Consider the following 63850-nt stretch of genomic DNA (forward strand, 5'->3'; position numbering starts at 1 on the left):
ATGAAGTAATACTTTAGAGAACCACTTAAAAATAAAACCGTTACATAACATTGATAATACTGCAAAGAAATAACAACAATGTAAATCTGAAACAGTACATTATATCACTGTAAGCAAGGAAGTGACTCAATAGAATATTGTTTAGCCAATAATATAGCCAATAAAAGATATAAAGACATTTCTGAAGGCAAAAACTGAATGAGTCGTGTTCTCAGACAAATATACAATAAATCCAGAAATAATTTTTAATTCCAAAACTCAGAATACTTAGCAATATTAAAATACCATCACAGAGCAAAGATAATCCAATCATTAAAATTTACTCAAATATTTTCCATAATAATAAGTGAAAAGAGAAAAACCATATATTTGAGGGTGGTTCTCAGATACTTTCCTCCTGTAGCACACCTTCAACTCTCTGATCCAGAAGCGTTCAGCCATGAGGTCTTATGAAGTTACTTCACAAAGCAGGAGTCAACTTCCACATGCCAGACCTGCTTCTTGATTTTGTCCTTGAAATTATTAGTAAAGCCTGACATTGGGCAAGATCTCTGATTCATCTGGGTATGATTTGATGATCTGATCCTTTGTGGTATATCAGGTTATAGATTAGGATTTGATGCAAGGGTTTCCTTGCATCAGGCTGCCCATCTGTGTTAAGTGGTGAAATTGTTGAAGCAAATTACAGATAACAAATTTTATCAATAAAATTGGAGGAATTCAGAATTTGTAGAAAAGACTTAGTCCTAAAAGAAATGGCAAGTAAATTGTCACAGAGTGGCAGGCAGGAAGTGACAAGTAGCCACCAGAACCAGTTTAAACCTTTTCAGTGGATCAATGGTAATATGCATTGCAAACCCTTCTGAAAGTCACCTAGTCCAGAAGAGATTCCAAGACACCTTCTTTGAATGCCGAGCAATTATTATCAAAACAGGCTTGTTTGCCCAACACACAGTAAACCAAATGCTGAGACATGGAGGTTTGTAGCTGAGAAAGAGTTCATTCAGAAGGCAGTCAAGTGTGGAGATGGGAGAACAGCCTCGGATCTGCCTCCCCAAAGGCAAGGGGCTTGAGATATTTATGGGATAAAGAAGCAGGGTGGTCTCAGGCTTGGGGAAAGGGGTTTGGAGGAAGGGAAAACGTAACATAATCAGTGTTTTATTCAGGTGTATTTGGGTTACACACTTCTTTGTGGGATAAATGTTCAAAACCGGCACTTATCATGATCTGAGGGTGGAGTTTTTGGCTCTCTAACATCAAAAGGTCTCTCATAGGATACCAGCACAGGCCCAGTTTTGGGATGGCCCCAATCAGTCTCGACCAGCTTGAACTGAGCAGGAGCCAATGCGAGGTTCCTTGAAAACAACTTAATCCCCTCTCCATTATTATAATAACTCATAAGATAGAAGTATTATCTATAGAGGTAGTTAAGAAGTCTGGTGATATATATTATCTAGGCTATGTGAGCCTCAGAGGGTATACAATTAAGAAAAAAAAACCTCAAGTAGGCTTAATTAGTAAAGGCAATTTACAAGCAGAGGGTCTATAACAAGATGTTCCCTTATCTGCTGTTCTGTAAGATACATTCCCACAAACTCATCAATATTTTCATTGGATTCTCTCCAAAACTTGTCTTCTTCATTTGTGAAAGATCACTTTGTTTAGTCCATATTCTGAGGTCAACAACAGTCAGGTTGTTGATAGTTTGCCCCTTTCTAGCCTCTTCTTGGTTGAGGAATCTTAAGACAATGTCCAAAAGTATACTATCTGGCCAGTTAAAGTGGCTTTCTTGTTTCTAATAAGTTTGTCTGTGTCAGTAACTCTCAACTGGGGTGAGTTTGTCCCCTGTGGGACATCTAGCAATGTCTGGAGACTTCTTGAAAAATTTTATTGAAGTATAATTGATTTACAATAGCAAAGTAATTCAGTTATATATATATATATGTATATATATGCATTTTTTCATATATTTTCCATTGTGATTTACCATAGGATACTGAATATATTTCTCTCTGCTATACAGCAGGACCTTGTGGTTTATCCATTCAATATTAGAGACACTTTTATTGTTACAACTGTGGACATTGTAAGTTGAGGCTAGAGATACTGTGAAACATTCTATAATGTAGGACAGTCCCACATAACAAAAAATTATCTGGAGAATCAACAACAGTGTATAAAACTCCAGACAATCCTCATTGGTCTCTCCTGCAGCTTTATTGAATGAGGACCAAAAAGGGCAACAGGAAATAAAAAGGTTCTCACGCTCTTAGAAAAAAACTGACTGTTCTGTAGACATAGTGGCATATAGTCAATCACAGAAAGTCCCTTGCTTCTGGAATTCAGCCAATCAGGGATAGACTGACTCCAATAAACTCACCCATAAGTGCCAATTAGTCAACAACAATCTTATTGAAGTAACTAAGCTCTACTCAGAGAGACTGACCAGCAAACTCTCTAAAGTAAGCCATCAATTCAGCTTTGTCTTTTTATTCCACACATTGAATAATGCTCTCATCATCCTTTAACAACATCTATGTCCTCATGGTATGTTCCTTATGACTACTTGGCTAGGAGGGAAAAGAACCTCAAGTCTGATTTATAGATGATTCTACATAATATGCCAGCACTGACAAAAGGTGGGCCTTCACAGTGGTACAAGCCCATTTGGGAGTGTTCTGGAACAGTGAGGAAGACATATTCTCCCAGTGAGCTAAAACTTTGAATACTGTTCTATCCACTTGATCCAGATTAAAAAATTGTCATATATACAGATCTATCTACTATTCATAGATAATGGCTGTTTGATTTTATTGTCAGGGAATTGAAAGGAATAGGATTAGAAGATTAATCCATAAGGAAGCTTGGGAAAGAAGTAAATGAACAGACCTTTAGCAACAGGAACACTGTGAAGGTGTATCCTATGTGAATGCATACCAAAGGACATACACGATAGAGAAGGTTCCCAATAATCAGGTTGACAAAATGACATTCTGCGTATGCCACTCTTTTCCCCCAACCACTTCTATGCCTGCTCAAGGGACCCAGGAGCAAGTGACTGTGGTGAAAGAGGAGCTAAAAATACACATATTTCCCCTCATTGAGGCTGACTTGGTGTGGCAGATTTTATTTTCCTAAAGATGGTCACAACACTTTAGATATATATCATCCCCCACATGCTCCTCTTACAATGTGACCTTGACACATTTACCCTCAAGTAATGGGTCAATGTCCCCTCCCCTAGAACTTAAGAAGATCTTTATTATGGCTTTGATCAGCTAAATACAACAAAAGTGATACAACTTGACTTCACAAAATAAATCATAAAAATGGTGCTCACTTCCAACTTGTCTTTTTAAGACATTCACCTTTGGAGCTCTAGGCCACCATCTAAGACAGCTGAGGCTATCATGCTGTGAGAAAGCCCAGGCTACAGGGAGAGACCCTGTGTAGGTTTGCCAGCCAACAGCCAGCATCAAGTGCCAGACATGTAAGTTAAGATACTTTCAGACGATTTCAGTCTTCAACCATCAAGACACTCTCAGTCTTCTCAGATGAGGCCTCAGACAATGAGGAGCAGAGAAAGGCCACATCTACTATCTAAATAGCAGTGATCTATCTCAATTAGTGATCTATCTATCTAGAAAAAATTGTGATCTACCTAAATTCCTGATCCATAGGATCCATGAGTATAACAAAGTGGTTGTCTTATATCATTAAGGCTTGTTTTTTTTGGGGGGGGGGGCGGGTTATGCAGTAATAGATAACTAGAATAAAATTTAAAGCCTGTAAGTGGAGATGTTCATACCAAAAACATAAACTATGTGGTGCTGACTTTGGGACCAAGCAAAAGCTGGGTGGATTTGAGGACAGTTAGCCTAGAGTGCTTCAAAGAGGCTTTTAATGAGTGCTCAAAGGATACTAAGGAAAATGTTATTGTAATCTGGAGGAGAGGGAAATCTTTCTATGTATTATTGGAAAGTTTGGCGGTATAGCGTCTTGTTGTTCACAGTGTTCACTGAACCCAGGGTATGCAAGGCGTGAGCAGGGACGCTGGAAGAAAACTCAAGGAGCCATAGGAACTGTAGACGCGTTTATTCTCTCCTGCCTGGCACGGCAGCCATAACAGCAGACACGCTGTATTCTCTCCTCTCGTGATTGACCCAGCAGACATAGCCGTAATGTAGCCATAACACACCCTTAAGGCCGTCTCAATGGCACTTATATAGGCCACCACACAGAGTAGCCCATGACCAAGTGAGTACCTCATGGCACGCAGGCGCAGTGTTATAAATGAGCTCAGCTGTTACATAATCATTATTTACAAAACGTGGGGCAAGAGAGCTTGATCACACCATCTTGGCTAATTTGCTCCTCCGCTACACAAAGACAATAGAAAATGGATATAAGGAATTTAATAAAGAAAACTAAGAAGATTTCTAGGCAGAATATTAAAAGTACTACCTGACTTCTCACTATGATAAAATATGAAAGGAAAGAAATTAATTAAATAATAAGCTGTTAAATATAAAGTATCTAGGATTCACTAGGTTCAAAAATAAAGCTGTTTCTAATCCTAGTAGCTTCCAGGTTAAATGCAAAAGTGCTTTCCCCATAACAATCTCACAAAAGCCCAAAGTAAAGAAAGGACTATCTTAAAATAATTTGTGGCTTTAATCTAAATAGTGAAAGTCACTCAGTCATGTCTGACTCTTTGCAACCCCATGGACTATACAGTCCATGGAATTCTCCAGGCAAGAATACTGGAGTGGGTAGCCTTTCCCTTCCCCAGGGCATCTTCCCAACCCAGGGATCAAACCCAGGTCTCCTGCATTGCAGGTGGATGCCTTACCAGCTGAGCCAGGAGGGAAGCCCAAGAATACTGGAGTGGGTAGCCAATCCCTTCTCCAACGGATCTTCCCAACCAGGAATTGAACCAGGGTCTCCTGCATTGCAGGCAGATTCTTTACCAACTGAGCTATCAGGGAAGCCCTCTTTTCCAAATAAGTGTATTATAAATTGATGCATTAAAAAATCTGTAAAGTTTCTAAAAGGATTTACCACCTTTGATTGAAAGGGAAAGAGGTAGAAATAAAAAAGAGGTGTTTGGAGTACCAGCACCTACTTGTACAGATGATGTTACAGATGTCATTTACACTGTGAAAGTTCACCAATCCCTGAATCCCAGCTTCAAAACACCCTGTATAATATTAGTGGGACTTCCCTGGTGGCACGGTAAAGTCCACCTGCCAGCACAGGAAACAAGGGTTCGATTCCTGGTCTGGGAAGATTCCATGTGCAACGGAGCAGCTGGGCCCGTGTGCCATAACTACTGAGCCTGCTTGGTACTGCAGCCCATATGCCTAGAGTCTATGCTCCACAGTAAGAGAAGCCACCGCAGTAAGAGGCCCAAGCACTGCAACAAAGAGTAGTGCCCACTTGCTGCAACTAGAAAAACCCTGTGCAAATCAGTGAAGACCCAGAGTAGCAAATTAAAAAAAAAATTAAAAAGAAATTAGTGGATGCAGGCGAAGTTTCAGATCAGATCAGATCAAATCAGTCGCTCAGTCATGTCTGACTCTTTGCGACCCCATGAATCGCAGCATGCCAGGCCTCCCTGTCCATCACCAACTCCCGGAGTTCACTGAGACTCACGTCCATCGAGCCAGTGATGCCATCCAGCCATCTCATCCCCTGTCGTCCCCTTCTCCTCTTGCCCCCAATCCCTCCCAGCATCAGAGTCTTTTCCAATGAGTCAACTCTTTGCACTCAGTTGCAAACACAGATAACTTTTTATGGAAAAGGAAGGATGATTTAAAAGGCAGAGGGAGTGGAGCCATGACTCCAGGAGTACAGCCAAGAGTCATGGAAAACAAGTTCTAGGAAGTAGGACTGAGGCCTATTCAAGGAATTGGCCACATGTGCCTGCTGGGTTTTGGAACTGCTGTAGACCAGTGACTTTTTCCTCCTTTATCTATAAGGGGTTCTCCTGTGTATATCCCACAATTTCATGTTGAGCATGTGTGGGATATAAATAATTTTGTTTACAAGTCTTCAGAGGGAACCATACCCAAGAAGCCTTATCTAAACCTGGACCTGATTAGGTAGCAAGATTCATGAGTTTAAGCTGATGCTATGCTGAAATAACACTAGAGGGATCCTGAGAGGAGGTGAGTCAATGTTGCACATGAGAGGGATGTGAATTATGACCAGAAGATGGCCAGACTGTGGATCTAGTGGTTCTCATTGATAAAATCACACACAAGTAAATCTGAAATTCATAATCCACAGTAAATTCAGTTGGCTACTTAGTATATCAACTGTGTAGGAATCAGCTGACATTTTCAAACCAGGTGTTGTATCAGAATTGATTACTTGAAAGGAGAATTTGTAGTTTGAAAATTGATTGCTTAACACAGAATTAGAGCAAAGGAAGGATTTATGCAAGGAACATAATCTGATGAAATCTGATGAAAAGTTCCTGTCCCTTAGAAAAGACCCTAGAGACCTTGACGCTCATGTAATTCAGATTTTAAAACACTCTAGAAAATGCTCGATGCTCATTGCTATGTGTTTCTGTAAAGTGTGCTTTTTCAGATGCTGACTATATGTTTTTGGTAAGAGTTTTAAAGTACATATTAATATCACTGATTAAGCAACAATCAAGTTTTTCTATGGACCTAAGAGATATTTTGTAGTACTCATGTTGGTTTGATTGGTTTAAATTTCAAAATAGTAAGCTTTATTTTCCTTAAGGTTTTGTACCAAGCACAATTTATATAGACACTTTATATTTTACAAATTGGTTTGTAAATAAAACAAGTAAAATGAAATTTATTTATATATGTTATATATTATAATGTAAACTTATAATTTTTATAATTATACATAATAATAAGTACATATTATATATATATATATATCATGACAAATCAACTCATTTAAAATTTAAGCCACTCTACTACAAAGCTTTTTAGCACTTTTCATTGCTATCATCTGTAGACTTGCCACCACCTCCTTAATCAATGAAGTTTATGGGATTTTATTCACATTTTTTATGTGCCCTAACTTTTACAATCTCCCTACATCTACAGAAGCAATTCATATAATGACTTTGTCATAAAATTGCTGGACTCTTAAACTGCTAGAAGTCTAACTCCCCAGGCTCTAATGTGGATCTTGTCTTCAAAAGAACTTCCCCACCTCAGATACATTAAATGTTGATACTGTTTTCTCTGACCTGCCAGATCTCTTCTTCACTGTTGCTTCACCTAATCTTTGGCCATGCAGCAATACAATCCAATTATCTACCAGCCCAATCCTTTTCTGACTTCTTTTTCTTTCTGCCCTCACCTAGACACCACTGCTCATCATTTTAACCTCAGTTCTATTTGTTTATATATCACAATATGACCAAAAATTTACATTTCTGATTTCAAAAGTAAAGTTAATTTGGCTTTTCTTGCCTGATTACAAAAGAAACATGGGCATTGGGCAAATATTTAGGAAGCAAAGAAACCAATAAAGAAAATTAAAATCACCATAAACCACATTAAAAAGAAATATCCAGTATTAACACTTTGCTATATATACCTTACTTGTTATTTTTATTCATGTATATATGCTACATGTATTTTTTTAAACTATAGACTGAATTGTATATGCTGGGTTTTTTAAGCTGTGTGACTTTTTTATTCAAATGTTACTCTATAAATGATCAAGATTAAAATATTTTACAAGATAACAGCATTTTTGAAAATATATTACAAATGCCTTTAATTTAATATAGAGATTTAAGTTATAATGACCCTGATGCTGGGAGGGATTGGGGGCAGGAGGAGAAGGGGACGACAGAGGATGAGATGGCTGGATGGCATCACCGACTCAATGGACATGAATTTGGGTAAACTCCGGGAGTTGGTGATGGATAGGGAGGCCTGCTGCTGCTGCTGCTGCTAAGTCGCTTCAGTCATGTCCGACTCTGTGCGACCCCATAGACGGCAGTCCGCCAGGCTCCCGGCATGCTGCAATTCATGGGGTCGCAAAGAGTCAGACACAACTGAATGACTGAACTGAACTGAATGATATAATTTATGTAGCAGAGATCTTTTATGAATGTTACAACCAAATTTATTACAATCTCACATTATTTCCTGTCACCCTTTAAAATTCTAATTATGATTATATTTCTCTCGTGGTTAAAATGTTCTGCGTATAGAGGTCATTTCTTATTCTAAACACTTTGGAAATTAGAATTTGACAAAAATTTGAAACTTAATGGCCTGTTTTCTTTTTAGTATTGCCATTTTCTTCAAGTAGAATGTATCAATAATATTACCATAAGTCTCTGCATGCTAATTTTCAAGGGTACATATTTTCTTTTCATTATCCCTACATTCCTATTTTAAAATACACATTATTATTTTAAAAAGAAAAGTCTCCACCCTAATAAAGCCATTTCAAAGCCCTCTTCCTGCACTTTAAGTAGGTACAAAAAACAAAACTCATTCAGAAAAAAAGAGGAAAGAAGAATAAAAAAAACCAGCCTATTTATAAGAGTTGAAAATATAAGTGGTAGAATATTTTCAGACATTGTTCTCGCTTTAAAGAAAGAGAACACTAGGCCAGTAGTTTTCAAATATTTTTAGCAGCATTTATTTTACAAAAGGAAATATTGTAAGAGAACAGTACATAAAACACATGAAGTGGGCTACTTCAGTTCAAGCACAAGGGAGCAGGTCCCAGACACACCCAGCTGGATCTGTCTCACCCTATGCTAACCCTTGAACCGCAACTACAACCCTCAGGGTTCTGGGTAGCAGCTATGAACAAATAGTTATCATTAAACACCTATCAGCAACATGGTATTATCAACAGACAAGTCTCAGAAACTACTGAAGACTGTGACTATGTATCAAGTATAATTGTTCTGCCTTTTTTATGTTCAAAAATCACTATATGGAGTTCTATTTTTAATTACTTGAGGAACCTCCATACTGTTTTCAATCATGTCAGAACCATTCTATATTACCACCAACAGTGTATAAGGGTCCAGTTTCTCCATATCCTAGCCAATCAACAGTTTAAAATTTTTTTTATAACAGCCATCCTAACAGGTGTGCTAAGGAGAGTCCGCCTCTTTGTGGCTCCATGGACTGTAGCCAGCCAGGTTCCTCTATCTGTGGAATTTTCCAGGCAAGAATACTGGAGTGGGTTGCCATTTCCTACTCCAGGGGATCTTCCTGATCCAGGGATTGAACCTGCATCTTTTGCATCTCCTGCATTGGCAGGCAGATTCTTTACCACTAGCGCTACCTGGGAAGCATCCTAATAGGCATGAGGTTATAAATCACTACGGTTTTAATTGAGAAATCTCATTTTGGGTATATACCCAATAGACTTGAAGTCAGGATCTAGAAGAGTTAACTGCAATCCCACATTTATATCCAAGTAGGACAATTAAGCCAGGAAAACAACCTAAATAACCATCAACAATGAATGAATAAAACGTAGTCAGTTCAGTTCAGTTACTCAATCATGTCCAACTCTTTGCAACCCCATGGACCGCAGCACACCAGGCCTCCCTGTCCATCACCAACTCCTGGAGTTTACCCAAATTCATGTCCATTGAGTTGGTGATGCCATCCAACCATCTCATCCTCTGTCATCCCCTTCTCCTCCTGCCTTCAATCTTTCCCAGCATCAGGGTCTTTTCAAATGAGTCAGCTCTTCACATCAGGTGGCCAAAGTATTGGAGTTTCAGCTGCAACATCAGTCCTTCCAATGAACACTCAGGACTGATCTCTTTTAGAATGGACTGGTTGGATCTCCTTGTAGTCCAAGGGACTCTCAAGAGTCTTCTCCAACACCACAGTTCAAAAGCATCAATTCTTCAGTGCTCAGCTTTCTTTATAGTCCAACTCTCACATCCATATGTGACTACTGGAAAAAAGCAGAGCCTTACTAGATGGACCTTTGTTGACATAGTGATGTCTCTGCTTTTTAGTATGCTCTCTAGGTTGGTCATAACTTTCCTTCCAAGGAGTAAGTGTCTTTTAATTTTATGGCTGCAATCACCATCTGCAGTGATTTTGGAGCTCCCCCAAAAGCAGTCTCTCACTATTTCCACTGTTTCTCCAACTATTTGCCATGAAGTGATGGAACTGGATGTCATGATCTTAGTTTTCTGAATGTTGAGCTTTAAGCCAACTTTTTCACTCTCCTCTCTCACTTTCATCAAGAGGCTCTTTAGTTCTTCTTCACTTTCGCCATAAGGGTGGTGTCATCTGCATATCTGAGGTTATTGATTTTTCTCCCAGCAATCTTGATTCCAGCTTGTGCTTCCTCCAGCCCAGCATTTCTCATGATGTACTCTGCATGTAAGTTAAATAAGCAGGGTGACAATATACAACCTTGATGTACTCCTTTTCCATTTTGGAACCAGTGTGTTGTTCCATGTCCAGTTCTAATTGTTGTTTCCCGACCTGCATACAGATTTCTCAAGAGGCGGGTCAGGTGATCTGGTATTGCCATCTCTTTCAGAATTTCCCACAGTTTATTGTGATCCACACAGTCAAAGGCTTTGGTATAGTCAATAAAGCAGAAATAGATGTTTTTCTAGAATTCTCTTGCTTTTTCTATGATCCAGCAGATGTTGGCAATTTGATCTCTGCCTTTTCTAAATCCAGCTTGAACATCTGGAAATTCACAGTTCATGTATTGCTGAAGCCTGGCTTGGAGAATTTTGAGCATTACTTTACTAGCATGAGATGAATGCAATTGTGTGGTGGTTTGAACATTCTTTGGCATTGCCTTTCTTTGGGATTGGAATGAAAACTGATCTTTTCCAGTCCTGTGGCCACTGCTGAGTTTCCCAAATTGGCTGGAATATTGAGTGCAGCACTTTCACAGCATCATCTTTTAGGATTTGAAATAGCTCAGCTGGAATTCCATCACCTCCACTAGCTTTGTTTGTAGTGATGCATCCTAAGGCCTACTTAACCTCACATTCCAGGATGTCTGGCTCTAGGTGAGTGATCACACCATCATGATTATCTTGGTCGTGAAGATCTTTTTTGTACAGTTCTTCTGTGTATTCTTGCCACCTCTTCTTAATATCTTCTGCTTCTGTCAGGTCCATTTCTGTCCTTTATTGAGCCCATCTTTGCATGAAATGTTCCCTTGGTATCTCTAATTTTCTTGAAGAGATCTCTAGTCTTTCCCGTTCTATTATTTTCCTCTATTTCTTTGCACTGATCGCTGAGGAAGGCTTTCTTATCTCTCCTTGCTATTCTTTGGAACTCTGCATTCAAATAGGTATATCTCTCCTTTTCTCCTTTGCTTTTCGCTTCTCTTCTTTTCACAGCTATTTGTAAGACCTCCTAGACAGCCATTTTGCTTTTTTGCATTTCTTTTTCTTGGGTATATAGTCTATATGTGCAATAAAGTATTATTCAGCCTTAGAAAAGAGGAAATCCTACCACTTATGACAACATGGATGAATCTACAAGATATTCTATTATGTGAAATAAGCCAGTCACTGAATGACAAATGCTACATGGTTCACTTACATCCATCCAAAATAGTCAGAGGAAATAAAATGGTGGTTTGCCAGGGACTTGGGGGAAGAGGAAATAGGAAATTGTTTTTCAATGGATATAAAGTTTCTGGTATGCAAAATGAGTAAGTTCTAGACATCTGCTGTACAACATAGTACCTGTAGTTAACAGTATGGTATTATGCATTGTAAAATATAATAAGAGGAGAGATCTCATGTAAGTGTTCTTACTAAAAAAAAGGAAATCTTTGGAGGTGATGGATATGTACAGTACCTTGGTTTTTTGATGGTATCATGGGTGTATGCATATGTGTGAACACATCAGAATGTATACATTAAATGTGTGAAATATTTTTTGTATCATTCATACCACAAAAAAGGTTAAAATTCAACATAAAGGCCTTTCACGACATAATTCTGCTTTCATGTAAACATTATGTGCTATTTCTATATTTTTTTGGAAAGAATTTAACTTTTAAATAAAAATTTTGGATAGAACTGTTCATTTACAAATAAAAAGCTTAAAATTTATATAAATCTTAGCATTTCCTTTCATTGTCAAATGTCTCCTGATCTGAGTAAAAATTAGCATTTTATGTTCAGAAATTTCAAATGTTGACACTTTTGGTTGACTTTTTATAGAAAAAGTCAAAAGAAAAGTGAAAATAACATGAACTGGAAAATTACTCTAAAGGTGCTGAAGTACCTGATAAACTCAGAGCAAAAGCAAATTATACTAAGTGAAGGATATTTTCAATTCTATTTTTTAAAATAAAATGTCATGTATATACACTGCTGCTGCTGCTGAATCATTCAGTCGTGTCTGATTCTGTGCCACCCCATAGACGGCAGCCCACCAGGCTCTCCCATCCCTGGGATTCTCCAGGCAAGAACACTGGAGTGGGTTGCCATTTCCTTCTTCAATGCATGAAAGTGAAAAGTGAAAGTGAAGTCACTCAGTTGTGTCTAACTCTTAGTGACCCCATGGACTGCAGCCTACCAGGCTCCTCTGTCCATGGGATTTTCCTAAAACAGATAACTGATGAGAACCTACTGTATAGCATAGGGAACTCTACTCAGTGCTCTGAGGTAACCTAATGGGAAGTAAATTCAAAAAAAGAGGGGATATATGTATACATATAGCTGATTCATTTTACTGTACAGTAGAAAATAACACAGTATTGTAAAGCAATTATACTCCAATAAAAATTAACTTAAAAAATATAAATTTTTCAAAAATGTCATGTGATAGTCCCAGTTTTCTGAGATGCAGACACCAACATAGGATTAAATGCGGGAGGAATTTTTTAGGGAAATACTGTGAGTGGAAGAGTTAGTCAGATTGCAATGGTAGTCTAATGCTGAGGGACAGAGGAAGAAGGTTGGGTGGAAGAGACATAAGCTGAGGTTGGTGTGCTGCCAGACATATCTCACAGCCACCACCAACATGTAAGTGTTTCAGCCCAAATTTTTCCACAAATACTCTTTTTGGCTAACATTCAGAGACCTTTCTACAACTGTCAAATAAGTCACCTATGATTCCTTTCAATGTTTCACCAAATTTAGATGCTGTAAAACTGTCTGCTAAATTTTATTCATTCCAGACCTAAGTTTACCCACTTAAAGGTTCTTTCAAGTTAAATTTTACAAGGTAGACTTAGACAATTTGGAAACCAAAGCTCATATGATGGCCTGTCCTTATTTAATTTATTCAGTACTTCCCTTGCTTGTGAGGATAAAGTTCAACATCTTCCATTGTGCAATTTTTTATTTAATAATTACAATTTTCTAAAAGTTTTAAAAACTGGAGGTGTGTTGATTGCTCCATTCATTGAATATTTTCATTAAAAATCTCAAGCTGATTTTGAATAAATTCAACAAAAATCTGGAGTACCCGTTTCCAAAAATATGATTATGGTAGGTTAAGTTGACTTACAAAATAGTTCTTCAAAGGCTCAAGTATTTCTAAAGTCTGACTGGTTATGGATAAAGGGAGAAAGTATATACTTTCTGAAGTATGTTTTATAATTCAACATAGCCTTCTTTATTGAATTAACTTTGCAATTAACTTTGTAAGTCAGTTGTCCATATACATTTACAAATTGACAAGCAAAACTTCTATTTAGACTGGCTTCTTTTTAAAATATCAGAGCTCTGTTTGGATTCAATTGCACATCATATGTATTCTAAAAAGAATTCTTTAGAACATTTCTATATCATAGGTCTCAATTTACTAAGAACATTGTTTTATCACAGAGCTGTTTCTTCATAAAATCTGTTTCATATTATCATTGTTAAAGCCAATAGTTTTCTTTTTAGTGAGAAAATTTATTACTGACTTATAATTACATTCAAAATATTAGCTGATTCACCTTCAACATAATAAATTCCCCAAAGTTTTACTTTGATTCCATATATTGAATGAAAAATTGAGCCATCAATAGAATTAACTGATTTTATATTTGAATCACTTGATGAAACAAATATAAAATTGGCAACACTTGACTATCTGTGAAGTCCCGCTGATGAAGCCAATGTGTTCACATTCTTCAACTGTTTCTTGTCTGCATGCTAAGTCATTTCAGTCATGTCCAACTCTTTATGATCCAGTGGACCATAGCCTGCCAGGATCCTCTGTCCATAGGATTCGCCAGGCAAGAATTCTGCCATGCCCTCCTCCAGGGTCTCTTCCCGACCTAGGGATCAAACTGACTTCTCTTACATCTCCTGCATTGGCAGGCAGGTTCTTTACCACTAGTGCCACCTGGGAAGCCCAGTTTCTTACTTATCTGTCTCTATTCATGATAAAGCGAACTAACACTTCACTTTTCATATCTACACATGAAAAGCTTGAATTAAAAAAATAAGCAAGCAATTATTTTTTGATCTAGATGAAAAATCATTCCCTCCACAGTGATGTATAATATATTCTGAAAGTACATTTGTAAAATTATGAACTTTGGACACAGCCTTCTTCAAAAAACTACTAATTTGAAACAAACAGTACTGCTTCTTCAGTAGATTTGTCTCTTGGCTTTCAAGTGATCAGATATGGTCCCCATGTGGGTTGCAATACTGATCCAACTGTTTTAAGCAAAATACATTCTGCTCATCAATTTTGAGAAATGTAAATTCTGAATGAAATTTTTTACTAAGTAAAGCATGCACTTTATTTAGATCATTAATGCTGAAAAAGGGTATTGGAAAACACAATACTGTTAATCAATTTATACAGTAGTTTCATCATACAATAAATAACAAAATAATTAAAATAAGAGCTTTTAATATATCCTATGTACCCTAGGACAGGAGTGTTCAGCTTCTATTTTCATATTCTACATATTTCATGTATAGCTTCTACATATTTCACACACACCCAACAAATAATTTTCCTTGTTTCCCACTGACTCTGCTTACTATTGTCCTGGTAGACTTGAGTGTCTTGAATGTTGTAGCACAAACCATATCACAAATGACTGGAATGACAGGCATTGTCAGGGACATCACCACTGAATATTCTACCACCACCTGCAGCCAGAGTTAGCTGTTTCTCAGCTGCTGTTGTTACTGTTTAGTCACTCAGTTGTGTCAGACTCTTTTGTGACCCCATGGACTGCAGACCACCAGGCTCCTCTGTGCATGGGATTTTCTAGGCAAGAATACTGGAGTGGGTTGCCATTTTCTTCTACAGCAGATCTTCCCTACCCAGAGTTTAAACCCAAGTGTCTTCTGCATTGTCAGGTAGGTTCTTTACCACTGAGCCACCAGGGAAATAAATTTAACCTCTCATGGGGAGCTCTGGACCTGGGATGGATCTTATGTGTATACAAAATTGGAAGCGGATAGGACTTTTACTCCTTGCATTTATCAGGCATTAAATGAGATAATATGGCTCTGAGGACAAGTCTTGGAATTAAATGACTAGATCACAAATCTTAAGCATTTAGAGAGGAATTCAGTTGAGACCTGTCTGCTGCCAGTCACTACAAGCAGCTGGAGAGATGAGTACTTTGGTCTGGAAGAATTAGGGTGCATAACTTGGCACGGACTAAACAGGGGCTATTCTAAAAATACACCTGAGTTTATCTCAATGAAAATATTCATAACGTCTCATTAAACATGAAAAACCTGGAATGAAATTAAACTGGAGAGGAGTCAATATAGCAGGTATAATTCAGTGCTATCCTAGACAAACCAGTATATATGACCAAGTACTACCACTCTCTTCTGGTTCTTTCTTTGGAGAATCTTTGACCACGTTTTGGTTTCTATTGCCCAGTTTCTTCCCCTGCCTACTTCTTAAATATTCCCTGAAGATCCAATCTTTGCCACCTTATCTTATTACTCTGTATTAATCTTGTACATACTGATGACTTGTTATTTTTGAGTGGATTTTATGTGCCAAACACTGTGCCAGTGTCTAGGGGTTAAAAACAGATTTCATCTATGTTGTGTAGAGGTAAACACATAATCTAGGGGAGCACATAAAAGATTCATCAAGGGGCACCAAATCCAAATCATATGAAGGATTTAGTGTCAGGGACATTCTCTTGCTTTAAGAGATATAAAAGAAGAATTCCTATCAATATGGGAGGATTGGAGATTTTTCATGTAGAAAAAACAGCATCGCACATTCAAACAGGTACAAATATTTCAGTATGGATGAGATTCACAGAGTGAAGTCGCTCAGTCGTGTCCAACTCTTTGCGACCCCATGGACTGTAACCTGCCAGGATCCTCTGTGCATGGGATTCTACAGGCAAGAATACTGGAGTGGGTTGCCATTTCTGTCTCCAGGGGACCTTCCTGACCCAGGTATCGAACTTGGATGTCCCACATTGCAGGCAGATTCTTTACTGTCTGAGCCACCAGGGAATCCTTGTTGACTACAAGATGGCGGAGTAGAAGGACATGTGCTCATCTCCTTCTGCAAGAACTCCAAAACTACAACTCGCTGCTGAACAACTGTCAACAGGAGAATGCTGGATCACACCAAAAAAAGATACCCCATGTCCAAGAGCAAACGACAAGCTCCAGTAAGACAGTAGGAGGGGTGAAATCATGTTTAGAATCAAATCCCATTCCTGCCAGAGACACTTGGAAGGCTCAAACAAACCTTGTGTGCACCAGGACCCAGAGACCCCACAGAGACTGAACCAGAACTGTGTTTGAGTGTTTCCTGTGGAGGTACGAGTCAGCAGTGGCCTGTCGCAGGGACAGGGGCTTTGGGTGCACCAGACCTGGCTATGGCATAAGCCTTCTTGGAGGACTTTGCCATTAACCCCACCAGAGAGCCACAAGAACTTCCACAGGGCTGGGGAAACAGACTATTACAGGGCACAAACAGAACCTTGTGTGCACCAGGACCCAGGAGAAAGGAGCAATGACCCCACAAGAGACTGACCCAACTTGCCTGTGAGTGTCCAGGAGTCCCTGGTGGAGGTGAGGGTTGGTGGTGGCCTGCTGCAGGGTTGGAGGCACTGAATACAGCACTGTATGCATGGGATCTTTTGAAGGAGGTCACCATTATCTTCATTAACTCCACCATAGTTTGGCCTCAGGTCAAACTACAGGGAGGGAACACAGCACTGCCCATCAACAGAAAATTAGATTAAAGATTTACTGAGCATGGCCTCACCCAGTTTCCCCCTCAGTCAGTCTCTCCCATCAAGAAGCTTCCATTAGCCTTTTATCCTTATCCATTACAGGGAAGACAGAATGAAAACCACAATTAAAGAAAATTAACCAAACTGATCATATGGACCACAGCCTTGTCTATCTCAATGAAACTATGAGCTGTGCCATGTAGGGAAACCCAAGATGGACAGGTAATGGTGGACAGTTCTGATAAAATGTGGTCCATTGGAGAAGGATATGGCAAACCACTTCAGCGTTCTTGCCTTGAGAACCCCATGAATAGTATGAGAAGGCAAAAAGATACAACACTGAAAGATTAACTCCTCAAATTGGTAGGTGCCCAATATGCTACTGGAGATTGGTAAGAAATAACTAGAAAGAATGAAGAGATGGAGCCAAAGCAAAAACAATACCCAGTTGTGGGTGTGACTGATGGTAGAAGTAAAGGACAGAAATGGTATGGACCTGACAGAAGCAGAAGTTATTAAGAAGAGGTGACAAGAATACACAGAAGAACTATATCTTCGTGACCCAGATAACAATGATGGTGTGATCACTCACCTAGAGCCAGACATCCTGGAATGCGAAGTCAAGTGGGCCTTTAGGAAATATCACTATGAACAAAGCTAGTGGAGGTGATGGAATTCCAGTTGAGCTACTTAAATCCTAAAAGATGATGCTGTGAAAATGCTGCACACAATATACCAGCAAATCTGGAAAACTCAGCAGTGGCCACAGGACTGGGAAAGGTCAGTTTTCATTCCAATCCCAAAGAAAGGCAATGTCAAAGGATGTTCAAACTACTGCACCATTGTACTCATCTCACACGCTAGCAGAGTAATGTTCAAAATTCTCCAAATTAGGCTTCAACAGTATGTGAATCATAATCTTTGAGATGTTCAAGCTGGATTTAGAAAAGGCAGAGGAACGAGAGATCAAATCGCCAACATCTGTTGGATTATTGAAAAAGCAAGAGAGTTCTAGTAAAACATCTACTTCTGCTTTACTGACTATGCCAAAGCCTTTGACTGTGTGGATCACAATAAACTGTGGAAAATTCTGAAAGAGATGGGAAACCAGACCACCTGACTTGCCTCCTCAGAAATCCATATGCAGGTCAGGAAGCAACAATTAGAACTGGACATGGAACAACAGACTGGTTCCAAATAGGGAAAGGAGTACATCAAGTCTGCATATTGTCACCCTGCTTATTTAACTTATATGCAGAGTACATCATGTGACATGCCAGGCTGGATAAAGCACAAGCTGGAATCAAGATTGCCAGGAGAAATATCAATAACTTCAGATAGGCAGATGACACCACCCTTATGGCAGAAAGTGAAGAAGAACTAAAGACCCTTTTGATAAAAGTGAAAGAGGAGAGTGAAAAAGTTGGCTTAAAACTCAACATTCAGAAAACTAAGATCATGGCATCTGGTCCCATCACTTCATGACAAATAGATGGAAAAACAATGGAAGCAGTGACAGACTTTTTTGGGGGGGGCTCCAAAATCACTGCAGATGGTGACTGCAGCCATGAAATTAAAAGACACTTACTCCTTGGATGCTTACTCCTTATCACGGGCGGCTGCAACCAGTGCACTTAGCGTGGCCGAAAGGAGCTCCCCACGTCTGAAGTCAGGGGCAGAAGCTGGGAGGACCCCACGCCCAAGGGGAGGCGGCCAAGAGGAGTTACCCTACGTCCGAGGTCAGGGGCAGTGGCTGAGAGTGCCAGGCTGCGATGGCGCAGGAACAGCTGAGAGAAGCTACCCCATGTCCGAGGTCAGGGGCTGCAGCCAAGAGGAGCTACCCCACGCCCAAGGCCAGGGGCGGTGGCCGGGAGGAGCAACCCCACCTCCAAGGAGCAGTGGCTGCGCGGGCACAGGAGGACCTAGAGCAGCTATTCCACGTTGAAAGTCAGAAGGGGCGGCGGTGAGGAAATACCCCTCGTCCAAGGTAAGAAGCAGCAGCTGCACTTTGCTGGAGCAGCCGTGAAGAGATACCCCACGTCCGAGGTAAGAGAAACCCAAGTAAGACGGTAGGTGTTGCAAAAGGTCATCAGAAGGCAGACATACTGAAACTATACTCACAGAAAACTAGTCAATCCAATCACACTAGGACCACAGTCTTGTCTAACTCAAGGAAACTAAGCCATGCCTGTGGGGCCACCCAAGACGGGCGGGTCATAGTGGAGAGGTCTGACGGAATGTGGTCCACTGGAGAGGGGAATAGCAAACCACTTCAGTATTCTTGCCTTGACAACCCTATGAACAGTATGAAAAGGCAAAATGATAGGATACTGAAAGAGGAACTCCCCAGGTCAGTAGGTGCCCCATATGCTACTGGAGATCAGTGGAGAAGTAACTCCAGAAAGAATGAAGGGATGGAGCCAAAGCAAAAACAATACCCAGTTGTGGATGTGACTGGTGATAGAAGCAAGGTCCGATACAGTAAAGAGCAATATAGCATAGGAATCTGGAATTTTAGGTCCATGAATCAAGGCAAATTGAAAGTGATCAAACAAGAGATGGCAAGAGTGAACATGGACATTCTAGGAACCAGCGAACTAAAATGGACTGGAATGGGTGAATTTAACTCAGATGACCATTATATCTACTATTGTGGGCAGGAATCCCTCAGAAGAAATGAAGTAGCCATCATGGTCAACAAAAGACTCCGAAATGCAGTACTTGGATGCAATCTCAAAAACGACAGAATGATCTCTGTTCATTTGCAAGGCAAACCATTCAATATCACAGTAATCCAAGTCTATGCCCCAACCAGTAACGCTGAAGAAGCTGAAGTTGAATGGTTCTGTGAAGACCTACAAGACCTTTTAGAACAAACACCCAAAAAAGATGTCCTTTTCATTATAGGGGACTGGAATGCAAAAGTAGGAAGTCAAGAAACACCTGGAGTAACAGGCAAATTTGGCCTTGGAATACGGAATGAAGCAGGGCAAAGGCTAATAGAATTTTGCCAAGAAAATGCACTGGTCATAGCAAACACCCTCTTCCAACAACACAGGAGAAGACTCTACACGTGGACATCACCAGATGGTCAACACCAAAATCAGATTGATTATATTCTTTGCAGCCAAAGATGGAGAAGCTCTATACAGTCAACAAAAACAAGACCGGGAGCTGACTGTGGCTCAGACCATGAACTCCTTATTGCCAAATTCAGACTTAAATTGAAGAAAGTAGGGAAAACCACTAGACCATTCAGGGATGACCCAAATCAAATCCCTTATGATTATACAGTGGAAGTGAGAAATAGATTTAAGGGACTAGATCTGATAGATAAGAGTGCCTGATGAACTATGGACAGAGGTTCGTGACATTGTACAGGAGACAGGGATCAAGACCATCCCCATGGAAGAGAAATGCAAAAAAGCAAAATGGCTGTCTGGGGGAGCGGGGGTGGGCCTTACAGATAGTTGTGAAAAGAAGAGAAGCGAAAAGCAAAGGAGAAAAGGAAAGTTATAAGCATCTGAATGCAGAGTTCCAAAGAATAGCAAGGAGAGATAAGAAAGCCTTCCTCAGCAATCAATGCAAAGAAATAGAGGAAAACAACAGAATGGGAAAGACTAGAGATCTCTGCAAGAAAATTAGAGATACCAAGGGAACATTTCATGCAAAGATGGGCTCGATAAAGGACAGAAATTGTATGGACCTAACAGAAGCAGAAGATATTAAGAAGAATACACAGAAGAACTGTACAAAAAAAGCTTCATGACCCAGATAATCACGATGGTGTGATCACTCACCTAGAGCCAGACATCCTGGAATGTGAAGTCAAGTGGGCCTTAGAAAGCATCACTATGAACAAAGCTAGTGGAGGTGATGGAATTCCAGTGGAGCTATTTCAAATCCTGAAAGATGATGCTGTGAAAGTGCTGCACTCAATATACCAGCAAATTTGGAAAACTCAGCAGTGGCCACAGGACTGGAAAAGGTCAGTTTTTATTCCAATCCCAAAGAAAAGCAATGCCAAAGAATGCTCAAACTACTGCACAATTGCACTCATCTCACACGCTAGTAAAGTAATGTTCAAAATTCTCCAAGCCAGGCTTCAGCAATATGTGAACCATGAACTTCCAGATGTTCAAGCTGGTTTTAGAAAAGACAGAGGAACCAGAGACCAAATTGCCAACATCTGCTGGATCATCAAAAAAGCAAGAGAGTTCCAGAAAAAACATCTATTTCTGCTTTATTGACTATGCCAAAGCCTTTGACCGTGTGGATCACAATAAACTGTGGAAAATTCTGAAAGAGATGGGAATACCAGACCACCTGATCGGCCTCTTGAGAAATTTTTATGCAGGTCAGGAAGCAACAGTTAGAACTGGACATGGAACAACAGACTGGTTCCAAATAGGAAAAGGAGTACATCAAGGCTTTATATTGTCACCCTGCTTATTTAACTTAAATGCAGAGTACATCATGAGAAACGCTGGGCTGGAAGAAGCACAAGCTGGAATCAAGATTGCCAGGAGAAATATCAATAACCTCAGATACGCAGATGACACCACCCTTATGGCAGAAAGTGAAGAGGAACTAAAAGGCCTCTTGATGAAGGTGAAAGAGGAGAGTGAAAAAGTTGGCTTAAAACTCAACATTTAGAAAACGAAGATCATGGCATGTGTTGCCATTGCTTCATGGGAAATAGATGGGGAAACAGTAGAAACAGTGTCAGACTTAATTTTTTTGGGCTCCAAAATCACTGCAGATGGTGATTGCAGCCATGAAATTAAAAGACACTTACTCCTTGGAAGGAAAGTTATGACCAACCTAGATAGCATATTGAAAAGCAGAGACATTACTTTGCCAACAAAGGTACGTCTAGTCAAGGCTATGGTTTTTCCTGTGGTGATGTATGAATGTGAGAGTTGGACTGTGAAGAAGGCTGAGCACTGAAGAATTGATGCTTTTGAACTGTGGTGTTGGAGAAGACTCTTGAGAGTCCCTTGGACTGCAAGGAGATCCAACCAGTCCATTCTGAAGGAGATCAGCCCTGGGATTTCTTTGGAAGGAATGGTGCTAAAGCTGAAACTCCAGTACTTTGGCCACCTCATGCAAAGAGTTGACTCATTGGAAAAGACTCTGATGCTGGGAGGGATTGAGGGCAGGAGGAGAAAGGGACGACAGAGGATGAGATGGCTGGATGGCATCACCGACTCGATGGATGTGAGTCTGAGTGAACTCCAGGAGTTGGTGATAGGGAGGCCTGGTGTGCTGCGATTCATGGGGTCGCAAAGAGTCGGACACGACTGAGCCACTGAACTGAACTGATTTGACTCCTTGGAAGAAAAGCTAAGACCAACCTAGACTGCGTATTCAAAAGCAGAGACATTACTTTGCCAACAAAGGTCTATATAGTCAAGGTAATTTTTTTTCCAGTAGTCATGTATGAATGTGACAGTTGGAGTATAAAGAAAGTTGAGCACCAAAGAATCAATGCTTTTAATTGTGGTATTGGAGAAGATTTTTGAGAGTCCCTTGGACTGCAGGGAGATCCAACCAGCTTATCCTAAAGGATATCAATCCTGAATATTTATTGGAAGGACTGATGCTGATGCTGAAACTCCAATACTTTGGCCATCTGATGCGAAGAACTGACTCATTGGAACAGTCCCTTATGCTGGGAAAGATTGGAGACAGGAAGATAAGGGGATGACAGAGAATGAGATGGTTGGATGGCATCACTGACTCAATGGACATGCGTTTGAGTATGCTCTGGGAGTTGGTGTGGACAGGGAAGCCTGGCGTGCTGCAGTCCATGGGTTCACAGAGTTGGACACGACTGAGTGACTGAATTGATACTGACTGACATTCACAGGGTTGAAATACTGAGAAATATTACTAAAGAATAGACACATACGAGTTTGTTACTTTATTTTGAAGGCTACAATGAGGCTCAAAAATATTCTTTAATGGAATATTAGTATCATCAGATTGTGTTTTGGAAAATCAAGCTGGTAACAATATGGAAAATGGTTTGGACTGGACAAAATGTAACAATTAAGGAATCTAAGAAGAAATCACGGGGCCTAACCTAAATCAGTTCAAGTGATGTTGGAGAAAAGAGGACTGCTTTGGAAGACATTACAAAGAGATATAATATACACAAAAACTGGTGTGGTGGTGGTGATTGTTGTTCAGTCACTAAGTCATGTCTGATTCTTTGAGACCCCATGGACTGCCGCACACCAGGCTCCCCTGTCCTTCACTATGTCCTGGAGTTTGCTCAGATTTCTGTCCATTGTGTCAGTGATGCGGTCTAACCCTCTCATCCTCTGCTGCTTCCTTCTCCTTTTGTCTTCAGTATTTCTCAGCATCAGGGTCTTTTCAAATGGGGAAAAAAAAAAATATATATATATATATATATATATAAATAAACTAGTGTGAAGGTGAGAAAATGGAATACTATGACTTTAAGGCTTCTCACTATGTAACTGGCTAGGTAGTAGTGCCACTCACTAAGAAAGAAAATGCACAGGGAGTAATTTTAACTTGTTGCATCTGAAGTGCCTGTGAGTTATTCAAGAGATGATGTGTAACAGGCAGTTGCATATATACGATTAGAGTTCAGAAAAGAAATATGGGCTGAAGACATACATTTTGGGAGCTCAGTATCATATAGTTAATGCAGAAGACATGCAAGGAGTAAGACTAACCAAGAAAAGACTATAGAGTGAGAGAAAGAAAGATAAATTAATCCTAGGAGGACATCACAATTTATAAAGTAAGTAGAGGAAGAAAAGCCTTCCAAAAAACACTAAGCATTCATAGCAAGAGGAAACATATGGAAAGTGAAATAACATGGAACTCAAGGGATTTGATTTGCAGGATCTGGTTTGAAGAAGTTGGGAGTGCTGAAAAAAAATCCAATGAGGCACTGAGTTTTTAATAGAAGAATTAAGATTTGTCCATTGATTTAACATCAAAAAGAACATTAAAAATCTTGACAAGAGGGAGCAGTCTCAGTTGTGGGGCAGAAGCCAGACTTCAGTTGGTTGAAGAAAAAGATGAAGAGGAAACATATAAATAAGAGGATGAGATGGTTGGATGAAGAGGAAACATATAAACAGAGGATGTTTATATGTTTATATGTTTCCTCTTCATCTTTGTTGGCAAAGAAACAAACAAATAAATAAATAACATAAACATATAAACATATAAGTAAATATAAATATAAGATGCATGTTCGGGGATATAGGAAGAAGCGGTAGGGTACAAGAAATATAGGGTTGAGGTAGGTAGGATTTGTAGTTTCTTTTAGGATGAACATGACTTAAATATGTTTATACGATGAGAAACTGCCAGAAAAAAGATGACGTTACAAGACACATGAGAGGAAAATGCTACTTGGGACAAGGTCACTAAGAAGAAAGAACAGGACACATTTGAGAGGAATATACTTAAACAGGAAGGATACTGGGAAGTTGAAGACATGAAAGGTAAGGATGGGTGTTATTGCATGCTGAGCTATATCCCTAAAAATATATACATGTGTGTCTAAGTCCTAAACTCTGGTACCTGTGAAAATGACCTTATTTGGAAATAAAGTCTTTATCGATATAATCAAGTTACATGAGATCATATTGGACTAACAGTAACCCAATGACTGATAACTTTCTAAGATGAAAATTTGGACACAAACATACAGATACAGAGGGGAGAAGGTTGTGTGGATACAAAGATTATTATTTTTGTTTTGTTTTGTTTTTATTTTTTTATTTAAATTTATTTATTTTAATTAGAGGCTAATTACTTTACAATATTGTATTGGTTTTGCCATACATCAACACGAATCCGCCATGGGTGTACACTTGTTCCCAATCCTGAACCCCTCTCCCACCTCCCTCCCCATACCATCCCTCTGGGTCATCCCAGTGCACCAGCCCCAAGCTTCCTGTATCCTGCATCAAACCTGGAGTGGTGATTCGTTTCTTATATGATATTATACATGTTTCAATGCCATTCTCCCAAATCATCACCCCCCACACACACACACAGAGTCCAAAAGACTGTTCTATACATCTGTGTCTCTTTTGCTGTCTCGCATACAGAGTTATTGTTACCATCTTTCTAAATTCCAAACAGCCTAGATGTCCATCAGCAGATGAATGGACAAAGATTATTTTAAGAAAATATAACATTTCTGTTTGGAACTAAGCTTAGCTAATGTAATTCAACACTTGGTTGAAGTGGGAGTAATATGCAACATCTGGTTTCAAGTTTCTACTAGACCAGTGATGCTGACCATCAGAACAACTGCTTGAGACCAAATAACCAATACTCACATCTTTTATTCCCTGGCATGGAAAAGAAGGCAGAGTTGTAAGTCACAAAATTATTTGAGCATCATGTAACTGGTACTTACTTTTCAGGTACTGATACTGATTAGAAAGTTTGTTCTAATGACTGGTTTAATCTTTCCTGTAAAAATCTCAAACCAGTCAATCCTAAAGGAAATGAACTCTGAATGTTTACTAGAAGGACTAATGCTGAAGCTGAAGCTCCAATACTTTGGCCATCTGATGTGAAGGGTCAACTCTTTGGAAAAGACCTTGATGCTGGAAAAGATTAGGGCAGGAGGAGAAGAGTCTGACAGAGAATGAGATATTTGGATGGTATCACCGACTCAGTGGACATGAATTTGAGCAAATTCTGGGAGATAGTGAAGGACAAAGGAGCCTGGTATGCAATAGTACATGGGATTGCAAAGAGTCAGACATGACAGCAACTGAACAACAACAACAAAATCTCATTGATTTCCACTGTAAACTATTTTTCCAGGTGTCTTTTATTCTTTCTGCCTAGCTGATCAGATATTCAAAACTGAGAGAATTCAAATTAATGTTTTACTCTAGTCTTTCTTCAGTATTTTTTAGTCAATCGCTTCATTCCCTTCAAATGATCTGTAATGCAAATGAAAGAATTTAAGAAGTCACAGTTGGATTCTGACATCTCAAGTTAATTTCGTTTAAATGGCTCCAACTACAGGAAAGAGCAGAACTTCTTGCTTTTGGGGTGAAAAGAATCACAATTTGAAATGTCAGTTGCCTCAGGCAGGCACATCACATTGAGTTGTATTTAAACATAGCTTACAGCCAGCTTCACACTGAATTATAATAGAAAAGTTACTGAAGTCATCTCTTCATCTATAATAGAAAAAGGAAAAGAATTTTAGTATTATTTAACAAAGAAAAATGGTTTATATATTTATAACAATCCATTATATTTACCTTGTTTAATGATAATTTTTCTCTGAAAAAAATCTAAAAACTTGCAAAGTTATCCAATAATTGATACAATTTGGTATAATATTAGCATATATATGAATTAGTATGATAAAAATAATTTTCACTGGCAGTAATGAAGATTCCCAGTTAATGATTACCTAAGGGAGACGTGTGTGCATGTGTGTGTGTGTGTGTGTGTGTGTGTGTGTGTGTGTGTTCAGTCCTGGTAGTCTTGAGTGTCTTGAATGTTGTAGCACAAACCATACCACAAATGGCTGAAACAACAGGTGCTGTCAGGGATATCACTACTGAATATTCTACCACCACGTGCAGCCAGAGTTATCTGTTTCTCAGCTGCTTTTGTTGCTGTTTAGTCACTCAGTTGTGTCAGACTCTTTTGCAACCCCATTGACTGTAGCCCACCAGACTCCTCTGTCCCTGGGATTTTCTAGGCAAGAATACTGGAGTGGGCTGCTGTTTCCTTCTCCAGGGATCTTCCCAATCCAGCAATTAAACCTGAATGTCTCCTGCATTAGCAGGCAGATTCTTTACTGCTGAGCCACCTGGGAAGCCACTATAATACATATATTATCTTATATTACTTACTAAATATTTCTTAATCCAAAAAGGAAGTCAAGACTACAAATAGAAACCATTTCAGAAATAACAAAAATGCATCAAATTAAAAATTACTATAGCCTAAGGATGAAGCACAAGCTGGAATCAAGATTGCCGGGAGAATTATTAATCACCTCAGATATGCAGATGACACCACCCTTATGGCAGAAAGTGAAGAAGAACTAAAGAGCATCTTGATGAAAGTGAGAGAGGAGAGTGAAAAAGTTGGCTTCAAGCTCAACATTCAGAAAACTAAGATCATGGCATCTGGTCCCATCACTTCATGGCAAATAGATGGGGAAACAGTGGAAACAGTGGCTGACTTTATTTTGGGGGCTCCCAAATCACTGCAGATGGTGATTGCAGCCATGAAATTAAAAGACACTAAAAAAATAAAAAAATAAATAAAAGACACTTACTCCATGGAAGGAAAGTTATGGCCAACCTAGACAGCACATGAAAAAGCCAGTCCAGGTTCGATGCAGGATACAGGATGCTTGGGGCTGGTGCACTGGGATGACCCAGAGGGATGGTTTGGGGAGGGAGGGGGGAGGGGGGGTTCAAGATGGGGAACACGTGTACACCTGTGGCAGATTCATGTTGATGTATGGCAAAAACCAATACAATATTGTAAAGTAATTAGCCTCCAATTAAAATAAATAAATTTAAATTTTAAAAATAAAAAAAAAAGCAGAGACATTACTTTGCCAACAAAGGTCCATCTAGTCAAGGCTATGGTTTTTCCAGTAGTCATGTATGGATGTTAGAGTTGGACTATAAAGAAAGCTGCATGCAGAAGAATTGATGCTTTTGAACTGTGGTGCTGGAGAAGAATCTTGAGAGTCCCTTGGACTGCAAGGAGATCCAACCAGACCATCCTAAAGGAAATCAGTCCTGGGTGTTCATTGGAAGGACTGATGTTGAAGCTGAAACTCCAATATTTTGGCCACCTTATGTGAAGAGCTGAGTCATTGGAAAAGACCCTGATGCTGGGAAAGATTGAGAGCAGGAGGAGAAGGGGACGATAGAGGATGAGATGATTGGATGGCATCACCGACTCAGTGGACATGTGTTTGGGTAAACTCCAGGAGTTGGTGATGGACAGGGAGGCCTGGCGTGCTGCAGTTCATGGGGTCGCAAAGAGTCGGACACAACTGAGCGACTGAACTAACTAAAGTGATACTTCATAAAAAAGTATAACTTTGAATACTTTTAGTAAAATGAACTAAAGAGATTACAAAGAAGATAAAAATTAACAGGAAGCTCTTTAAAAATGAAAAAAAGGAACGATATTAATGAATGCAGAAATTAAAAGATTAGTGAAGGAAAACATTAGGACTTTGTCTATGCATCATCTATATTGGTGGTTTTTTAGTTTCCTTTTTCTGCCTCTGGGCATTTTCATAAGTTGTTTCCTCAAACTGCAATAATACCTGTCTCTTCTTTTCATCTAAATAACACATTAAATCTTTAGAGATCTCAGTTTATTTCTTCAGAGAGGTCTCTTTGACACTTATGTGGGTTAAATCCTTCTTGTATATGCATCCATGGCTCAGACAGTAAAGAATCTGCCCACAATGCAGCAGACCTGGGTTAGATCCCTGGCTTTGGGACGATCCCCTGGAGAAGGAAATGGCAACTTGCTCCAGTATTCCTGCCTGGAGAATTCTGTGGACAGAGGAGCCTGGCCAGCTATAGTCCATGGAGTCACAAAGAGTCACACATGACTGAGTGACTGATACTTTCACTTTCATATGCATCCACACTCCCTAATTTCTTATTACACACTATTTGTTCATTGCTAGATTATAAGCATCACAAAGGCATGGACCATATCTAACCATCTCAACACTGAATCTCTAGTGCCAAATATAGTGATCTTCATATAATGAGAGCTTGAACGTTTGTGTTAAATGAATGCATAAGTAAATAAGTGAATAAAAGAAGTCTTGGGAGAAAATACAATCAAATATACAATTTTCCAAAAATTTTAATTCATGAATAAAAAAGAACCACAAATACACAAAGTTAAGAATGGGAAAAGGAAAGAACAGATATTAAGGAGATCTTAAAGCATCAAGGAAACATCTCTGAAGAAATGTTTTAACTGAGACCTCTAAGATTTGGTAAGTGTTATTTAGGTGAAAAGAAGAGGCAGTTTGAGGAAACTGTTTATGATAGTGCCCTGAGGCAGAAAAAGGAACAACAACAACAAAAAGATTACTGTGGATAAAAAAGTCCTCTTTGGTACACTACAGACATTTCCTCTAAACTCAATAGCAAAGCAAGAAAGCCCATTAGCCACAGTTATTAAACACTGACTAAAAATGTCCACCCAGTACAATAAATAAGAAACCAAAATATGATATATAGCTATTGTACACAAAGGGTCAAAATTATTTTTATTTTCAAATGATGCTGCTGCTGCTGCTAAGCTGCTGCTAAGTCGCTTCAGTCATGTCCGACTCTGTGCGACCCCATAGACGGCAGCCCACCAGGCTCTGCCATCCCTGGGATTCTCCAGGCAAGAACACTGGAGTGGGTTGCCATTGCCTTCTCCATTTTCAAATGATACTTATATCCAATTAAAAAATAGAAGAGAACAAATGTAAAAAGAAAAGATTAAAACTAATAAGAGAGTTTGTAAGATATCTGGTTTCAAAAATATGCACATGGTTTCATGTGAGTCTCATCTTACCGACAGTGATGCTATTAGCCAGGATTGCCTGGGGCATGGTAGTACTTGCAGTAGCACCCCCCCACCGGCCCCCCACAACACTTTCCCCACCAGAGCCAATGCTGTGCCTAGACCTGCCTTGTGGTTCTTATTATAACTGTAAGATATCTCAGCAACAGCAATCAAGGACCTTTGAAAAGACAAGGTTCATTACTCACAGTTCTTGGAGAGTACACGGCACATACCTGAGGATCCACACAAGGAATCTGTGGGTAGAAAGAGAGGGAGAAAGTGTCCATCTGGGATTCTGCCTTTATTGGGGTTGAGGATGAGTTCTCTAGCGGTTTATGGGTGGACTCTTCATAAGATTTATAACATGAGAGCAGGAATCAGGGTTCAGAAAGGGAAAAGTGGTGACATTGTTTTGCTAGCAGCTGTGTCATACAGCTGACAGTAAGTTGATTCGAGATGGATGCCTTTGAAATGGATGCCACAACAATAAAAAGTTTAATGTCAGGCAGTTACATTACAAAAAAAAAAAAAAAAAACTTATTGTCAGGCACTTATACTACACATATATAGTAAAATACTAATATTTAAGAAGATATATATCTGGGGACTTCCCTGGTGGTAGAGTGGATAAGGGTTCACCTGCCAAGGCAGGGCATGTGGGTTTGATCCCTGACGTGGGAAAATTCCACATGCTGCAGAGCAGCTAAGCCCATGCACCCTAACGACTGAGCCCTAGAGCCTGTGAGCTGCAACTATTGAAGCCAGTGCACCTAGAGCCTGTGCTCTGCAACAAGAGAGGCCATCGCAATGAGAGCATCACCGCATTACAATGAAGAGTAGCCCCTAGAGAGGCAACTAGAGAAAGTCACAAGCAGTGCGACTCAGTCCGCAAGACTCAGTGCAACCAAAAATAATGAAAACTTTTTAAAAAAAGAAGACATATACATGCTCATGAGTATCTCTGAGTGGTAGAACTACAGATGATTTTTCTTTCCTTTATACCTTTCCTTTGATAGAAACTAATATTATAATCAAGTTATAAATGTATAAAATAATTATAAATGTACCTGCTTGCCAAAAAGAGCCTATATAATTATATTGATAAATGTCAGTTATTATACGGTGTAAAATAGCCTCAAGTTTTAATATAATTGTGTTTTCCTCCAAAATGAACAATCCCTCTCTCCAATAATTGGAAACATACTTACTTCATCTCTAACTATATAAGCAGAACCTTCCAGTGGCACTTGCCTTGCTTCACCTTCTATCCCTTAATTTAATTTTCAATTTGGAGAGACATGTCAATCATGAGAGTTACCTGAGAAAAAAGCAAATAACCAAGTTTAAGTCAATAGCCTTAGCACTATGTATAATAAGTTAGGGGTCTTCCACTATTTTAAAGTACTTCAGCTTTGCAAATGGCTCTCTTTTCCTTCTTTGATACGCAAAGACCTTTTTTCACTTCATATTTGTATTTTGACTTGATCAGACTATCAAAAGTCAACAAGAAAGAAAGAAAAGAGAGACAGAGAAATAAAAGGAGGAAAAAAAAAAAGATATTTATTACCTTAATATCAAAAGAATGATGATACCTTAAAGAATGAAAATTTAAACTATACATTTCCTTCAACTTACTGAAGTTTAAATTCTTCTGTATGATGCATGCTCAAACTGAAGATTCATATATTAAGATAGAACAGAGAGGCAAAATAATAATTCAAATAGAGGGATAACAGTCTTAAAGACATTTTAACACTTAAAATCAATTGTTACTAACACAGGAATCCAGAGGCTATAAAAAAAAAATGTTCTGATCCCCAAAGTAATTCTTAGCAACTGCCAATATTTCCAAGTTATTCAGCTTTATTGCAAAAAACTGTACTTGGATATTGTCTAAGCTTGTTACAGACAGACCTTTATTAAATTATTAATAAGTATCATATCCTTTTCTTTTTAGAGAATTGAAGGGAAAAGGACAATATAAGAAATATTCACTGAAAAGTTTGGGGATTTTTACAGAACTCTAGCCAAAAACATTGTTCATTATATTTTAAAATAGTATTATGACATATGAATTATATCTCAATTTTAAAAAACCATAATGTTTTTTAAGCATTATGCTCATTATGCTATTTAGTGTCCATTAACAAAAGGAGCCACATAACAGTGGCTTAACAAAAGATCTGGAAACTTTAATTCCTAATAATCTAAGACTGTAGAAATAACAGTAACATAACCTAGAGAATGGATCACTAATTTGCCCCTTAGATTTTTCTCTTTTAAACATCAGCTCTCAACTGACAACTGGTTAAATGCTAGATCCCAATAATCGCATGTTTGAATTCTCTAAAATGCTAATTTATTAATAAATGCTTAACATAAATCACAGAAATAGGGGGTGATTTGAGCAAGATGGTAAACTAGGAAGCTTCAAGACTTTCCTTCCCACACTGACAAAGAATTAACAATACATGGATCAATTCCTTTTACAAGAAAACAAAAAAACAGTTAAGAGGCTCCTGCACCAGAGGAAAGCTTGAAAACAGTTGTATCAAATCCAATAAGAAAATTCTTGGCACCCACTCTCCAGAGCCCCTCTGCCCTAGGCACAGCAAGATCAGGAGGAAATTCCCAACCCCCACCTTTTCTAGGGGAGGGAAAAAGTTGGAGGCTGTGTCCAGCATTCTAACTTTTCAGGGGCTGCCCAAAAGATGGTTTCTGTCTGGTCTGTCTCAGAGGGCACACTTCCAATCTCATTCTATGAGGTCTACATTACCCTGACACCAGAGCCAAAAAAAGACAAGAAATAAGACTATAGGCCAGTATCTCTGATGAATGTAGATGTAAAAATCCTCAGCAAAACACTATCAAACTGAGTCTATAGTACATTGAAAGGATTCTACACCATGACCAAGTGGGACTTATCCCTGGGATGGAAGGATGTTTCAACACTAAAATACATATATATATATGATTTACCACATAAATAGAACAAAGTACAAAAAGTCACAAGGTCATATTTGACAAAATTTAACACCTTTCATGATAAAAAATATTCAACAAAATGGAAATTAAAGAAATAATTCAACATCATAAAAATTCTATATGACAAACCCATAGTTAAGATCACAGTTAATGGTACAAAACTGAAAGCTTTTCCTCTAAAATCAGGAACAAGGCAAAAATGTTTCTTTACAACTACTATTCAACATAGTGCTATATAGTCCTAGCTTGAGCAATTAGGAGAGGAAAAGAAAAGGCATCACAATTATAAAAGAAGTAAAATTATCTCTGCTTACAGATAACATAATCTTATATATCAGATCAGATCACTCAGATCAGTCACTCAGTCGTGTCCGACTCTTTGTGACCCCATGAATCGCAGCACGCCAGGCCTCCCTGTCCATCACCAACTCCCAGAGTTCACTCAGACTCACATCCATCGAGTCAGTGATGCCATCCAGCCATCTCATTCTCTGTCGTCCCTTTCTCCTCTTGCCCCCAATCCCTCCCAGCATCAGAGTCTTTTCCAATGAGTCCACTTTTCGCATGAGGTGGCCAAAGTACTGGAGTTTCAGCTTTAGCATCATTCCTTCCAAAGAAATCCCAGGGCTGATCTCCTTTAGAATGGACTGGTTGGATCTCCTTGCAGTCCAAGGGACTCTCAAGAGTCTTCTCCAACACCACAGTTCAAAAGCATCAATTCTTCAGCGCTCAGCCTTCTTCACAGTCCAACTCTCACATCCATACATGACCACAGGAAAAACCATAGCACAGCCAAAAAACTAAATAAAACAAAAGTTGCAGCTAAGTCACTTCAGTCGTGTCCAACTCTGTGTGACCCCATAGACGTCAGCCCACCAGCCTCTCCTGCCCCTGGGATTCTCCAGGCAAGAACACTGGAGTGGGTTGCTATTTCCTTCTCCAATGCATGAAAGTGAAAGTGAAGTCACTCTGTCGTGTCCGACTCTTAGCGACCCCATGGACTGCAGCACACCAGGCTCCTCCGTCCATGGGAGTTTCCAGGCAAGAGTACTGGAGTGGGGTGCCATTGCCTTCTCTGAAAACAAAAGTTACTATCTTAATATATAAAAATTACAATATATAATATATATATAACAAAATAAAATGAAGACATAGCACAGCCAAAAATAAATAAATAAGAGTTACTATCCATATATATCGGAGAAGGCAATGGCACCCCACTCCAGTACTTTTGCCTGGAAGATCCCATGGAGGGAGAAGTCTGGTAGGCTGCAGTCCATGGGGTTGCTAGAGTCGGACACAACTGAGTGACTTCACTTTCACTTTTCACTTAATTGGCTTCCCTGGTGACTTAGACAGTAAAGAATCTGCCTGTTTTGATTCCTGGGTCAGGAAGAGCCCCTGGAGAAGGGAAAGGCTACCCACTCCAGTATTCTTGCCTCAAGAATTCTATGGACAGAGGACATAGGTGGGCTACAGTTCTTGGGATCACAAAGAGTTGGACATGACTGAGACTCATACACATACATACTATACATTATACACATGATGGAATATTATTCAGTCATAAAAAGAATGAAATGTTTCCATTTGCCACAGTGTGGATGAACCTAGAGGGTATTAGTCTAAGTGAAATAAGTCAGGAAGAAAAAGACATACTGTATGATTTCACTTACATGTGGATTCTAAAAAAACAAAACAAATGAACATAACAAAACAGAAAGAGTTACAGATACAGAACAAACAGGTTGTTGCCAGCAGGGGAAAATGAAAGAAATAGGAAATGGAGATTAAGAGGTACAAACTTCTAGTTGCAAAATAAATGAGTCATGGGTATGAAATATACAGTATGAGGAATATAATCAATAACTATGTTGTATGTGTTAATGGTAACAGATCAAAACTAGATTTATTGTGGTGATCATTTTGAAACACATTGAAATACTGAATCACTATTTTGTGTAACAAGCTAGCATAGTGTTGTGGGTCAATTATACTTCAAAAACAAACTAGAAAAAAAGAGCAGATTTGTAGTTGCTAGAGGCAGCACGCAGGAGAAGGAATTGGATGAAGGCAGTCAAAAGGTACAAACTTTCAGTTATAAGATAAATAAGCAAGAACAAACTTTCAGTTGTAAGATAAATCAGTTCAGTTCAGTTCAGTCGCTCAGTCATGTCCAACTCTGCAAGCCCATGAACCGCAGCATGCCAGGCCTCCCTGTCCATCACCAACTCCTGGAGTCCACCCAAACCCATGTCCATTGTGTCGGTGATGCCATCCAACTATCTCATCCTCTGTTGTCCCCTTCCCCTCCTGCCCTCAATCTTTCCCAGCCAATGAGTCAGGTCTTCGCATCAGGTGGCAAAAAATATTGGAGTTTCAGCTTCAACATCAGTTCTTCCAATGAACACCCAGGATTGATCTCCTTTAGGATGGACTGGTTGGATTCTCCTTACAGTCCAAGTGACTCTCAAGCGTCTTCTCTAACACCAGAGTTCAAAAGCATCAATTCTTGGCACTCAGCTTCCTTATAGTCCAACTCTCATCCATACATGACCACTAACTCACGTCCTTGACTAGACGGACCTTTGTTGACAAAGTAATGTCTCTGCTTTTTAATATGCTGTCTAGGTTGATTATAACTTTCCTTCCAAGGAGTAAGCATCTTTTAATTTCATGGCTGCAGTCACCATCTGTAGTGATTTTGGAGCCCCCAAAAATAAAGTCAGCCACTGTAACCACTGTTTCCCCATCTATTTGCCATGAAGTGATGGGACCGGATGCCATGATCTTAGTTTTCTGAATGTTGAACTTTAAGCCAACTTTTTCACTCTCCACTTTCACTTTAATCAAGAGGCTCTTGAGTTCTTAATTTTCTGCCATAAGGGTGGTGTCATCTGCATATCTGAGGTTATTGATATTTCTCCTGGCAATCTTGATTCCAGCTTGTGCTTCTTCCAGCCCAGCGTTTCTCATAATGTACTCTGCATTTAAGTTAAATAAGCAGGGTGACAATATACAGCCTTGACGTACTCCTTTTCCTATTTGGAACCAGTCTGTTGTTTCATGTCCAGTTCGAACTGTTGCTTCCTGACCTACATACAGGTTTCTTAAGAGGCAGGTCAGGTAATCTAGTATTCCCATCTGTTTCAGAATTTTCCACAGTTTATTGTGATCCACACAGTCAAAGGCTTTGGCATAGTCAGTAAGATAAATAAGTTCTAGGAAAACAAACAAACTTAAAAAGACACAGAAGTGGCAGAGGTGACATTCCATTGCAGAAGGGGAAGTTAAGACCCTTACTTATATTCTTAGGAATATAAGCTCATGTGATTTCCACCCAAAAATGTAAAGTCTGGAGTTTAGTGTACTTTTGATTTTAATGTACTATTAAATATGCTAATTAGATTAGATATGTTCCTCTGAAAGAGCCTTGCATAGCTGAACAGAAGAATGACAGATAAGAATCTGGTGGTAGGACACTGGCTTGATCCCTGGTTTGGGGCTCAGACAGTGAAGAATCTGCCTACAAAGCAGAAGACCTGGATTCATGCCCTTTCACTGCAGGGGGCACCTATGACTTACCTGTAGAACTTATTTCTGGTGAAACTGTTTAGCAGGCCAAGTCTGTCCTTGGCATCTCTCCTTAGTCACCTCTTGGCTATCCAGTACTGTTGTGTTACATTCTCTGTACTTTGCCAATTCTTAATCTATAGGTCTAAGACTTTCTAGATAAGCTTCCCAGGTAACAAAATATAGCTGCCTTGAGCCCAGCCAGATTAAAGGCTTCAGTTCAGTTCAGTTCAGTCACTCAGTCGTGTCTGACTCTTTGCGACCCCATGAATCGCAGCACGCCAGACCTCCCTGTCCAACACCAACTCCTGGAGTTCACCCAGACTCACGTCCATCGAGTCAGCGATGCCATCCAGCCATCTCATCCTCTGTCGTCCCCTTCTCCTCCTGCCCCCAATCCCTCCCAGCATCAAGGTCTTTTCCAATGAGTCAACTCTTCGCATGAGGTGGCCAAAGTACTGGAGTTTCAGCTTTAGCATCATTCCTTCCAAAGAAATCCCAGGGCTGATCTCCTTCAGAATGGACTGGTTGGATCTCCTTAGCATCTAATAAAAATGTTTATTTAAAGGATTAATGAGTGAGAACAGTTTCAAGTCCAAGCCTTCTAGATAACATCTAGCCCTGAAGTGTACAAATCGAAAGGAAAAACAGAGTAGGAGTTTTAGGTAGCGTTTGAGACCTATGAGCTTTTGGCCTACTCACAACTCAGAGAGGTCAACTTGCAATCTAAATCTAGGGTACTATGAAAAACAGTAAGATATTTATTTGAAACTCACAGTTTTTCAATCATTAGTGCATAACATATGGAACATTTTCCTTTAAATCGGGACATTTATAAAAGCTGCTGAACATATTTTCAGTGTCATTGACTTCTAATGATTCTATTGAGGGATTTTCCATGAAAATGAGAACATATAAGCTATACTCTGGCACAGATGTTAAACTCAAGTCTGAAGGCAGCCGAGCACAGAGGCAAAGGATATGGACTGTGGACTCATTTTTCGTTCAAATCATTGCTACTCAGTAACTACATGACTCTGGCAAGTAGCTTAACCAGTCTAAATCAAAGGTTCCTCTACCATAAGATAGAGATTAAATAATAGAGAACTAGGAAGATTAAATGGAAAATGCATGTAAAGCACTTGTATAGTCTAAGTACATAAGAACTCAATAAATACTATTTATTAATATTACTATTAATCAGCAGATTGTGCACTGAACCTGTTTTTGATGTTTACCATTAATAGTGGCTATAATTAAACATCTTTTTAAACTAATGCAGCATCAATTTTGACTTAATATGTCTGGTTATTATATTCAAAATGAAAATGATTTTACTACTTTTTTATTATAAAAAACACAATCAGACATTCAAACCATAAACAAAATTATAAAGGAAAAAATCACTCAAAATTTATACATGCAGAGATATACATTATTCCTTCCTTAGTCACTAAGTTGTGCCCAACTCTTTTGCCACCCCATAGACTGTAGCTTGCCAGGCTCCTCTGTTCATGGAATTCTCCAGGCAAGAATACTGGTGGGTAGCCATTCCCTTCTCCAGAGAATCTTCCTGACCCATTACTCCTTTAATAATAACACTTTTTACAAAGCAGGATTAATCTACCAACTGTTTATTGATATTTTTTGAGATATAACTGCAGAGCTGTTGTTTCTTGACTTCTGTTCATGAATCAGCCATGAAAATGGAAAGGAAGTTCTCTTTTTTGGAGAAGCAGGAGAAAGAAGAAGTGAAGCCTCTATTCCCATTCTGAAAGTGAAAAATTATTAGTGGCTCAGTCATGTCCAACTCTTTGCCACCCCATGGACTGTAACCTGCCAGGCTCCTCTATCCTAGGGATTTTCCAGGTGAATAGGTAGCCATTCCCTTCTTCAGGGGATCTTCCTGACCCAGGGATCGAACCCATGTCTCCTGCATTGCAGGCAGATTCTTTACCATCTGAGTCACCAGGGAAGCCCATTCCCACCCTGCATGGGTTCAAATTCCAGATTTACTACATACTAGACATAACATTGTGGGTAAGTCACTTAGGCGGTACATCTCAGTTTCCTTATTTGTGAAATGCAGTTACTGGAAGGATTAAAGGAATTAATATAGACAGTATTTAAAATAATACCTAATACATAGTAAAAGAACATAAAAGTTAACTATTATATATGGTCCTACAAAGGTACCTGAGATATATTGTTATATAAATAAAAATCAGCTCATAGAACCAGTTATACATAATATTTCCCATATAAAAAGAACAAAGTATATAATAATACATCTATTTATATACATAAGCATAAAAATATTTAAACAGCTCCATATAAACTGCTAATATGTTTATCTTGAGGGACTTTCACTGGCTCTATAATGTTTTAATTTTTAGTTAGTACAATCTTTATCTGTAGTATTACTAAGAAATAAAATAGTTCAGCTAAAAATGTATTTTTTGAAGTAGGAAAAAGAAGAAAAAGAAAGTAGAGGAAAACAAAAAAACTCTTGGTTTCTAGAAAGATGATAATAGTTATTAGGTTTTTATGCTAAAGAGAGTTTGGATTTTACAAAATACAATATTAGTGGAAGTATATTATAATAGTAAGCGTAAAGTTATAATTTCCTTCACTAAAGAGACATCATTCATGTTATGTAAAGAAAAATAAGCAAAAAAAAAAAAAAACCACTTAAGTACCCTTAAAATTGTTAAAAATACATCCAAGGTTGTTAAATTTAACAGAAAGGTGGCTGAAACATTCAGATCAGATCAGATCAGTCGCTCAGTCGTGTCCAACTCTTTGTGACCCTGTGAATCGCAGCATGCCAGGCCTCCCTTTTCATCACCAACTCCTGGAGTTCACCCAGACTCACGTCCATCGAGTCAGTGATGCCATCCAGCCATCTCATCCTCTGTCGTCCCCTTCTCTTCTTGCCCCCAATCCCTCCCAGCATCAGTCTTTTCCAATGAGTCAACTCTTCACATGAGGTGGCCAAAATACTGGAGTTTCAGCTTTAGCATCATTCCTTCCAAAGAACACCCAGGGCTGATCTCCTTTAGAATGGACTGGTTGAATCTCCTTGCAGTCCAAGGGACTCTCAAGAGTCTTCTCCAACACCACAGTTCAAAAGCATCAATTCTTCGGCGCTCAGCCTTCTTCACAGTCCAACTCTTACATCCATACATGACTACTAGAAAAACCATAGCCTTGACTAGATGGACCTTTGTTGGCAAAGTAATGTTTCTGCTTTTGAATATGCTATCTAGGTTGGTCATAACTTTCCTTCCAAGGAGTAAGCATATTTTAATTTCATGGCTGCAATCATCATCTGCAGTGATTATGGAGCCCCCCAAAATAAAGTCTGACACTGTTTCCACTGTTTCCCCATCTATTTCCCATGAAGTGATGGGACCAGATGCCATCATCTTTGTTTTCTGAATGTTGAGCTTTAAGCCAACTTTTTCACTCTCATTCACTTTCATCAAGAGGCTTTTTAGCTCCTCTTCACTTTCTGCCATAAGGGTGGTGTCATCTGCATATCTGAGGTTATTGATATTTCTCCCGGCAGTCTTGATTCCAGCTTCTGCTTCTTCCAGCCCAGCGTTTCTCATGATGTACTCTGCATTTAAGTTAAATAAGCAGGGTGACAATATACAACCTTGACGTACTCCTTTTCCTATTTGGAACCAGTCTGTTGTTCCATGTCCAGTTCTAAATGTTGCTTCCTGACCTGCATATAGGTTTCTCAAGAGGCAGGTCAGGGGGTCTGGTATTCCCATCTCTTTCAGAATTTTCCACAGTTTATTGTGATCCACACAGTCAAAGGCTTTGGCATAGTCAATAAAGCAGACACAGATGTTTTTCTGGAAGTCTCTTGCTTTTTTGATGATCCAGCAGATGTTAGCAATTTGATCTCTGGTTCCTCTGCCTTTTCTAAAACCAGCTTGAACAAGCTGAAGTTGAACGGTTCTATGAAGACCTACAAGACCTTTTAGAACTAACACCCAAAAAAGATGTCCTTTTCACTATATGGGACTGGAATGCAAATTTAGGAAGTCAAGAAACACCTGGAGTAACAGGCAAATTTGGCCTTGGAATACGCAATGAAGCAAAGCAAAGGTTAATAGAGTTTTGCCAAGAGAATGCACTGGTCATAGCAAACACCGTCTTCCAACAACACAAGAGAAAACTCTACACATGGACATCACCAGATGGTCAACACTGAAATCAGAGTGATTATATTCTTTGCAGCCAAAGATGGAGAAGCTCTATACAGTCAGCAAAAACAAGACTGGGAGCTGACTGTGGCTTAGATCATGAACTCCTTACTGTGGCTTAGATCATGAACTCCTTATTGCCAAATTCAGACTTAAATTGAAGAAGGTAGGGAAAACCACTAAACCATTCAGGTATGACCTAAATCAAATCCGTTATGATTATACAGTGGAAATGAGAAATAGATTTCAGGGACTAGATTTGATAGATAGAGTGCCTGATGAACTATGGACAGAGGTTCATGACATTGTACAGGAGACAGGGATCAAGACCATACCCCAAAAAAAGAAATGCAAAAAAGCAAAATGGCTGTCTGGGGAGGCCTTACAAATAGCTGTGAAAAGAAGAGAAGTGAAAAGCAAAGGAGCAAAGGAAAGATATAAGCATCTGAATGCAGAGTTCCAAAGAATAGCAAGGAGAGATAAGAAAGCCTTCCTCAGCAATCAATGCAAAGAAATAGAGGAAAACAACAGAATGGGAAAGACTAGGGATCTCTTCAAGAAAATTAGAGATGCCAAGGGAACATTTCATGCAAAGATGGGCTCCATAAAGGACAGAAATGGTATGGACCTAACAGAAGCAGAAGATATTAAGAAGAGGTGGCAAGAATACACAGAAGAACTGTACAAAAAAGATCTTCACGACCAAGATAATCATAATGGTGTGATCACTCACCTAGAACCAGACATCCTAGAATGTGAAGTCAAGTGGGCCTTAGAAAGCATCACTACGAACAAAGCTAGTGGAGGTGATGGAATTCCAGTTGATCTAATTCAAATCCTAAAAGATGATGCTGTGAAAGTGCTGCACTCAATATGTCAGCAAATTTGGAAAACTCAGCAGTGGTCACAGGACTGGAAAAGGTCAGTTTTCATTCCAATCCCAAAGAAAAACAATGCCAAAGAATGCTCAGACTACCGCACAATTTTAGCCTTAGTTTCCTCAATTATAAAATAGGGAAAATACTCCATGAAGATTAAGTGAGACTATGCAGTCCTCATGCAGAACGTAAGAACAATAGTACTGAACTTTTTCATTCTATCACTGTCTGTTATATTATAGCCTAAACAGAATAATCAATCTGATTATTAATACTATTTTGCCTCATGTGTAGACTGTGGGTTTTAGCACTTGATAAGCATACTATTAGCTTGAAGTGAATTTTTAGAAAGTTAAAAATATCATATCTTATCTCTTCCACATGCCATTTCTGTCCAATATGTCTTTCTTAAAAGTCATCAGTTACATCTAATATCCCAAACCTCTGACCTGCACTGATGACAGATCTCCATCTATTGTGATGTCATCCAGTACTTGATGGTAATATTTCACATGATTTTTTTTTCAGGCTACAGTTTAAAGGGCACTTCCTGTTTGTGAAGTAAAGCCTACCATACTATCAAAATATGTAACTGAAGGGTTACAGTATGACTTCGTGTGATTTTATTTCTACATCATTGCCTTAAATAGCAATGAGTAAATCTTCTAAATCATGTTGTAAGACTTCTTGCCCACGAAGCAATATATTCTGTAATCTCGTTGACAAAGTTTTTAAAAGACCATCCTTGCAGTCTTTTCATCAGTGGGGATATCACTGCTATGAGCCCAGGGTTTATAGAACACTGGCGAAAATTCTGAGGTATGTCGACTTGGAAGGATTTGACATACTACTCTCAGATTATATTGCATTTGTGGAAAAATCAGGATGCCATTTAGAAGTAAATTTTAACCTTGAATTTACTGAAATATGTGTGAATACAATTCTGTACTGGGTTTTCGCCAGAAAAGGTAATCCTGACTTTGTGGAGCTGCTTCTCAAGAAGACAAAAGACTATGTTCAAGACAGAAGTTTTAACCTGGCACTGATATGGAGGTAATAATCTCCTATGTTTTCAACATAAAAGGGGAAAATTTCTCTTTAAGGGATTATACTACTCCTTTTTTTCTAAAATGTATATTTATAGTGACTATATAAGGAAGCCTGAATTGATTGTCCATTCATTTGTTCATTCCTTCATTATTTATTCCATAGAATTTTGCCTATTATGTACATTATTATGTGTCAATAAATTACTAGTGGTTTGCTCTGTAGAGCTTACATGTTAGTGCTCAAGATAATGCAACGTTAGACAACCTAGATTTCTGTAACTAGTCAAAGACATTGCTTTTGTAATGCTGTGATCTCTTCTTTTTGAGAATATTGAGAATGTTTGCCTATAATATCATGTATATAAACTGACTTTCAAAGTATAATTCAGAGTATAAACACATATTCACTTAGTAATACTTATTAAACATAATAATTCTCTTTTTACGTTAATATCATTGACAAATTTGACATCAAATTCCCTGGAGTTGACTACAATGAAAGTCAAATACCTGATTGAATCTGTTATGGAATCACATTTTAGTATAATCCAAACATGGCAATCTAGCTAATGAATATTACTGAGGATCTTATCAGAATAAAATATCTAACATAACGTCTTTGTAGTCTGTAATACAGATTTTAAAGTTACTTAGTTTGCACCAACTCCAATTTACTTTTTGGCTTTAGATATTCATTTGAATATCTAATGAACAGAATAGATGTGCATATGTTCACTTATTCAACAAAATATTTATCACCTTACTATATACAAGGCACTGTACTTAGCACAATGATAGAACTACCTATGTAATGAAAAATAAGACAGATCAGTTTAAGACTAAACCCATTTCCATTTTCCTGAAGCAGTGTTGTTTTCTTGATGGTGTATTATGTGATCCTATGTGGTGTTAGAGAACCACTAGATTACTTTCCTTAATAATAACCAATAATAACCCAAGTACAAAAACGAGTGCTTAATTCTGCAATATCAATAAATAAAACTCCAAAATATCACTTTTTGGTTGTTATAAGGGCCATTATATATGTAACTATAGCAGAGATCAGCAGCTTCTAACAATGAGCATCACTAACTGGACTAAGTAATGCCTTTATGTATCCCTGACAGGTCCATAGGAAAGAAATACGAAATGAAACAGAGGAAGAGAGGATTAAGTTTTTTACAAAGGTTAATGGGGGAGTGGAGGGGCAAGGGAAAACTGAAAACAAAGAACAGAAAATTAAAAAGAAACACACAGTGGGACATAAGAGTGTGCCATTAACAACTGTTTTGATAAATTGTTAAGATTCATATATTTTGACTTAGATGCATCGTCAAGGTAAAACACATTACAGACCGATTCTATGTCCCACAGCTTTTTGGATCTTTCAGAGTCACAGAACTTTAAATTCAAATAGAACCTAAGAATTTATTAACAAACCTCCCCCAGCCCCTCTTCCTGGACAACAACTCCCATAATGTATCTCTGGTTGCTGCTCATCTGGTCTCTGCTTGAACAATGCTAGTAGTAGAGAGTTAACTATTTCCTGAGATAAACCATTCCTTTACCAGGGACCCTTCTCTGTCCTAGCTATCCACTTTCCTCTCAAAGATTTTACCCAGTCCCACGACTTTAAATATGTCAATGACTCCTAAATCTTTATCTCCAGCCCTGACCTCTCCTCTGAGCCCCAGACTCCTCTTATAAATTAGGCTATTGGCTCAACATCTGAAATTTAACAGAAGCAAAACAGAGTATTGATCTAAGTTACCCTCTGCCTGCTAACTTGCTCCTTCTCTTGAATTCTCCACTAGATTAACAGCCTCTGTTGCTCAGGTCAGAAATCCAGGACTTATTCTTGTTTCTTCTCTTTCTTTCACAGCACATCAGCAAATCTTTTTGACTTTATCTCTAAAACATATCCCAATTCGTTATCCTTTTCATGTCCTCCATTCCTAACCTAGGTGAAGCCACCATTACTTCTTACCTAGATACTCCAAAAGACTCCTGCTAGAAATCTTCCAGCTTCCATTCTTCCTTCTTACAATCCATTCTTGAGGCAGCAGCCTGAGTGACCTTTTAAAAATGTAAAATAGGCCATACCACCCATGTTTAAAATCATCCAAAGTTTTCCCACTACCAGTAGAAAAAAATTCAAAATCTATATCCATTTTTTTAAAATTCCCATACAATCTATCCCCAAATCCAACCTCCCAAATCTATTCTATGTCACTCTTCCTTGAACACTGTATTCCAACCATGTATTGGTTGTCCACTATATACGCTTGCTAAAAGTAAGCTCCAGGAGGAACTTACCAGGTGGTCCAATGGTTAAGACTCTGTGCTTCAAATGGAGGGGGTGCAAGTGTGATCCCTGGTTGAGGGACTAAGATCTCACATGCCATGTGGTGTGGCAAAAAAAAAAAAAAAAATGCTCCACGAAAGGAGCATATTCCTTAACAGTGCCTAGAACTATCCAGATACATAGCAAGTGGTTAATCGAGATTGCATTAGATGAAAACTGAATTTTTATACAGTGTTTAGATTCTTCTTTCTCATAATGCACTGAATTCTGTCTCCATTTCTCCAACTCTGCCCCCAGAAATATAAAGGACAAAGTCTACTCATTCTGTCTCCTATACTAAACCTCTCAAATATTTGAACACAGTTATTTTGACCCCATAAAGAATGTCTTAAGTTTCCTACTATCTGTTGTTTATTTCCATAACAGCATCACTCTTTGGTCACCTCCCCTTGTATACACTCCAGTTTGATAATTTCCCTAATACAATCATAAAGTGTATAAATAGGACCCTGGGGGAAAAAAAAGACAGAATTAGTGAGGGAAAGGAACTTAAAGTTTGTTCATTTTATTTTTGCTTATTTATTATAGCAAAAATAAATGCTACTGTATGGCAGACTGTAAGTGGTTAAAGAGAGATAATATCATTCAGTTAAAATAATAGCAAGTATTTAGCATTTTCTAAATACTAGGCATTGTGTTATTTTGCGGGGATACAAAAACAAAGTAGATATATTTCCTAATTTTGGAGAGCTCACAGACTAGTAAGCAGGTCATGAAAAGAATACTTCAATATAAATTCAGAAACAGACGTATGTACAGGTAGAAAGAATATAGGACATTGTTAACACTATTGGGGAGGAGCAGATATCTAGAAGGCTCTTTAGAAGTGATGTCTTAAACTGATTTTTCAAAGATAAAAAGGAGTCTTCCCTGTCTTTCCCTTGAAGAAATATAATCTAGGCAGAGAGAGGCTGACTAAAGCCAAGAGAGACACAAACACATTTTATCCATTGACCACAGGCAACTCAGCAACTGCTAGAAAATGAGATGGAAATCAAGAAATAGTGAGCAATAAGGCCTAAAAGTGAAACTGTGAAAGATTTTGTAGGTCATACTAAGAAATCTAAAATTTACACCATGGGTGATGCCCAGTCAGTGAAGATCAGAATTGTAGTATGAAAAGATTAACCAGCTCTCATCTGAAGACCGGATTGTGGGAAGAAAGGCTGGAGCTGGAGCTGACAGACCAGTTAGTAGACTGCTCATCAGCAGTTCCAGAATTTCTATGTAGAAAAGGTTGAGGGACACATCTGATTGAAAAGAGGCAGGTGGTTAGAGGAGTTGCTTGAAGCTGAATTTGCATAGCATGCCCAGTATGCTAACTAAGATTATATGTGTATTTATAATAATTTGGGAGGAAGAACTAATTCTGCTCTACTACCACCACCCCACACACACAGCCCCTAGCCACCTTTTGTTATCATAACTGTCCAGGTAAATTATAATGAGGACTTAAACTAAAACAATAGCAATGGGAAAAGAGATATTACTAAACAGAATAACCAGAATTACAGTAGGTGATCAGAAGTAGAGAATGAAAGAGGAAGAAGAGTTAAACTTCAGATTTATAAATTTTGAGACTGGTTGATGATTATATTAGTTTCCTTTTGCTGCTGTAACAAACTGCTACAAACTTAGAGGCTTAAAACAAGATAAATTTATTATTTTATATTTCTGATGATCAAAAGTCCAAAATGAGGCTACAATGGCTCATATCAAGATGTCACAAGGCAGATTCCTTCTGGACACACTAGCTAGAGGCATAAGCTGCTTTTGCCAGCTTCTAAAGCCTGCCTACATTCCTTGGTTCATTTGCATGGAACCATGAAAGACTATCAACAGCCAAAGCAACCTTGATAAAGAAGAAAAAAGCTAGAGGTATCATGCGCCCTGATTTCAAACTATACTACAAAGCTATAGTAATCAAAACTGTGTAATAATGGCATTTTTAAAAAAGATACATACATCAATGGAACAGAATTGAATGTCTAAAAATAAGCCCATGCTTTTATGGTCAATCAATCTATTACAAAGGAAGCAAGAATAGACAATGGGGAAAAGACAGCCTCTTCAATAAATGGTGTAGGGAAAATAGGATAGCTACACACAAACTGACCAGATTGTTACACTATATACAAAAATAAACTCAAAATTTATTTAAAATTGAAATATGAGACCAGAAATCATAAAACTTCTAGAAGAAAACATAGGCGGTACATAATTTTACATCAGTCTTAGCAATATTTTCTTAAATACATATCCTCAGGCAAAGGCAACAAAAGCAAAAATAAACAGATGGAACTACATCATACTAAAAAAGCTTTTGAATAGCAAAGGAAAGCATCAACACAATGAAAAGGCATACTGAGTAAACGGAGATATGCACAATATATCCAATCAGAGGTTAATATCAAAAACATGTAAAGAACTCAATATTATAAAAATAAAATTTTGAAAAAGGGGAGAGACCCAATAGGTGTTTTTCCAAGGAAGACATACACATGGCTTATAGACATGAAAAGAGGCTCAACATCACTAATGTCAGTGTGTGTGCATGTGTGCACACATATTCAGTCAATTCAGTTCAGTCACTGAGTGATGTCTGACTCTTTGTGAACCGATGAAACACAGTACGCCAGGCCTCCCTGTCCATTACCAACTCCTAGAGTCCACCCAAACCCATGTCCATTGAGTCAGTGATGCCATCCAACCATCTCATCCTCTGTCGTCCCCTTCTCCTCCCACCCCCAATCTTTCCCAGCATCAGGGTCTTTTCCAATGAGTCAGCTCTTCACATCAGGTGGCCAAGGTATTGGAGTTTCAGCTGCAGCATCAGTCTTTCCAATGAACACTCAAGATAGATCTGCTTTAGCATGGACTGGTTGGATCTCCTTGCAGTCCAAGGGACTCACAACAGTCTTCTCCAACACCACAGTTCAAAACCATCAATTCTTCAGCGCTCAGCTTTCTTTATAGTCGAACTCTTATATCCATACATGACCACTGGAAAAACCATAGCCTTGACTAGACAGACAGTTGTTGACAAAATAATGTCTCTGCTTTTTAATATGCTCTCTAGGTTGGTCATAACTTTCCTTCCAAGGAGTAAGTGTCTTTTAATTTCATGGCTGTAGTCACCATCTGCAGTGATTTTGTAGCCCCCAAAAATAAAGTCAGCTGCTGTTTCCACTGTTTCCCCATCTATTTGCCATGAAGTGATGGGACCGGATGCCATGATCTTAGTTTTCTGAATGTTGAACTTTAAGTCAACTTTTTCACTCTCCTCTTTCAGTTTGATCAAGATGCTCTTTAGTTCCTCTTCACTTTCTGCCATAAGGGTGGTGTCATCTGCATATCTGAGGTTATTGATATTTCTCCCGACAATCTTGATTCCAGCTTGTGCTTCTTCCAGCCCAGCGTTTCTCATGATGTACTCTGCATAGAAGTTAAATAAGCAGGGTTACAATATACAGCCTTGACGTACTCCTTTTCCTATTTGGAACCAGTCTGTTGTTCCATATCCAGTTCGAACTGTTGCTTCCTGACCTGCATACAGGTTTCTCAAGAGGCAGGTCAGGTGGTCTGGTATTGCCATCTCTTTCAGAATTTTCCACAGTTTATTGTGATCCACATAGTCAAAGGCTTTAGCATAGTCAATAAAGTAGAAATATATGTTTTTCTGGAACTCTCTTGCTTTTTTGATGATCCAGTGAATGTTGGCAATTTGATTTCCTCTGCCTTTTCTAAATGTTCCAGCTTGAACATCTGGAAGTTCACGGTTCACGTATTGCTGAAGCCTGGCTTGGAGAATTTTGAGCATTACTTTACTAGCGTGTGAGATGAGTGCAATTGTGCAGTAGTTTGAGCATTCTTTGGCATTGCCAATGAAAAGGCAAAAAGATCGGACACTGAAAGATTAACTCCCCAGGTCGGTAGGTGCCCAATATGCTACTGGAAATCAGTGGAGAAATAACTCCAGAAAGAATGAAGGGATGGAGCCAAAGCAAAAACAACACCCAGCTGTGGATGTGACTGGTGATAGAAGCATGGTCTGATGCTGTAAAGAGCAATATTGCATAGGAACCTGGAATGTTAGGTCCATGAATCAAGGCAAATTGGAAGTGGTCATACAGGAGATGGCAAGAGTGAACGTTGACATTCTAGGAATCAGAACTAAGATGGATTGAAATGGGTGAATTTAACTCAGATGACCATTATATCTACTACTGTGGGGAGGAATCCCTTACAAGAAATGGAGTACAGTATCCCACAGGTTTTGGGTTGTTGTGTTTTCATTTTCATTCATTTCTATGCATATTTTGATTTCTTTTTTGATTTCTTCTGTGATTTGTTGGTTATTCAGCAGCGTGTTGTTCAGCCTCCATATGTTGGAATTTTTAATAGTTTTTCTCCTGTAATTGAGATCTAATCTTACTGCATTGTGGTCAGAAAAGATGCTTGGAATGATTTCAATTTTTTTGAATTTACCAAGGCTAGATTTATGGCCCAGGATGTGATCTATCCTGGAGAGGGTTCCGTGTGCACTTGAGAAAAAGGTGCAATTCATTGTTTTGGGGTGAAATGTCCTATAGATATCAATTAGGTCTAACTGGTCTATTATATCATTTAGTTTGTGTTTCCTTGTGAATTTTCTGTTTAGTTGATCTATCCATAGGTGTGAGTGGGGTATTAAAGCCTCCCACTATTATTGTGTTACTGTTAATTTCCCCTTTCATACTTGTTAGCATTTGTCTTACATATTGTGGTGCCCCTATGTTGGGTGCATATATATTTATAATTGTTATATCTTCTTGGATTGATCCTTTGATCATTATGTACTGTCCTTCTTTGTCTCTTTTCACAGCCTTTGTTTTAAAGTCTATTGTATCTGATATGAGTATTGCTACTCCTGCTTTCTTTTGGTCTCTTTTGCGTGGAATATCTTTTTCTAGCCCTTCATTTTCAGTCTGTATGTGTCCCCTGTTTTGAGGTGGGTCTCTTGTAGACAACATATATAGGCGTCTTGTTTTTGTATCCATTCAGCCAGTCTCTGTCTTTTGGTTGGGGCATTCAACCCATTTATGTTTAACGTAATTATTGATAAGTATGATCCCATTGCCATTTACTTTATTGTTTTGGGTTCAAGTTTATACACCCTTTTTGTATTTCCTGTCTAGAGAATATCCTTTAGCATTTGTTGGAGAGCTGGTTTGTTGGTGCTGAATTCTCTCAGCTTTTGCTTGTCTGTAAAGCTTTTGATTTCTCCTTCATATTTGAATTAGATCCTTGCTGGGTACAGTAATCTGGGCTGTAGGTTATTTTCTTCCATCACTTTAAGTATGTCCTGCCATTCCCTCCTGGCCTGAAGAGTTTCTATTGAAAGATCAGCTGTTATCCTTATGGGAATCCCCTTGTGTGTTATTTGTCATTTTTCCCTTACTGCTTTTAATATTTGTTCTTTGTTTGATCTTTGTTAATTTGATTAATATGTGTCTTGGGGTGTTTTGCCTTGGGTTTATCCTGTTTGGGACTCTCGGTTTCTTGGACTTGGGTGATTATTTCCTTCCCCATTTTAGGGAAGATTTCAACTATTATCTCCTTGAGTATTTTCTCATGGTCTTTATTTTTGTCTTCTTCTTCTGGGACTCCTATGATTCGAATGTTGGGGTGTTTAACATTGTCCTGGAGTTCTCTGAGATTTTCCTAATTTATTTTAATTCATTTTTCTTTTTTCCTCTCTGATTCATTTATTTCTACCATTCTATCTTCTACTTCACTGATCCTATCTTCTGCCTCCATTATTATACTATTTGCTCCACTCCAGAGTGTTTTTGATCTCATTTATTGAAAAAGGAACCCTTTTACACTGTTGGTGGGAATGCAAATTACTACAGCCACTATGGAGAATAGTCTGGAGATTCCTTAAAAAACTGGAAATAGAACTGCCTTATGACCCAGAAATCCCACTACTGGGCATACACACCGAGGAAACCAGAATTGAAAGAGACACGTGTACCCCAATGTTCATTGCAGCACTGTTTATGATAGCCAGGACATGGAAGCAACCTAGATGTCCATCAGCAGATGAATGGATAAGAAAGCTGTGGTACATATACACAATGGAGTATTACGCAGCCATTAAAAAGAATACATTTGAATCCATTCTAATGAGGTGGATGAAACTGGAGCCTATTATACAGAGTGAAGTAAACCAGAAAGAAAAACACCAATACAGTATACTAACACATATATATGGAATTTAGAAAGATGGCAACGATAATCCTGTATGTGAGATAACAAAAGAGACACAGATGTATAGAACAGTCTTTTGGACTCTGTGGGAGAGCGATAGGGTAGGATGATTTGGGAGAATGGCATTGAAACATGTATAATATCAAATATGAAATGAATCACCAGTCCAGGTTCAATGCATGATACAGGATGCTTGGGGCTGGTGCACTGGGATAACCCAGATGGATGGTACGGGGAGGGAGGTTGCAGGGTGGGGCAGTTCAGGATGGGGAACAAGTATATACCTCTGGTGGATTCATGTTGATGTATGGCAAAACTCACACAATATTGTAAAGTAATTAGCCTCCAATTAAATAAATTTATATTAAAAAAAAAAAAGAAGAAGAAGAAATGGAGTAGCTATCATGGTCAACAAACGAGTCCAAAATGCAGTACTTGGATGCAATTCAAAAACAACAGAATGATTTCTGTTCATTTCCAAGGCAAACCATTCAATATCACGGTAATCCAAGTCTATTCCCTGACCGGTAATGCTGAAGAAGCTGAAGTTGAATGGCTCTATGAAGACCTACAAGACTTTTTAGAACTAACACCCAAAAAAGATATCTTTTCATTATAGGGGACTGGAATGCAAAAGTAGGAAGTCAAGAAACACCTGGAGTAACAGGCAAATTTGGCCTTGGAGTACAGAATGAAGCAGGGCAAATAATAGAATTTTGCCAAGAGAACACACTGATCATAGCACACATATTACAGAAATGCAAATTAAAACTGTAATGAGATCACTTCCCACTTGTCAGAATGTTTGTTATCAAAAAGACAGCAAATAAGTGTTAATGAAAAGAAAAGGGAAACTTTGTGCAGTGTTGCTGAAAATGTAGACTGTGCAGTCACTGTGGAAAACAGTATGTAGGTTCCTCAAAAAAATTAATAATAGAGTTACCATAGGACTCAGCAAGTTCACTTCTGGGTATTTATGTGAAGAAAATGAAAACATTAATTCAAAAAGATATATGCATGTCTATGTTCATTGCATCATTATTTACAGGATCCAAGATATGGAAGTAACCTAAGTAACCATAGTAGATAAAGAAGTCATGTCTGTGTATATACACATAAATACAATGGATTATTATTCATCCATAAAAAAGAATAAGATCTTGCTATTTGTGATAACATCAACAGACTTAGAGGACATTACACTAAGTGAAATAATTTAAATAGAGAAAAACAAATACTATGTATTTGTAGAATACATAGTATTCTACATGTAGAATCTAAAAAACAAAACAAATGAACAACAACAAAAAAAGGAAACAGACTCATAGATACAAACTATTGGTTTCAGGGCAGCAGGGTTAGGAGTTCAGAGAAATAGGTAAAGGACATTAAGAGGTACAAACTTCAAGTTATAAAATAAGTCATGGGGATGTAATTTACAGCATTAGGGATATAGTCAATAATATCATAATAACTTTGCACAGTAGCAGATGATGAATTGTAGTGATCAGTTCATAATGTATTTAAATATCAAACCACTATGTTGTATACCTGAAACCAATATAATATTGCATGTTAACCACACTTCAATTAAAAATATAAATAAAATAAAATTGACAAATGCCCTCACTGCACCTTCTCAGCACTTCCATACTTATCCTGCCTTACTTTTTCTTTTTCCCCACAATATTTATCAGAACCTCTACATACTATAAAATTATCTTGTTTGCTATGTTCATTCTGTATTGTGTGTTTCCCCTCACTGCTGTATTAGCAAGAAAGGAGGTATCTTTGTTTTGTTCACTCATATATCCCAAGTACCCAAAAGATTGCCTGGCATACAGTATGCAGTCAATAAGTATTTGCTGAATAAATTAATAAACAGTAATTCATGTTACTGTCACAGATGAAATTGCCTGAGAATAGTTAGTCAGATGAAAATTAGTCAAAAGGCCACATTTACTTTACTTAGATGTTAAGGGCAGAGAAAGAGGGATAAGTTAAAGAGGGTTGAGAATGAATAGTCAAAGAGGTAGCTGCATCTTAAAGAGAACGGTCCCACTGAGCCATGGGAAAATATCTCAAGAAAGTCAACTGTGTCAAATATCAGAGATAAAATTATTGTGAAGAAATGTATATTGAATTGGCAGTCAGACCAAAAGAGAAATATTAGGAAACATTTTAGAAATAACTATTATAGCTGCAAAACAGAATCATTCTCTGTATATCTCTATGGAAATATTATATTCCACTTCATAACTGTGTATATGACAGGTTTTCAGATACAGAGGGTTTAGTTCATTAAGCTCACATTTAAAAACTGATTCTTGACTTGCTTGCCTCCCTCCATCCATATCAGTACTGTTATAATTAACTGTCAGTACAGATTAAGCAAATTTTGGTTTACAATAACATGCTCTTTAAACACGAGGATTAATCATATGCCATTTGGGTACAGACTAGACATTCAAATCTTATTTTAAACCTATTTGAGTTTTATTTATGTTTCAACATTTTTGGTCCAAAGTATCTTCTACAGGTAATCTTAATCTTAATATCTTAAAATCAGCTAATATCTCTAAATCTTAAAAAGGGCCACTTATGGTATTTTTTGCCCCCTAAGTCCCCTGAATCCCAATACTTATAAGACTCTTAAGTCAAATATCTTAAGAGTTAGCAAGATGAATAAATGAGATTGTTCTTGAAAATTCTAAGTGACTGCACTTCACCAAAAATCTTATTAGGTCCAAAGCTATAGAATAAATTAATAATATTTTAATAATATTAGAATTAAATATTTCAATTTTAGCTAATTAAAAAATAATAATATTTTTCAGGATAATAGCAAAAAAATCACTTAACATATACTTGAGTATCTACTATGGGCCAAGCATTGTTCTAGGCATTTAGGGATATAATAGCATACTAAACAGACAAAAAGCATTGCCCCATAGAACTTAAAATTTTATAGTTCATCTTGCCCACCCATTTATTTTGAAGATAAGAAAATGAAAGATTAGAGACATTAAGAAAGTTGTCTAAAATGATAAGGGCTTAATGGAGCTATGTACAAAGAGCTATAAGGAGTAAGACAAACTCAGGCAATCAAAGAAGACTTTGCAAAAGAGTTTATTTGATAGAGTCTTATATAATCAGCAAGACTTGTCCCAGAATTGAAAGTAGAAGGGAAGAACACACACAAATCCAAGAAACATAGAAAAGTTGAAGGCAGTTGTGATTTGGGAAAGTGAATACCAATAATCAGGAGAAAGAGTACAGAGGTAGTTTAGAAATTGAATTTTGCATATGTGTTAGAAGTATTTGTGAAAAAGATGAGATGTTCAGGACAATATTGATCTGGAGATGACTCTAGGAGAGAGTTTATATATACTTGATATAGAATTAAAAGGATATATATAGTATCACCGGCACAGTGTTAACAAACTCTTACTTCTTAATTTCTAAAATGCTATTCTGCACTGCACATTTGTTTTTTTTAATCATAAAACTTGGCATTTCAGAGTTCAGTGATGCTTTGAAGATAGACTTTTGGTCTAGTAATTTTCATGCTGTACTTTTTGGAGTTCCTGACAAGAACCACAGGGGAGGTCTCTAGGACCCCAAATACACATCAAAAAGAAAATTTATCTAATACAGAACATAGCAAGTTCTTGCATAACAATACTCCAATGTTGGTTTATATCTGTAAATGAAACATTCTTGCCAAACATCCACTAATCATTCAAGTCTTAGCTCCAGGATAACCTACAGGCAATGAATATTCTAGGTAGAGTTGGGTGCCTCTCCTCAATGCTTTTACAGTATCTTAAGCATGCTTCTATCATAGCAATTATCATCTTGCATTGAAGTTTTTAAATTTAGTTGTCTATTTCCCTTACTAGACCATAATAAGCATCTTTCATCTCTGCATATCTAGTACTTAGTACATGCTGGACAAGCATTAAAAAAATTAGCTAATGAATGCCTGAGCAAATGAACACATAAATAAATGCATGAGGAAAGGGAGACTCAAAGAGGCTGACTTACCTGATGTCACACATCTTATTAGGAAAACTGAAACCTAAAACTAGAACTTTTAAATCTCTACTATTTTGGGCATTATATCATGTCACCTCTCATTTTAATTATTTGAAATCCCCGTCCATCTAGTTAAGGATATGGTTTTTCCAGTAGTCATGTATGGATGTAAGAGTTGGACTGTGAAGAAAGCTGAGCGCCGAAGAATTAATGTTTTGAACTGTGGTGTTGGAGAAGACTCTTGAGAGTCCCTTGGACTGCAAGGAGATCCAACCAGTCCATTCTAAAGGAGATCAGCCCTGGGTGTTCTTTGGAAGGAATGATGCTAAAGCTGAAACTCCAGTACTTTGGCCACCTCATGCAAAGAGTTGACTCATTGGAAGACTCTGATGCTGGGAGGGATTGGGGGCAGGAGGAGAAGGGGACGACAGAGGATAAGATGGCCGGATGGCATCACTGACTCAATGGACGTGAGTCTGAGTGAATTCTGGGAGTTGGTGGTGGACAGGGAGGCCTGGCGTGCTGCGATTCATGGGGTCACAAAGAGTCGGACATGACTGGGTGACTGAACTGAACTGAACTGAAAGTTCTTTTTGAATAATGCTCTTCTTGATGAGCATAATTGTCTAAAACTAATATTTATAGTTTGTATGTGGTTTTGGACTATATCAGTGTTTTATTAGACCAATCAAGAGAATTCCAGAGACAAGACTATGAGTAAAATTTCCCTTTCCTTAGTCCTAAAATTCATGTTTACTTGGCCAAATCAAGGCTTGATAATTAATTAAAACAATCCCATATGGTTGATTCTACCATGTCCTATCTACATATCTTGACCAATTTAATAGCAAACATAAATGTCCATGAAATGAAATGACTGCAAGAACTACATACAATTAGAAAAAATAAAATTTTCATTTCTGTCATAATGGAGCATAAATTTTCAAGTCCAGCCACCATATAGTACTCCAGGAAAAGCAAGATTTCAGAGAACTCTCAAAACTCTATTGAAGAAGCAAAATTATACTCTGTCCTTGAGAGACGTGATATGGCCCTCATCATAATTTACATTTCTTCAACCTGAAAATATCAATTCTAATCTTATTAAAGTGAAAAAATAGAATTAAGGTAGTTACACTTTTTCCTTTCAGTCTAATTTTCAAACTCAATTCAATCCCAAGCCTGATACATGATTAAGAACAACAAAAACAAAAAGATATCAAAAGGGTCACATAATTCTGTTCTATTAAAAAGTGAAATACAAAAGTCTGTCCTTCTATTCCATTTTAGATTTTCTACAGCTATATCAGTTTCATAATGCAACTTCTAATCACTATGGATTTCTCAAATGAGAAACAGAATTGCTATCACTAAAGTTAAATAATTTCCATACAATATAAATCTTTTTGTTTGTTTTTACAAGTGTAAAAGGGGTTTAAGCGTGTAGTAGGAGCTTTCTTATTTTTTAACCTTCTAGTTGGCCTAGATTCAGAGTAGAAAACTTTTTAAGACATATTATAAAAAAAAATTTTTTTAAGACATAAGAAAACATTTTTAAGACTTAATATATATAAGACATATTTAAGACATATATAAAGGTAAAGTTATATTAAAGTTATTTAAGATAATACTATGATTTTAAGACAGTTTACCACATTTCTTAATTCTACATTCAGTGAGGTCTTGTTTGTTTGTCTGGTTCACAGAACTTTCACTCCAGTATACTGTCCAAGCCCATTAAGTGGCATCACACCTCTACTTTACGTAGCTCAGACGAGACAATCCAATATCTTAAAAATACTCCTGCAATATGGAATCTTAGAAAGAGATAATAACCCTATCAACATTGTGTTAACAATACTGCTCTACCCTTCAAGAGTGAGAATAATGGTTGATCATGAATTGGTAGACATCGAGGAAGATGCCAAAACATGTTTAGTGCTCTGTTCCAGAGTGCTTTCCACCATTTCCATCAGGGAAATAGAGGTAAGCAAAATATTGTACTTTGTACTTTGACTCAATTATTGATCAAGTTTAAGACAGAACTGTGAGGCAAGAATAAAGTCAATTTTAAATCTATGGATCCAGTGAAAAATTAATCACTGAGTATATGCTTATAAATTAAAAACAAGTGGAATTCCAATTATCTTGAACATTAACTCTTTTAGTTCATAATTTTATATCTTCTAAATATGAAATAACTTTTAAAAGTTAAATTTATAGTTTATTTTAGCATTTATTAAGTTGATGTATGTTATTATTACATTCTAATTACATGATAACCTGTTTATTAGGATTTCTATATCTATTAAAATCACAACAAATTAAATTTTTAAAAGACTTCTTTTCCTATAGAATATTTGGAAATAAAAGTTGCATTTCTTCCCACATAAAATCACATACCAAGAAACATTTTGCTTTTCAAAATTCCTGAACAATTTTAAGCATGAAAATATAAAGGCTTTAAATATTTGTTCAGTTGAAAGTATCTATCCCTCAGAAATATGAAGAGTTTCTCCTTGATAAGGTTTAGGGAAAAAAAAAAACAAAAACAAAAAAACAAAAAAAACCATGCAATGGGCATGTTCACCCTGTCAAAATGAACTGCAAGTTTTAGCATCAAACTGTATCAAGTTTATTAGTGTCAAAAAATAAGTCTGCTTAAGATAAAGAAGGTAGCCCTATAAATTTAAACCAGTCACATTACTAAAGAATTTAGCAATTTCCCTTGTCTTTAAAGGTGTGGCTTCAGAAATAAACTCCTAAGAAATATAATTCTGTTGCATCTTTAATTTTCTTAAGCCTCAACTATGTATATCAATCAAACACCCCTGGGCCAATTGTAAGGAGGGCAAATTGGTCAAATTGTAGCTCATTTGGTAAAGAATCTGCCTGCAATGCAGCAGATGGGGTTAGATCCCTGGGTTGGGAAGATCCCCTGGAGAAGGAAAATGCAACCCACTCCAGTATTCTTGCCTGGAGAATTCCCATGGACAGAGGAGCCTGGCAGGCTACAGTCCATGGGGTCGCAAGAGTCAGACACCACTTAGTGACTAAACCACCACCACCATTTTGGCAACCAATTTTAGGAATTTGCTTGTCCTTGTCCAGTGTTAGTTTTGTACCATTATTAGAGGACATATTGATTCTCAGGCATCTCTGTGAATGCTATTCCTGAAGTACACTCAAAATAGAACAGTATCAGTTGATCAAAATCTTTGCCTGAATGGCAAAGTTAAATCTGGATTCCAATCAACTGCAGTTTAATAAGTGAAGTGCCGTTGAGCAAGAAGGTGAAAGATGGCATAAAAACCAGCTTAAAGAACACTTCAAATAACCTGCTTTGCATTACCACAGTTCCCAGTTTTATTGTAAATATACATATAGATATCTTTACTTCTAGACCACAGTTCTGTGAGCCCAGAGACTATGTCTGTTTTGTGTAGCCTAGTAATTATCCTAAGCACCAAGCTCACTGCTGAGTATACACAAGATATTCTTTAAAAAATTATTTACTAATAAAAAATTATATATCATTTAAGTTAGTGTCATACAATCTGTAGAGAAGTAATACAGCAGATGTCTTTTACTTCTGTATCAGGCTAATAACATTTGCCTTCTAGAACTAAATATTTAAAAGGTTACCTTAACTAAACCTTAAAAAGTCGTCTTCACAGGGATGGACCTCTTGTCAGATCTTCTCATGATTCAGCAGTATGAAGTTTTACACTACAATGATTGGAATTACCTGGCAGATTTATGTTGTCTGTGTCTGTGCTTAGTTGCTTCAGTCATGTCTAACTCTTTGTGACCCTATGGACCATAGCCTCTAAAGGTTCCTCTGTCCTTGGGAATTCTCCAGACAAGAATACCGGAGTACCCTCCTCCAGGGGATCTTCCCAACCTAGGGACCAAACCTGCATCTTCTTATATCTACTGCATTGGCTAGAGCCTCCTGGGATCTCAAACCAACTAAATCAGAAATTTAGGAATAGAACCTCAGCACTGATAGTTTCTAAAGTCTCCTAGATAATTTCAGTTTATGGTCAAATTGACAACACTCTAGAGGAAAAGCTAATAAACCATAAGTATATGATCTAAAATTAAAAAAACAGATTCACTGTTGTAAGAAATAATGTTTTGTGTCCTTAAACACAAAAGACATTAAACTTTATATGTGATTTTGTGAATAAAATGGGTATAAAAATTCTTGACTCGGGCAAAAATGTTTTGGGGAAAAAAAGCATTATAAGGGTTAATAAACTTAAGATACAATTCTGTGAATTCAAATAAAAAATTAAAATGTTTATAATTTGGACAAATCCAGTGATTAATATTACAAAGTTAAAATATTTCTCTTTTCTTTAGATGCAGCTAAGTTTAGGAAGACGTCCAATTATTTCAAATTGGCTGGACTACATTCCTTCAACAAGATACAAAGATCCATGTGAACTATTACATCTCTGCAGAATAACCATCAGGGCTCAACTACTAACCAACAATATGCTCCCAAATGGAATATTTTCACTTCTAATCCCTGTTTGTCTACAGAACTATCTGAATTTAGAAAGTTAATGTACATCTTTTTGTCATTCTTCAAGGATGCTTACTGTTGTATGGTTTTGAAGTTAATAAACTATTAACTTCCCACAAATTTTTACTGCACTGAACATTCCGTTAGAAAATATATTTTCACATAACATACTAAATGAATCACTTTTAAATAAGTATATGGCTGTACCCATTACTTATCTATATAGGGGAACAAATTATATGCATTTTTATAACATTTTAGGTTTACCCTCTTATTCCATTTTTAAAAGTTATTTTGGCCTTGGAGCATTCTTATTACTTGTGGAAAATCTGGTTATATTATTATTCTGAGCTCTGAAGCTTTTACTATCAGTTTGTCCTAGGTTAGGTAAATATTATTTTATATTTTGTATTCATAATAACAAATGTTTATTGAGTTACTTTGCAAATAAAACACAGTGCCTGGTAGTAGGGAATAATTAATTAAATTAATAGGTGATCCCTTCCTTGAGAGAATTTATAATTCTGTAGCAGCCATGGTCACAAACAATACAAGGCAAAGAATTAGTCAACTAAAGTGCTGGGAGTAGGATGACAGATATGTATTATGTCTGGAAATAATTAGCTTTAAATTACAACAGGGAACTTGAGTGTTTTGGTATATGATACCTCTGAATACTAGACTAGCAGTAGTTTTTTTAGTGAGATATAGTTGCATACAACATTAAAGAGTTCAGGTATAAATATAATGATCCAATAAATTTATATACTGTGAAATAATCACCATAATAAGTCCAGTTAACGTCCATCATCACAGATTACAATTTTTCTTGTGATGAGAACTTAAAACCTACTCTCTCAATATCTTTGAAATATACAATACAATATTAACTATAGCCACCACGTTGCTCATTACATCCTCGGGACATATTTATAACTTAAAGTTTGCACCTTTTGACCACATTCACCCATTTCATCCACCCCCAGATTATATGCATTTTAATACAAATAAAGAAACCATTTTGACCCAACATCACATTAGTTAAATCTGCATACTCTTTGGTAAGAAAGGAACTTGTTATCTTAAAAAAACAACAACAATGTATTCTACGACAGTTTTTTAGCTCTGTGCTTTCTTAATATCTAAAGTATTAGACCCTTCTTTATATAACTAGAGAGAAGTCAACTGTTGGAAGATGAGAACTGGGAGAAAATTCTCCATGGGTCTCTCATGTTATGAGCAGAGGAACTGATTGCCTTATTCTTGATTATCTTTTTAAGGATGCTTATATAGTGAGCAGCCTTAGAAAATAGAGATAGTGACTCCCTCTGAGCAGAGGGCAGGTTTGCTCGGTGTCTAATGTAATAAAGGCAATGTTTTCCTCTGGGGAAATAAATGGTCAAGCAGGTGTGCTTACAACTCATTTTAAAGGACTGGAGTTTTGAAAGCTTGGGGTTCTTCAGCTATAACACCAATCTACTGTGTGCATATCTACCTGGACAATTACACATCTGACAATGGGAGTATGTGGAATCAACACAAACAAGCAGCTCATGCTTCATGCTTCACCACTAGTAATAAAGTCCTTTGTCTGATCCAGTCTTTTGTCTTCTGACAGAAACATGATACTATGGGAAACTAAACTGCTAGTTTGCATGTAAGTTGAAAATCTTAGATGCTTCACAGTCCTTGGCAATGAGAATCTGTTCCCCACCTAATCACTGCATTTAGATCATTTCAGTAGCTACTGGCAGACAATATCCATTCTCACTGTCTATCTGCAATCTGGGAACTATCAAAATTTTGACAATTCATAAGAAAAGGGTATTATTTGGGTTTTATAGTAAGATAAAACAATTGTTTAAGTTTCTTAAGAACAGAATAGAAATATCAAAGTAACAATATAATGAGATCACTCGCTTTTCCTCTCCTTTTACTTTTATTCCTTTAAGCGCATCACAGGGTTGAATTATAGAAATGCTTATTTATTATACTTAAACCCGTGGACTACCAGATGTTCAAGCTGGTTTTAGAGAAGGCAGAAGAACCAGAGATCAAATTGCCAACATCAGCTGGATCATCGAAAAAGCAAGAGTTCCAGAAAAACATCTATTTTTGCTTTATTGACTATGCCAAAGCCTTTGACTGTGTGAATCACAATAAACTGTGGAAAATTCTGAAAGAGATGGGAATACCAGACCCCCTGACCTGCCTCTTGAGAAACCTGTATGCAGGTCAGGAAGCAACAGTTAGAACTGGACATGGAACAACAGACTAGTTCCAAATAGGAAAACTCTATTAGCCTTTGCCCTGCTTCATTCCGTATTCCAAGGCCAAATTTGCCTGTTACCCCAGGTGTTTCTTGACTTCCTACTTTTGCATTCCAGTCCCCTATAATGAAAAGGACATCTTTTTGGGGTGTTAGTTCTAAAAGGTTTTGTAGGTCTTCATAGAACCATTCAACTTCAGCTTCTTCAGCATTACTGGTTGGGGCATAGACTTGGATTACTGTGATATTGAATGGTTTTCCTTGGAAATGAACAGAGATCATTCTGTCGTTTTTGAGATTGCATCCAAGTACTGCATTTCGGACTCTTTTGTTGACCATGATGGCTACTCCATTTCCTCTAAGAGATTCCTGCCCACAGTTGTAGATATAATGGTCATCTGAGTTAAATTCACCCACCCATTCCAGTCCATTTTAAATGTCGACATTCACTCTTGTCATCTCCTGTTTGACCACTTCCAATTTGCCTTGATTCTTGGACTTAACATTCCAGGTTCCTATGCAATATTGTTCTTTACAGCATCAGATCATGCTTCTATCACGAGTCACATCCACAGCTGGGTATTGTTTTTTCTTTGGCTCCATCCCTTCATTCTTTCTGGAGTTATTTCTCCACCAATCTCCAGTAGCATATTGGGCACCTACCGACCTGGGGAGTTCCTCTTTCAGTATCCTATCATTTTGCCTTTTCATACTGCTCATGAGGTTCTCAAGGCAAGAATACTAAAGTGGTTTTGCCATTCGCTTCTCCAGTGGACCACATTCTGTCAGACCTCTCCACCATGACCCGCCTATCTTGGGTGGCCCCACACAGCATGGCTTAGTTTAATTGAGTTAGACAAGGCTGTGGTCTCCATGTGATCAGATTGACTAGTTTTCTGTGATTATGGTTTCAGTGTGTCTGCCTTCTGATGTCCTCTCACAACATCTACCATCTTACTTGGGTTTCTCTTACATTGGACGTGGGGTATCTCTTCACGGCTGGTGATGGACAGGGAGGCCTGGCATGCTGCGATTCATGGGGTCGCAAAGAGTTGGACACGACTAGGCAACTGAACTGAATTGAAATAGGAAAAGGAGTACATCAAGTCTGTATATTGTCACCCTGCTTATTTAACTTATATGCAGAGTAAATCATAAGAAACGCTGGACTGGATGAAGCACAAGCTGGAATCAAGATTGCCGGGGAAATATCAATAACCTCAGATATGCAAATGATACCACCCTTATGGCAGAAAGTGAAGAAGAACTAAAGAGCATGTTGATAAAAGTGAAAGAGGAGAGTGAAAAAGTTGGCTTAAAGCTCAACATTCGGAAAACTAAGATCATGGCATCCGGTCCCATCACTTCATGGCAAGTAAATGGGGAAGCAGTGGAAACAGTGGCTGACTTTATGTTTTTGGGCTCCAAAATCACTGCAGATGGTGATTGCAGCCATGAAATTAAAAGACACTTACTCCTTGGAAGGAAAGTTATGGCCAACTGAGTGACTGAACTGAAACTACATTTAATTATGATTGTACATATTTTAAGCTCATAAATAAATATACAGGAAGTTCAAACACACACAATATACTCACATTTGAAAATTTTACCAGTAGCATATAAGACAGTTAATTTTTTTGGTTGAAAATACATTATAATATGAAGTAAAAAAAAAAAAATCACCTTTAAAATTTTTTTTCTTTTTTGGCTAGGTCATGCAGCTTGCAGAATTTTATTTCTTTAACCAGGGATCTAATCTGAGAGCCTAGCACTCAGAGGGTTGAGTACCAACCATTGGACCACAAGAGAATTCTCTGAAATTTCTTTCTACTGGAATTATTATTTCTATATTTCTCAACATGGTTGATGGAATCACCAATTAGAATCATATTTAACTCTTCCTTTCTGTATTAATTTGCTAGGGCTGCCATAA

The 63850-nt window shown here is 37.9% G+C and overlaps 1 protein-coding gene across 1 annotated transcript; it reads left to right on the plus strand.

Annotated features, from left to right (window-relative positions):
- The first annotated feature begins 41931 nt into the window (after positions 1 to 41931).
- ASB17 (ankyrin repeat and SOCS box containing 17) lies at positions 41932 to 59729 on the plus strand. The gene is made up of 3 exons (XM_006060239.3): positions 41932 to 42460; positions 56818 to 57097; positions 59480 to 59729. The coding sequence occupies exons 1-3, from the start codon at positions 42060 to 42062 to the stop codon at positions 59684 to 59686; spliced, it is 888 nt and encodes a 295-aa protein (XP_006060301.1). The 5' UTR covers positions 41932 to 42059; the 3' UTR covers positions 59687 to 59729.
- The last annotated feature ends 4121 nt before the right edge of the window (positions 59730 to 63850 follow it).

This window comes from Bubalus bubalis, chromosome 6 (assembly GCF_019923935.1).
Source record: "Bubalus bubalis isolate 160015118507 breed Murrah chromosome 6, NDDB_SH_1, whole genome shotgun sequence".
Classification (NCBI taxonomy): Eukaryota; Metazoa; Chordata; class Mammalia; order Artiodactyla; family Bovidae; genus Bubalus; species Bubalus bubalis.

What these genes read in the sequence shown, in the direction of transcription:
- ASB17 (XM_006060239.3), top strand. Translation starts at nt 42,060, where the DNA reads ATGAGTAAATCTTCTAAATCATGTTGTAAGACTTCTTGCCCACGAAGC. An exon ending in AACCTGGCACTGATATGGAG is followed by an intron (nt 42,461 to 56,817) that starts GTAATAATCTCC and finishes TCTGGTTCACAG; the next exon opens with AACTTTCACTCCAGTATACT. An exon ending in TTTCCATCAGGGAAATAGAG is followed by an intron (nt 57,098 to 59,479) that starts GTAAGCAAAATA and finishes TCTTTTCTTTAG; the next exon opens with ATGCAGCTAAGTTTAGGAAG.